The sequence below is a fragment of the Leucopleurus acutus genome, assembly GCF_964270905.1.
Source record: "Leucopleurus acutus genome assembly, chromosome: 16".
In the NCBI taxonomy this organism is placed as follows: domain Eukaryota; kingdom Metazoa; phylum Chordata; class Mammalia; order Artiodactyla; family Delphinidae; genus Leucopleurus; species Leucopleurus acutus.
Genome location: NC_139158.1, coordinates 83,551,116 through 83,622,164, shown reverse-complemented (window position 1 = coordinate 83,622,164; position 71,049 = coordinate 83,551,116). Strand labels below are relative to the sequence as shown.

The following is a 71,049-nucleotide window of genomic DNA, read 5'->3' as shown; positions in this document are numbered from 1 at the left end:
TGAATGCTTTGCTATCATGCTGTCGCTTGAATTTAACCTGGCTTACCTGCTGATTTTTAGATTTTCCAGTTACTAATTAAGGAAAGGCCTCTTCACTTTTGTGAAATGTATTCGTTTCTTCCTTTGATTCTGGTTCCTAGAGACAAATAAGAATTATTCTAGCTGTTTCCGTGACAATAATTCTGTTTTTCTGACAAGGCTAGAAAATTTGAAATTTTTCCTTAAAACCAGTCTGATTTCTCCCTCACCTTTTGACCGTTTTTTCTTTAGGAGCCCCTGTTTTCCTGATCTACAGCTTTTCAGTGGCCATTCTATTTGCGATCTGATACTAAAAGAGGTTTTGGTTTGAAATTAAGAGAAAAAATGTAGCATCAAATCACACGAATGAAACTACATAAAGGGTTCATCAAACCTAAGGAATCTAAGACATTACAGTCTTGAGAGCCATCAGAAAAATGTTGTCATTGTGGACTCTGCCACCAAAGGCTACTTGATAATTGGGAAAGAAAGAAAGAGGGAGAAATATTGAATAAAGATTTACGAAATGCAATGGGATTTAAAATGGGTCTTCAGATGTTTGCTAAACACTAATACATCATAAAACCCCAAGAACATAATTTAGAATGCCCCCGCTGATCAGTTACTACGATATCCCCAGTTTGCCAATCTATAAAATCCTAAAGCAAATGCCAGATGATCAGGGAATAAAGGATGAGCATACACAAAAGCATTCTTAACCTTTGCTTCGGGGGCTGTTCAGTAATCCCAGCCCTCTGTGTGGTTTCCCATTCCTCAAAGACCTTGTTCCCTGAAACCCAACTCAATAGAGACTGTCTTTCCTTCGAGGTACCCCGACCTTGGGGAACAGGGTCACAGTACATTTTTTCGTTAGCTATTTCTCTCCTCTTGGAAAAAGAGCAGAACCAATTCTTGTTACTGGTCCACGGATCCTCATTTCTAGCAGCTGATCTCAATTATTCTCAGACCTGAACTTCATCTCTGAAGCAGCAAAGTGGAGGAACAGTATTGGTAGGTGGGGTCAGGGAGGTCCTACACTCACCTTCCTATTATTGGAGGAGCCATATTGATGAGCTCGTCGATTTCAAGAGAAAATGGACGCAAACGCCCTCCTGTCTCTCCAGGTGTTTCATCCCCAAACTCATGACTTCGTGCCAGGTGCTCTTCTGGGCTCTGTGGTGAGGCCATTGATTGCAGATTCTGATATATGAGTCTTTCCATCTTTCACTCTCTCCCTAACCCCAACCCCAAGTCCGACCTCCTCTCGGCCAGAATCTTAGCTCTTCGTGTGTATTTCTGTAGAACCTCACTTAGGAAAGGAAGGAATCTGGGATGCAAGGCCATAGTAAGTCCCCAAAGACCCTCATTACAAAAGCGCATTTGTGTCTCAAAATGTGTGCTTGAAAGACATGGAAGGCACTCAGTCTTCCTTGGGGCTGTGCCCAGCGGCTCGAGCTCCTGCCTCAGACCCTCATACTCTTCTTACCCTTCAGGTCTCGGTTCCAGTGTCACCTCCTCCAAGAAGCCTTCCCCGACCACATCTTTCTAAGCACCTCCACCACCGCATCACATCATGTCACTTTACATAGACCTTGTGACCCTCTGACTCACCTCTATTATTTATTAGGTTACCATTACTGTCTCAATCTCTAGAATGACAGAGCTTTCCCACTCCTGTCACTCTGGAGCCTAGCACAGCGTTTGGGGGATAGTAAGTGTTCAATAAACATCTGCTGAGTGGATAAAATAGTCTGTGCTGTGACAAAGAGAGAAAATTACTCTCAACAGATTTATGCAGAGAAACTACCAGAACAGCATGGCGATAAAAAACGAACCCAGGAATTTATATGAGCAATCCCCCTGCCCCGGCCCCATTGAGCCCCATGTCAACGAAATCCCCATTTTGGAAATGCACTTTGCCTCTCGGTAGAGAAGTACTCCATGGGAACAGGGGCCAGTCTGCCTGGTCGCCATCAGCAGGTCCAGCACTGGTCTACTGGAGGCATTGGGCGAATCAGTGATGGGGAAAGGGTTTCCTAGATGGCGGATTGTCTATCATTCGGCAACATCACTGAGTTTATTTCCAATACGACAATTTTGGGCGTTTTTTTTGAAGCAAGAGTCTTGGGTCAGAGTTTAAAATCGCAGGCTCTCGAATCCCATTATCTGGATTTGAATCCCAGCTCTGCCACTTACGGCGGTGTGATCGTAGACCAAGGAAGTTGTTCAGCTTTCTACTCCCTGAGTTCCTGTAAAACACAGATAATAGTAGCCCCTCGAGTTATTCCTTGTAAAGCACTAAACCAGGTCAAGCAGGTAGTAGGCACTCAACATTATAGCTCTTCCTTTTGTCATTAATTTACTTCGGCACGTCTCTCGTGGACCACTGATGTGATTACATCTAGTTCTTTTTTTAAAAGGATATTTATTTATTTATATATTTGGCTGTATCGGGTTTTAGTTGTGGCATCCGATCTTTCATTGTGGCGTGGGCTTAGTTGTCCCACGGGCGTGTGGGATCTTAGCTCCCGGACCAGGGATTGAACCTGTATCCCCTGCATTGGAAGGCAGATTCTTAACCACTGGACCACCAGGAAAGTCCCTACGTGTAATTCTTGTTCATCATTCTTTGCAGTGGCCACTCGTGACACTGGAAGTTTTTAAAAATTTAATCTTGAGATTTAGGATTTTTTTTTCCTTGTTCTAAAATTTTTGTTACAAAATTAGCATATTCAAAATTAGATGGGTGTCATGTACAGCATGGTGACTATAGTTAATAAGACAGTATTGTCTATTTGAAAGTTGCTAAGAGAGCAGATCTTAAAAGTTCTCATCGCAAGAAAAAAGAATTTTGTAACTGTGTGGCAATGGATGTTAACTTATTGTGGTAATCGTTTTGTAATATATACATGAATCAAATCATTATGTTGTACACCTAAAGCGAATACAATGTTATATGTCAATTACATCTCAATTAAAAAAATTAGGATAGTATAATGAACCCCCATGGACTCATCCTCCAGGTTCAACCAGTATCAACTCACAGCCAATCTTGTTTCGCCTCTGCCCCCTCTCAATGATGTCCTGGAACTGGCTTGCTCTGCCTGCCAAGACCTGATTTTCTTCCCAATTCCATGTTCAGTGACACACTGCTGGGAGTTTGCAACCAACTGTGATGGGAGTATTTACATCATGGAAATTGGCAAATACTACAAATCAAGCCTTCCTTCTCTCTGCCACCTTCGGGCGGGAGAGCCTGTTGTTAAGGAATTACCAGACTATCCACTGCTCCCACTCCCACCCCACTGGATTCTTTTGGAACCTCATATTACTTTGTTTCAGTGGGTACACCTAAAATACTAGAATTCCTTAAAAATTATCACTATAATTCCCCTGTCACGTACTAAAAAATTAACACCAATTTTTAAAATATTGTCAAATACCCATTGTTCAGATTTTCCTGATAATTTCATTTTTTAATTTTTTTCATAATTTTTAAAAGTAGTTGGTTTGTTCAAATAAGAATTCCAAATAGGTCTATACTATGGGATGCAATCAGCAAAATCTAAACTATGGAAAACTGTAGGGGACAATAACCGTTTTCCTTCAACAGCTAAATTGTAAAATGTAAAAGAAAAAAAGAGAGGGAGAAACCTACAAATTAAACAAGATTTAAGAGTCATATAGGGGCTTCCCTGGTGGTGCAGTGGTTAAGAATCTGCCTGCCAATGCAGGGGACACGGGTTCGAGCCCTGGTCCGGGAAGATCCCGCATGCCACGGAGCAGCTGAGCCTGTGCACCACAACTACTGATCCTGCGCTCTAGAGCCTGAGAGCCACAACTACTGAAGCTTGTGTACCTGGAGCCCGTGCTTCACAACAGGAGAAGCCACCGCAATGAGAAGCTGTGCACCACAACAAAGAGTAGCCCCCGCTCACCGCAATTAAAGAAAGCCCACACGCAGCAATAAAGACCCAACGCAGCCAAAAATAAATAAATAAATATTTTTTTAAAAAAAGAGTCATATAAACCAAATACAAGGGACTTCCCTGGTGGTCCAGTGGCTAGGATTCTGTGCTCCCAATGCAGGGGGCCCAGGTTCGATCCTTGGTCAGGGAACTAGATCCCACATGCTGCAACTAAGACGCAGTGCGGCCAAATTTAATTTTTTAAAAAACAACACGAATACATGTGGTCCATATCCAAGCAGTAGTTTTCTACACTTTCTCCTAAAAACTTTAGTGTTCTACCTTTCACATGCTAACTGATTTCCCCCCATCTTTATTGAGGTATAATTGACAACGGACAATGTATATATTTAAGTAGTACAGCTTGATGTTTTGATATATCACCACATTATGCTCATTAACATATCCATCACTTCACATAGATAGCATTTTCTTTTTCATTTTTTTTCTTTGTAGTGAGAACACTTAAGATCTACTCTCCTAGCAATTTTCAAGCATACAATACAGTATTAACAAAAGTCACATTGTCTACATCAGATCCCCAGAACTTATTCATTTGCGTAACTGAAACTTTACCTCCTGAACAATATCCCCTCCCCCGCCCCCCCCCGCCCCCCCATCACCCCAGCCCCTGGTAACCACCGTCCTAACTCTCTGCTTCTGTGAGTTTGACTCTGTTAGATTCCACATATAAGGGACATCACACAATACTTGTCTTTCTGTGTCTGGCTTATTTCACTTAGCATAATGTCATCCAGGTTCATTCATATTATTGTAAACGACAGGATTTACTTCTTTTTTAAGGCTGAATAATATTCCATTGTATATACAGTATTTTCTTTATGCCTCTGTCCATAGACAGATTTAGGCAGTTTGCATATCTTGGCATTTGTGACTGACGCTGCAATGAACAGGAGAGGAGGGATACTTGAGATACTGATTGCATTTCCTTTGGCAGATACCCAGAAGTAGGATTGCTGGATCATATGGTATCTCTATATTTAATTTTTTGAAGAACCTCCATACGGTTTTCCATAATGGCTGCACTAACTTACATCCCACCAATAATGTACAAGGGTTCCCTATTCTCCATATCCTCACCAACACTTACATTTTGCCTTTTTGATAATAGCCATTATAACAGGTGTGAGGCAATATCTCATTGTAGTTTTGATTTGCATTTCCCTGATGATTAATGGTAGAGTGCCTTTGTATATACCTGTTGGCCATTTGTATGTCTTCTTTTGAGAAATATTTATTCATGTCCTTTGCCTATTTTATAATCAGGTTTTTTACATTTTTTGCTCTTGAGTTGTGTGAGTTCCTTACATATTTTGGATATTAACCCCTTATCAGATACATGGTTTGCACATATATTCTTCTATTCCATACATTGCCTTTTCACTCTGTTGATTGTTTCCATTGCTGTGCTGAAGCTTTTTGGTTTAATGCAATCCTACCTGTCTATTTTTACCTTTGTTGCCTGTGCTTTCAGTGTCATATCCAAAAAATCATCACCCAGACCAATGTCCAAAAGCTTTTTTCCTATGTTTTCTTATTTTAGTTTTATGACTTCAGGTCTTTATTTAATCCTTTTTTTTTTTTTTTTTTTTTGCGGTACGTGGGCCTCTCACTGTTGTGGCCTCTCCCGTTGCGGAGCACAGGCTCCGGATGCGCAGACTCAGCAGCCATGGCTCACGGGCCCAGCCGCTCCGCGGCATGTGGGATCTTCCCGGACTGGGGCACGAACCCGTGTCCCCTGCATCGGCAGGTGGACTCTCAACCACTGTGCCACCAGAGAAGCCCAATTTAATCCATTTTGAGTTTATTTTTTTCTTTTTTTTTAGCCATTCTTTAAAAATTGAAGTATAGGGGGCTTCCCTGGTGACTCAGTGGTTAAGAATCCACCTGCCATAGCAGGGAACACAGGTTCGAGCCCTGGTCTGGGAAGATCCCACATGCTGCGGAGCAGCTAAGCCCGTGCACCACAACTACTGAGCCTGTGCTCTAGAGCCCACGAGCCACAACTACTGGAGCCTGTGTGCATAGAGCCAGTGCTCCGCAGCAAGAGAAGCCACCACATGAGAAGTCCATACACCACAACAAAGAGTAGCCCCTGCTCGCCGCAACTAGAGAAAGCCCACGCACAGCAACGGAGACCCAATGCAGCCAGAAATAAATAAAATAAATTCATTTTTTAAATATTTAAGTGTAGTTAATTTGCAATGTGTTAGTTTCAGGTGTACAGTGAAGTGATTCATTCTTCTGCTTGTGGATATCCAGTTTTCCGTATACCATTTAATCAAGAGACTATCCTTTCCTCATTGGTAATCTTGTCAATAGTCAGTGGACCATAGGTGTATGGATTTATTTCTGGGCTCTCTATTCTGTTCCATTTTTCCTTATGTCCATTTTTATGCCAGTACCATACTGTTTTGATTACTGTAGCTTTGTAACATATTTTTAAATAAGGACGTGTGTTGCCCCCAGCTTTGTTGTTCTTGTTCAAGATTGTTTTGGCTATTTGGTATCTTTCGTTGTTCCATGCTAATTTTAGGATTTTTTTTTCTATTTCTGTAAACAGTGCCTTTGGGATTTTGATAGAGATTGCATGGAATCTATCGATCATTTTGGGTAGAATAGACATTTTAACAATGTTCTTCCAATCCATGAACATAGGATGTCTTTCCATTCTCCTATGTTTTCTTTAATTTCCTTCATCATCATTTTTCGTGTACCAGTCTTTCACCTCTTTGGTTAAGTTTATTTCTAAGTATTTTATTATTTTTCTTGCTTTTGTGATGGAACTGTTTTCTCAACTTCCTTTTAGGATAATTTGTTTTCTGTATAGAATTGTGACTCGTTTTTGTAGATTTTTTTTATCCTGCAACTTTACTGAATTCATTTACTAGTTCTAACAGGTTTTTTGGTTGTTGTTGAGTCTTGAGAGTTTTCTACATATATGATCATGTCATCTGCAAAGAGAACTAATTTTACTACTTCCTTTCCAATTTAGATGCCTTTTATTTCTTTTTCTTGTCTAATTGCTCTAGCTGCAACTTCTAGTACTATGCTGAACAACAGATGAGAGTGGGCATGTTTGCTTTGTACTGAATCTTAGAGGAAAAGCTTTCAGTTTTTCCCCATTGATTATTGTGTTAGAAGTAGGCTTTTCATATGTGGCCTTATTGTGTTAAGTTTCTTCTACACTGATTTTGTTGAGAGTTTTTATCATGAATGGATGTTAAACTTTGTCAAATGTTTTTCTGCATTGATTGAGATGATCATGTGATTTTAACCCTTCATTCTGTTAATATGGTGTATCACATTGATTGATTTGCACATGTAGAACTATCTTTGCATCCCAGGGATAAATCCCACTGGTTCATGGTATATGAACTTTTTAATGTGTTACTAAATTTGGTTTGTTAGTATTTTATTGAGGATTTTTGCATCTGTGTTCATCAGGGATATTGGCCTGTGGCTCTCTTTTCTTATCTTTGTCTGGCTTTGGTATTAGGGTGATGCCTACCTCATAAAATGAGTTTGGAAGCACTCCCTCTTCTATTATTTTGGAAGAGTTTAAGAAGAATTGGTATAAATTCTTCTATGAATGTTTGGTAAAAGTTACCCAAGAAGCCATCTGGTCCTGGGCTCTTCTTTGTTGGGAAGGATTTGCTTACTAATTCAATCTCCTTATTTGTTATTAGTCTGTTCAGGATTTCTGTTTCTTCTTAAGTTTTGGCAGGTTGTATGTTTCTAGGAATTTATCTATTTTATCTAGGTTATCCAGTTTGTTGGCATATAATTGTTCATAATAATCCCTTATGATCCTTTTTATTTATGAGGCATCTGTCATAATGGCTCTTCTTTCATTTCTGATTTGTAAAATTTGAGTCTTCTCTCTTTTTTTCTGCCAGCCTAGCTAAGGGTTTGTTGGTTTTGTTTATATTTTCATAAAACCAACTCCTGGTTTTTTTCCTATTGTTTTTCTGTTCTCTATTTGATTTACTTCTGCTCTAATCTTTATTATCTCCTTCCTTTCACTAGCTTTTGGCTTAGTTTGTTCTTCTTTTTCTAGTTTTTTGAGATGTAAAGTTATATTGTTTATTTGAGGTCTTTCCTCTTTTTTAATGTAGGAGTTTATCACTGTAAACATCCCTCTTAGTGCTGCTTTTGCTGCATCCCATAAGTTTTGGCATGTTATAGTTTCAATTTTGTTTATCTCAAAATACTTTTTTTAAATGAATTTATTTATTTATTTTTGGCTGAGTTTGGGTCTTTGTTGCTGCGTGCGGGCTTTCTCTAGTTGCAGCAAGTGGGGGCTACTCTTCGTTGTGGTGTGCGGGTTTCTCATTGCGGTGGCTTCTCTTGTTGCGGAGCATGGACTCTAAGCGTGTGGGCTTCAGTAGTTGTGGCTCGTGGGCTCTAGAGCGCAGGCTCGGTAGTTGTGGCGCACAGGCTTAGTTGCTCCACAGCATGTGGGATCTTCCCGGACCAGGGCTCGAACCTGTGTCCCCTGCATTGGCAGGCGGATTCTTAACCACTGTGCCACCAGGGAAGCCCTCAAAATACTTTTAAAATTTCCTTCTTTAAAAATTTGCTCTTTGAGCTAATAATCGTTCAAAAATGTGTTATTTACTTTCCACATGTTTGTGAATTTTCTCATTTTCTTAGTGTTTTGATTTCTAGTTTCATTCCATGTTAGATGGGAAAGATACTTGGAATGATTTTGATCTTCTTAAATTTGTTAAGATTTGTTTTGTGACCTAACACATGATTTATCCTAGAGAATATTTCATGTGCATTTGAGGATAAGGTTTATTCAGTAGTATATATCTGTTAGGTCTTTGTGTCTATGTGGTCTATTGTGTTGTTCAAGTCAGCTGTTGGATAGAACATCCAGAAAGAAAATCAGATATTAAAAGGCTATGGATTTTCGTATGTTGATCTTATAAACCTATTCTTTTCTAAATTCTCATTTTTTAGTAATTGTTTTTCTGTGAATTTTTTTGGGGGGGGGACTTATGGTATTTAATTATATCATTTGCAATAAAGAATAGTTTTACTTCTTTCTTTCCGACTCTCAGACCTCTGATTGCTTTCTTTTGTCTAATTGCATTGGCTTATATTTTCGATAAAATGGTAACTATAGTATGGCAATGTGAGGCATCCTTGTCTTTTTTGATTCTTGTTCCTGACATTGGTGGAAAAGCTTTTAGATATTCCTCATTAAGTAAAATGTTGTGTTCTGTAGAAAAATATATTTTATATATGTATCATACATATATAATTTATATATATAACATTTATATAATATATGCTACATAGACTTATATTAAGGGCGCATCCACTAATCACGATTTTATTGGATTTTTAAAAATATAAATGGGTGTTAAATTTGGCAAATCTTACTATGTTGCCAATATTGAACCAGCTTTGAATTCACAGAATAAATCTTACCTAGGCATATGATGTTTCATTTTTTTAAACTAATATTGGATTCTGCTTACTTATGTTTTAAGATTTTATGATTGATATTCATAAATGAGATTGGTCTGTAATTTTATTTTTGGATGCAATGTTTGGCATGTTTCAGAGTCAGTGTTATACTTCATAAAAATACTTTTGAAAGTTTCCTTTCATTATATGCTGGAATAATTTTAAGTAGTATTGGAATTATTTGACCTTTAAAGGTTTAGTAGAATTCTCCTATAGAATTACCTGGGTCTGGTGCCTTTTTCCTTTTCCTCATTATAAAAAAAAAATTTTTCCCTCCTCCCCTCCATCCTAAAATTTTTTTCAGTATATATACTGAAAAAAATAATCAAATCATAGGTGTACAGTTCAGCGGATTTTCTCAAACAGAGTATATTTGTTTAATCAGCATTTAGAGCAAGAAGCAGACCCTGGTGCCCCATAAGCCTCCTTCATGTTTCCTTCCACTCACTAGCTTCCCACAACAAGAGCCGGAAGTCCTTTTGTCATGGTGCTCTCTAGGCTCTGTATTTTTTTCCCCCCTATGTTAAGCGGTCTGCTTAGATTTTTTTGTCTCCAGTCAGTTTTGATAAACAGTATTTTTCTGGACAATTAACTATTTCATCTAGGCTTTCAAACTGATTTATATATAATTATGCAAATGAGTCCTTTATGATTTGAATGTTTTTACCTGTTATATTCCCTAATCCTTAAAAACTACAGGTTCTGGGTGTATCTTTCTAAAGTTCCATCATGGTCCATGGGACAAAAAATTATAAATCTCTGTGTGTGTGTTTGTAATAGTGTTATTGCACGCATACTTTTCTGTCTTATCTAGCTAGCTGGCTATTTATCTTGCCATCTAACTATTTATCTTGCTATCCTGGTATCTATGTATATTTCACATGGTGGAGAGAACAAAGGGCATCTACAAAGCATTTGCATTCCTGATGAGAGAATTGATTGGGCTGTCCTTTTCTTCTCCTTTCTGCCTTAGGCTAAGACATGGTACCATTTTGCAACAACAGGAGAGAAGCCAAGAGAACTGTGGAGGCATAGGCTCTGCCATTGATGAGCTGCTGAGATAACACCAGGAAACACCTACCTCCGGAATTCTTGGTAAGTAAGAGGTATAAGCCTCTGTTTGTGCCACTCCAAGTCAGGGTTCCATTATTTGCAGCTGAATACATTCCTAACTGATAGAGGAAGTAAGATAGGCGAAACCAGACAGTTTTTAGGCGAAACCAGACAGTTTTAGTTGTTCATAGTATGTAAATGTTTATATACAGAAAAATTATTGTAGAGACACCAAATTCGCCAACTCTAAGTTAGGAACCGGAGTAGCAATTTCACAAATTAAGTGCATATCGCATGGCCTTCTTAGTGTAACCATTGTTAAAAGCGTGATTTGCATAAATTATTCACAGTGTTTTAGATGTATTTTACCTTTTTCATTTTTGTACAGTGGGATACAGATTGGTTACATCTTGTACAGATGATAGGGTATATCCTCCTAGGGTTTCAAAATGATTAAATGAGATCATCCATATAAAGGGCCTAGAACAGTGCCTGGCACATGGTAAAGTGCTCCATGAATGTTAATTATAATGTTTTAATAAGTAATATTGATTAAAGAATAGTGATGTTTGCTACTCATACTTAGATGACTAGCTCCTTGTCATCCTTTGCATTCCCATAAGAAAAGTCACCTCCTCCGAGAGGCCCTCCCTGGCTATTCTATCTCAAGTGGAATCCCTCCCCAAATAGCTCCCATTCCCCATCACCACCATCCTGTTTATTAGCCCAGAGACCTTTTCATCATTTGTAATTCTTTTAGTTATTTATTTGGTAAATGCATGTCTCCCCTGATAGAACTTACCCATGAGAGCAGAACTCCCAGTGGCTGGCATAGGTTCTGTACTCTCTATATATTTGTTGAGTAAAAAGATCACCAAAAATGCCCAAGAAACCATTATCATAAGAGAATACCATTTGACATAGAAAGGCTGTTCTGAGGTGGTCATTTCTTTGGGGATAATTTTGCCTACATTTAAATAAAAGTGAAGGTGGGTAAAATTTCTGCCCAATTCTAGACCCTCCTCAAACTAAGTAAGCCCTCAGGGGGCTTAGTGGTTTATTATTATTATTAATCTCAAAAAGATCAGAGAATAGTTATTTTTAATATTTGGCCTCTACAGCTTTATAAAGTGGAGCACAAATTGTTACTTTTAGAAAAATATGTTGTTTTGCATTTGAGTAGGGATTAAGATTAAGTAAGATTCAGCTAACAATTAAAAAACTAATGGTTTATTGTAATCAAATATTTAGATGAAATTCTTCATGATGTTTTGGAATTCTGAAGATCCTAGAATTTAGATTTTAAAATAGCCCTATAAGAGTTACGGTCTGGTACCAAGTCAAAGGGAAAACGAAAATGAAATTGTTTTAGTAGAAGGGATAAATCCCAAGGAGGAGAAGGGACCCTGAAACACATCTGAGTGACTGGAGGTGGCCCCATGGCAAACCTCTGAACTGGGGGTAAGGCAGGAGTGTGTCCAGTGCCATTCTCTGAGGGATGAGGATGTCCCTCTCCCCTCCCCGACCTGCTCACGACCCCCCACCCCACCCCACCATCACCACTGGATATGGAGTCAATGGAGACATGCAGGATTTCCCCTTGGGGTCATGGGTCCTGGGCTCCTGGCAGCTGGCATCCAGGAGAGAAGAGCAGTAGACCTTCTCTTTTTCTATATCTTTTAGAACTACAGGATATTGTAGTAGCCAAGCAGTGGGCTTTGGCTACCTGAGTTTGAAGCCCATTTTCCCTGCTTAACTCTTGGGGCCAGTTACTTTGGCCTCTCTAGGCCTCGTAAAATGGCAGTAATAGCTGAACGGGTCTCATTGGGCAGTGATTTAATTGGCACATAGTAGGTGGTGGATAACCGTGACTTTTATTACCCTCTTTCTGGACGTCATCACAAAGTCTCTGCCAGTTTTGACCAGCAAGGGCCGGGGGTTCTGGGATATCGTTTTCTATGTATAAATGTTCTATAGCCTGAGAATTTGCTTCCTAATTGTGATGGTTATGTGGCTAGCACTATGGCAATCTTACGTGGATTATTCAGAGAAGGCTCTGGAATTTCTGTGTGGGCGGGGCATACAGGCGGCCATATTGGAAGAGGGGCTTTGGGACTTTATTCTCCTCCAGCACTTTACTTGGATGGGTGTTTGTATGGTGGGCTGGTCTTGTACTTGTTGCGTAGGGTTTAGTTAATTGTGTTTATTTGGAGTACCATGGACGATTATGGGAATTTGGGGACTGGTCTTCTGGCTATATTTGCATAGCAAGCACTCGTGTAGATTATATGTTAATTTGGGGGGGGCGGTTTGAGGGTCATTTTGTAACGAAATCTACCTAGTAAGCCAACAGTTTTTACGTGGAATGAATGTTACGTAGGAAGCTTTGGGAAGGTTTATGGACATGGGGTATTCGCTACTTTTTCTGCCCTCCGTGGGGCATGCTTTGCTCACCTCTGGTATACTCTGCTTGAGGATTAATTGGCTGGGATTAATTTGACCTAGAAAATGGAACAGGAAGTAGGGTTTTGGCCTGAATTACAGAATCAACTTGATTAATGTCCCATTCGGCCAGTTTCAGAGGGTGCAATGATTGATGCTGGGGGCAAACTGGTCTCTCCCTCCCACCCCTCCAGGAAGCCACACCATGGGTGACCGTGAACTTAAGGGATGAGCCTGGGGGGGTGAAGGACTAGGGAGCCCAAGTGGACCTCAGGTCCGAGCCATAACCCACCAAGGATTCAGAGTTTGATGTGGGGCCCATGAGTGCTGGCGGCCACCCCCTCCCCCAACAGTGGTGGAAGATTGTTTTATTTGTATTTCACTTCATTATGAGTGAGGTTGCATGGTTTCCCCCATGTTAATTAGTTATTTGTACCTTTTTAAAAAAGTAAAATTGCTTGTTCATGTACCTTGCCCATTTTTGCGAGAGGTGCTTATTAATTCTTCAGAGCTCTTTGCTTATTAGGGAAACTAACCCTTTGTTACAGATTTTTACCCAGTATCCACCCCCCACCCCATTCATATTTGATATTAATTTTTGTATGGTCATCTCCCACCCCTTTATGTTTTTTTATAGCCTCAGGTCATGCTTAGAGATGCTTCTATAAACCAAGATTTTAATTATAAAAATTGCCATTTTTAAAGTAACTTTTTGTACTTAAACATATGTGTTTGACCCACGTTGAGTTCATTCGTGTATGGAACAAGGTAGGGATAATTAGTTATTTGTACCTTTTTAAAGAGTAAAATTGCTTGTTCATGTACCTTGCCTATTTTTGCGAGAGGTGCTTGCTTATTAATTCTTCAGAGCTCTTTGCTTATTAGGGAAATTAACCCTTTGTTACAGGTTTTTACCCAGTCTCCACTCCCACCCCCATTCATATTTGCTTTTAATTTTCATACGGTCCTCCCCCACCCCAGCGCCTTGTTTTTTAAATCTTAGGTCATGCTTAGAGAGGCCTTCTATAAACCAAGATTTTAATTGTAAAAATTGCCTTTTTAAAAAATTAATTATTATTATTATTTTTTTGCGGTACACGGGCCTCTCACTGTTGTGGCCCCTCCCGTTGCGGAGCACAGGCTCCGGATGCGCAGGCTCAGCGGCCATGGCTCACGGGCCCAGCCGCTCCGCGGCACGTGGGATCTTCTCGGACCAGGGCACGAACCCGTGTCCCCTGCATCAGCAGCCGGACTCTCAACCACTGCGCCACCAGGGAAGCCCTAAAAATGACCTTTTTAAAAGTAACTTGTTGTACTTCAACATATGTGTTTGACCCACACTGAGCTCCTTTGTGTATGGAATGAGGTAGAAATCCAGTGTTTTTCCCCAAGTCACTACACCGTTTCTTTCTCAACCCCCACCTCCCGCCTTTACTGAGATACAATTGACAAAATTTTAAGATATTTAAAGTGTAAAACGTGATGATTTAATATACATTGTACACCATTCCTTGAAGAACTCTTTGCCTGATTGTAAACTGCATTCCTAAATTCCTCCCACCCAGCTGAGCCCCTGTCTTAATGCAGGACAGACAGCTGAAATTCAAACACCTCTTTGGGGAGACCAGGTAAGCAGGCACACTGTGAGACAATACATAAGGGTATAAGTCGATAGACTCTTTGGATAGGGCAGCAGTGATCAAAGCACGGAACTTTTTTGATGGGGCTTAGTGGTTTTCTATGGGGCATGGGTTCGAGAGGAGGACAGAGTGGACATCTTGTATCGTCTGCAAATTGTTTTCAGAAACCCAAGGTTCGGTCAACAAAGACATAGAGTGGCGATATTTTATACCCACTTATAACCCTGGGGCCTTGTCACCTCACCACGGGGGCCTCCCAACTTCTGATGCAGTCAAAACCCTGGACAATGGGTGTCTGCTCGAAACCACAAATAATTCACGGGAGTCACATCCTTTGCTCACATTTAATTTTTATTTTGATTTTTTTAATGCTGCACAACACGATATTTATTTCATTTGTTTCATTTATGTCATTTATTCTTTTATTTCTTTATTTCTGTTTGCTGCTGTTATTTTACTTACTTAAAGAGAGAGGGAACGTTTGTGGCCTTTTTTTCTTTTATCTTTTTCTGTAGGCCGCCTTAAGCTTTCTAAATTTGGAATATTTAAGCAAGCTGAAGGGTAAAGGGGGTTTCGCAAAATCACTTGAGGGAAAGGAAAGGTTGCTTTGTTAATCATGCCCTATGGTGGGTGATCAACTGCGTGTACAATTACGTTTCACTTTTAATTAATTGTGCTTAAGGCCTTAATTAAATTTGGAAGTTCCCTTCTTAGAGCAGCTCATACTGACGGAGGTGCATGCGCTGGATGATGTCACGGCAGTCGTTGAACACACGGCGAATGTTCTCTGTGTCCACAGCGCAGGTGAAGTGAGGGTAGCAGTAGTGGCGCCCGTCTCCACTAGCAGTGCTGATTCTCTGTGGGCAAAGAAGGAAACTCGGTCAGTGCCGCCTCTCCAGTAAGTCCCCCTGTCGGCAGTGGGGTCACCTACCAAGGACTGCCCACCAGTCACTGACGTTATGTTAAAACAAACCCAAGTTGAGGGGCACAAAGGCTAAATTCATACTGACTATGGGTGAAATAACACTGAGGAACTGGATGGTTTGATCCCCAAATTTAGAAGTAAGGAAACTTACGCCCCTAAGAAATAAGAGAACAAGCAGAGAGAGGGAACCAAAGACAGTCTCTACTCACCAGAAATTCATCTCGAATGAAGTACTTGGCCCGGGTCACGCGTGGGTCCTCTCCGGGCTCGGGAGTCGCTGCAAAGAATATAAATATTTTGTCACTTAAGTGATTAAAATAAGGTTCTTTGGCTCCCCCCTACAGATCCCTTATAGTGTGGTGGTGGTTGAGGGAGCGGGGGTTTCCATTCTTAGAGGATGTTCATTTTAAAAATCCAGAACAGAAATTTTTAACATATGCAAGACACCGCGTAGGACCAAGGGGGCACTAGTCAACTGCAGAAGGCCACACATACCATCCTCAGGAGTTGTGTAGCGAGCAAATTCTGGAAAGTAGTCCTCAATCTTCGATTTTCCAGCAAGGACTTTCTCAGCGAGCAGATCTTGCTTGTTGAGGAACAGAATCACAGAGATGGTGCGCAGCCATCTAAGAAAGAGAGACACAGGTTTAATGCTCAGGAAAAGAAAGGATTCTTTCTGCAAGGGGTTTGAGACGCTTGCCCAAGAACTCGCACAAGATTCTTTTCTACCAGCCATGCAAATACAGGGCCTTGAGATCAGTGGGGAGGAGACCGGGGGTCACCGCCCAAACCTGTTGTTCCAGATGCTCTTGAAGAGGTTCAGCGCCTCCTGCAGGCGGTTGGTCTGGTTGTCCTCCCGGATGACCATGTTGTAGCTGCTGCTGGCAACCACGAAGATGATGGCAGTCACATCTTCGGCACAAGAAAGCAAAAGCAGTGCACGTTAGAAGAGAAAATGATCCTTGACGATGAAAAAACCAAAACGTCCTTAAAGAGCAGAGAAGCCCATGGCTTCCGTACCATTGAAGCACTGGATCCATTTGCGGCGTTCATCACGCTGGCCGCCCACGTCGAACATGCTGCAGGAGAGAAATGACACCTGGTCACTCCAAGGGCCAACACTGGTCCACCATTCTCCCTGCCAGAGGGAACGTCAAGAAATCTCTCTCTTTCTTTCTTTTTTTTTTTTTTTTTAAAGGGAGCCATTTACTTACTGGAAGTTGACTTTATCCACCTGGAACTTGGTCTCAAAGATTCCAGAGGTCAGGACGCGGCAGCGCAGCAGGTCCTAAAACAAAATCTTAGGTCAAGGGATCTCACCCAAACCAACCTAAACATTATTAATAATTGACAGTCTGGAGCAAAAGTCTTGACTCGTTCGGAAAGAGGGCTCTGCGTCCTCTGCTTGTGAGACCGTGTGCATACCTGGTCGCTGGGCACATAGTCAGCCTGCTTGATGACGTCAATCTTGTCCAGGAAGCTGGGAGGGAAAGAAGAATGCACAGGGGTGAGCACACACTCACGCCACTTCGCCCACTATTCCTGCCTCTCTGCCAAGTCCAGCTAAATGGAAATGATCACCCCCCAGTTACCTGGCATTAAGTCAATGCGGAGTTTGCTTGTGTTCATTATGAGTCCAAGCTTATGCCTCAGAAAAGGTTAGAGCAAACAGAATTTAAGATAAATGTACCTGGCTGACCAGTAGGTCTAGGAACCAGGAACTAGGGGTGGGCTCTCAGGACCCCTGGCCTACAGGTACAGCACAGGCCAGTGCAGAGCTCTGGTCTTGCTTTAATTTTAAAAGGCTGGTTCTGTGCATGTCAATTAGCTGAAGGACCAAAATCAGGTCTGATTTTGTGCCATTTGATAAAGACTGAGTAAAATATTCAGATTTTCAAATTGTTTGCCTTTGACTAAAATGGAGAGTAGTTTGAAAACTGTACCCTTCCACGTCACACAGTTTTTTTTTTTTAAATGAAAAAGATGGCATACTTTAAAGAAACAAGGATTCCCCCTGCCCCCCCCTCCAGCGAGGGACTAATGAAAATAAGATTGAGTTACTCAGAAAGGGTATCCCTTCCTTCTACTTTTAAGAAGGGGCCCTTTTGGCCCTTACCACAGTGAACAGGAAACAGACACAAAGTTCCCTTCCGTTCCACTTGGTCCATGAAATAGAACAGTCCAGATATTAAACTTTGAGTTTTCAAAACACCTCACGGCCATCCAGGTTAGGGGCCCTTATCTGGGCAGGGAACAAGTACAGTGGAGGGGCGGGGGCGGTCTCAGGGGCCATCATTAGTGATGCAACAGCTTTAGGGGGAAAAGCAGTGTTCTCTATCTCCCGCTCCACAGCCATAACTGTTCCCAAAGTAAAAAGTATCTTGCTTGTGTTGCCTGACTAGAAACACTGTTAGGAAAAATGACTTCTAAAAGACTGGACTAATTTAATTACTGTGAAAAGTTAATATTAAAACCAGCTTTTTGCGGGGCAGGGGTCTGGATTGTTGTAAAGTGGGCTAATCAGGAAAAAATCACAAAGAGAGAAAAGTCTATTTAAAGAAATTCTATAAGGTTCCCCCCCACCCCCACCCCCACCCCCCGCCCCTTCCTTTTTACCAGTTTAAAGTTAGTCTGGCTTAGAGGATATACCGACTTGCCCAATCAGTCTTACATTACAGCACCGGGCCAGAAATAGCTCCCCAGCCGCCCTGGCCTGCAGCACGTTGCCATGGCAACAGAACCACAGTTCTATAAATAGATCATCAGCACCAAATCTTGTGAGAGAGACATCTGGAGTAAGGCCAGCCAAACCCCAGCTCAACAAATAAAAATAGGCACCTTAAGGAACGGGCAAGGTACCAGGAGCTCAACTTTAACATAAAGGCCGTTAAACCAGAAACACGTTGGTCACTGCAAAGGCAGGGCTACTTTAATCATCGGGCTGGGGAAGACATTTTCTAAGATTCAAGCTATGTTCCCTTTTTCCCTGGAGTTCCCTTGAAACTTTCCATAAATTGTGCAAATGTTGCCATTTTCAGATAAAGTTGCAGGAGTAACTGAATTTTGCCTTAAAAAAACAACTTTTAAATGGTGTGAGATTCAAAAAAAAAAAAAAACAAAACTGGCTAACTGTTCATCAATGAAGTTGTTACACCCTCCCCACTTCTAGAGCGCTCAAAACTGGGACGGTTAAACCCTCCTAATCTTGTACCTGTACTTCTGACTTGGATCCAAAATACAAAAGGCAAACAATTCCAGGATTTCCATTTGTTTTGCGTTACTATAATTAGCACTTCCAGCTTTAAGCTCAAACTTTTGAGAAAATCAGGGGCTTTGTTGAAGAAGGGGTGGGGGTGGGAGGGTCACAGGGACCGGCCCAGATGGACTGTTTTTCTGCTCCTTGAAAAAATATACAGATTTGCTTGTATATTTAAAAAAAAAAAAAAAAAAAATCACAAAATAGCTACAGGTGTGACAACTGAAAAGAATCAAATGCATTTTCGATGGGAAAGCAGGGCCAGGGAAAGCTAAATTGATAGGTTTCACAGCCCCTAACATCAGCTTGTGTGATGTGTCTCTAACAGGATTCTGGGGAGCTCGCTTTGCGTTTGCTGTTTGAGCGCTGTCACCTCTTCCTCCCTCCCGTTTATTCGAGTGGTTTTCACAATAAGGTCCTCCGGCGTGGGGCTCCTACGTCATGCGATTTTAGCTTGTTCTGAGCCAGCCAGGGTACCTTGGTCCTGGTTACTTAATATTTTCAATAGCAAAATTGTTTGTGAGTTTCAGTTACTTACATGAGAGAGGCTAAAACATCACAAATCTCTCTTGCCCTTCCCCCGGTCATAAAAGACAATCCAACTTGAGAAAATGATAACTGAGCCCACTTAGTACATTTGTGCAACGTCAGCAAACGACACCTTTAAAATATTTTTGATGGCTCTGAACCTCACATATTTGCTATGTTATGTACAGGATAAGGAGGGTCATAAACTATTTAAAAGGCAACTTTCCAGCTGTGTTATCACATCCACTGGAAGGCAGCCCATGAAAGGACAGAGCGAGGACCCCATGGGGGGAGCATCCTTGAATTAAGGCCCAGTGTGAATGAATAAATAAGGATAGGAAATGGAATTCAACACAGTCCCCGACTCTAGATGAACCAGAAACATGGCACTCTGGCAGCTACTGTAGTCACCTACCTGATAGCAGAAATAGCAAAGCAACTTATCAGTCACCCAGGAGGAGGAGGAGGCATATTTTTGTCCTCACTGTTCCTCTTTGTCAGGTTTTTACATTACAGCAATAAAATAGAATATTTCTACCTGATGCAAAGTGTGAGAGCTGCCCTATCTCCCTGAACGCTTGGAGGTCAATTCAATTAATTACCTCAAGCTCATTAATTATGAATGTCACTTTATTGCAGGTAATTATCATTTTGCTCTAACAGGCATTAATTGTTTGTATAAAAATAATGTCACCGCACTAAAAAGTGCAATTAAGGGCTTTATAAAGCAAATGAATCAGACTAGAACTTTCTAACCGCAGGTGGGAATAACTGGCTGGCTTCTATGAAAAGAACTCATTTACAAGTAACTTGAAAAGTGGGAGTCGAGGTTTGTAAGGTTCTCTCCGTGCGCCCGTGTGTGCCTATCTCACATGCGGATGTGGAGACGGGGTTACTCACTACTGGGCGCAGTCGATGAGCTGGTACTCGTTGGAGCGCTCGTAGCAGGCACGCACCCCCTCGTCCTCCCACAGAGCCTTGGCGTGCTCGTAGAATTCCTGAAAGTGAACACGAGAGGGAAGGTTTAGACGCGGGAGCTGCTCCAAGTCAATGAGACCGGAGTTCACTCTGCCACCAACCCTGGGCGTGATTATTCCCAATTTCGGGGCGAACGAAGGAATGGGCGTCCATAAAGACCTTCAGTGCGCTAAACGTATTCAGAAATTGAATCCAGCTGTCCTCTTATTGTGAATTACTGTTCTTGGGTAGTTTTCAGCCTATATTTTTTGGAGTGGGGGGCGGGGCCAGAGTAGACTACTGAATAAGTTTGTTCACCCAACGGCTCATCTAGGAGAACTATAAACTCATTAGGAGGCGCCGCCAATGTATGATTCCATGTCGTGGAAACAAGACGTTTTCATTTGTGAAGATGTGGTGGGATCGAAATTTTCCTTCCAGGAAAATTTGAATTTTAGAAAAAAAAATATTATGGTTGGGAGTTGCTGGCAAATCCGACCTTGTCCATCAATGCCTGTCGATCAAAAGAGCAAGTGACCTCGGCGTGGTTTTAAACTGCAGCAGGTCATGACTCGTATTTCATTTGAAGAGAATAACATTTTTAATTGTATCGGGGCAATTCGTCCCTTACAAGGAAAGAGGAGGTTCTTCTGCAATGTGAGTGCAGCAAGAAAAGGGTCAAAAGTAGGCAGGAACGTGAAGTTCAGCTAACAGAAGACCCTCTTAGGAGGTCACCGTCCTGGTGTATTTTTAACGGGCTGCCTTTTTTCTCCTATTAGAAATACAGAACCACGTCTCATGAAAGAGTCTGTGTTTGGCGTTGTGTGTGCTGTGTTTACTGCTCGACTTCTTTTCCATTTAAAAGAATTTACCTAGCCGTACTTACTAATACTGCTTCCTTGCTAGGAGAAGTTTGCAGCCAAACCCATTTAAAATACACAAACACAAATTCCCACGAAAGCCTGACAAAAGGCAACAATAAGTCATTGTTTTTGCTGTAGACAAGTCTTTTCCTTCTGGGCCTTATAAACTTGCCCATCTTTCCATCTTGTTTCCTGTTCCCCTCTTATAAACTATTCTTCCCCCACAAAGGGGTCAAAACATATATGCTTGGGCCACAGGCAGTGTTGTGTTCCCTAAAAATAGTTCTTTATGGAGCAGACAAATCTTTGTAAGCAGTGTCCACGCCAGCCAGGGTGCATAGAGGACAGTGCCTGGGTTATGATTTATTTAGGTGAAGGTCTTTTCTTTCCTTTTTCTGAATAATGAGAAAAGACTTCATTTGCCCCAAGACAAGGACTGACTTTAGAAGAACCTTAATAAAGGTTAAATGGCAAATTGTTTCAAATGAGAAGATCTTCCGTTTATAAAACTCAGAGCTGGCTCCTCATTTCTGCATTCCTTGTATCTTAGGATATCTTCGATTAGCCAGACAACTAGCATTTGTGTGTCATACTTAACAGGTTGTCACAAGATGTGTATAAGGGAATAATTAAGGCTGCCACAACTCATGACTTTTTCTCATAAAGATTTACAATCTAATACAGCGAGAGCTGTAGTACTGAACTGTGACGTTTACTTGTGGGGACGGGCGAGCCAAGACTCGCGAGGGGCGACAGAAATTCGCTCATCCATCTCGACCAAAGCTCTAACGATGATGTTTCCTATCGATATCACAGAAATGGGTTTTGCTGGCAGCGTGCCTGTGCGGGGGACCTCCCAGGGGGTGTGTGGGGTGGGAAGGGGCACGGGCTTAGCTTACGGGAGGGAAGTCAAAGTCTGGCACGTTCATCACGCTCAGAATGTAGTCCACTCTGAACTGGTTCTCGGGGTTGGCCAGCTCCACAGGGGGCACCAGGTTGCTCATGGCGGCCACGATGGTCTGAAAATGACGGAGCAAAGCGGTCAGGGGAACAGCGCTGTGTGACAGGGAGGCTAAAAGAATGACAAAAAGGACCAGGCACGTACTTCAATGGCCTCTTTCAGGTTGTTTTTGATGTCCTGCACTTTGGTTGCCTTCTCACTACAGTGGGATTGAAAAGGAAAAAAAAAAAAAATCATATTGCATCACGCTGACTCACAGTGTCGCTTCAATCACGATTTTCCAACCAAAATAGTATTCTGTTCTTGAAGGAGTGGTGGTTTAGATCGGTGCAGAGGTTGGAGAATAAAGGTGGTTTCAAATGATAACCTCCCAGACTGTGTCCTGAGGACACGCCCAATTGGGGCAGATTACCAAGTCGGCATCTAGATAAGGATCAAGGCTACTGTACCAGAAGTGGGGGCTGGCTCCTCACTATTCAGGGGTGCTTCCATTTTCTTGAGGCCCACACCGCACACCAGCACTTCCGAAAAGGCTCCTACTGGCCCTTGCTAGCATCCCTGCTTTGGGGGTGGGGTTGGGAGGGGGAAAAGTTCAAGGTGTGCCTTGGGGCTTCCTCAGTCACTGGATTAGCACACGGACAACCAGTGGATGAAATGCAGGTGGTGGTGTTAATTACAGATTTGAGGGCTTTGGGGCCCTATTTATTTTTGTTTATTTCAATAGTCACTGCAGCCAGCAGCAGTGGATGACATTCCTAGTTGATGATGTTAATATAGATCGATCCCTCGATGTGAATAAGGTAAAATAACATTCTGCCCCCCGGAAGGCTTTATGATCTGGGATTTATTGGGGGGAGGGGAGGGAGGCGGTGTGGCTCATGTCCCTCCGTTAAGTAGAGGTTAGCGTTTGTTGCTTATTGATTTTAACTTGGGCACCTGGGACGGCCTGTGTGTAGATGTGGAACCATCTACATTCAGGGTCCCTGGGACCACAGATAAAGGCCACGCCCTTTGGCTCTGTGGTCCCCTGACGTTGTTTGTCCCCCTGTGTCTTTCCGACACTGTCCTTCATCACAGGCACAGCCAGGGAACATTCTCGGATTTGTGTTTTTAGGGGTTAAGGACCTCTTGCTCAGGGTGTAAATCTTGCCACTCCACTGCCCAGGCGTCACCTCTTGGTTTGGGGGGTGGGATGGGGTACTGAACCCACAGCCATGACACACCTACTGCGTATTGGGCCCTGGGATGTGACAGCACCGTCACGAGGACCTAAGGTGCTGTCCTCACAGAGGAGGGAACTGAGGCTGAGGGAGGGGGGGTCTGAGTGACAGAGGCAGGACGACAGAGGGGGAGACAGAGTTTACGTTTTTCTTGCCGGGAGTTTTAAAGAAATGTCTTTAAAGAGAGTCCCCATTTTTGACGTATTCACGGGGTTAATTGCCCAAGAGTCGTGGGATGGAGGTAGAAATTAAACACGTAGCCCCTCAAGGCAGAACACGACAGGACATTAATGCGGAGGACACGCGGGGTGGGGGGGGAGGGGGGCGGGTAACAGCAAAGTGCAGCCCGGGGGGGGAGGTCAGCATGTGACGTGGGGAGGCGGCTCTCGGGTCGGGGGACCACGGCGGTGGGGGATGGGGGATGTCACGTGCTCTCCTGCAAGAGCCCCGCCCCTCGAGAACCTGGCCTTTCCTTGCATATTCGTTTGAGGGGTGGGCCCTCGTTTTCTGAATGATCTCATCGCATTTCATCCCTACCCCAGGGGCAAACTAGCCTTTGAGACCCCGCCCGTCTCCCACCGGAATCAGGAGCTGGTTTAGAGGTGCTGTGCTCATCAGGGGCTGAGGATGTGGGGCGACAGATGGTACCAGGAACCCCCTCATGGTCGGGAGAACTCCAGGCACGGATATGAAAGCTGTGCTGCCAACCAGGAGAGTGGGACCCGTGCCCCAAGCCCCCAGACTCTGAACGCAACGACCCTAGGCTTAAAGGGCGGGTGTCCCGACCCCTCTCTGTGGGGCTATTCTGCTTCGTACGTTTCTGAAAATTACTAATCGTGTCCAGACTTGGTGCTACAGTCTGAATCAGGTATTTAAGACGTTGGAGTTTTAAAAGGACACGTGTTTGAATCCCTAACGTTCACCCAGGAATTCAAAGTCAAAACCCCATAGGACAAATCCATTCCCATTCATTAGATACAAGCTCCACTTTCATGGTACTGAGAGCCTTTAACCTGTTTTTATGGTCCCACCAGAGTTAAAATTAGATATGTCCGGGTATTTAATACCCAAATGAACAAAGAGCAAGAGTTATTTCCAGAAACCTGATTCTTTCATTCAGTTTGATATTTTGGTCTAAGTAGTAGTATGATAATTGGAAAACTTCCAGTCTTAAATACGGATATTCTGAGAACGTGTTCAGTATTCATCTACGTATGTGAATAGGTGTGGGAGTATATCAAGTATAAAACAGCTAAAATAGAAATCTAAAATCTAATTCGGGCGTGTAATACTAAAACATAAAAATTCCTCCATTGAAGCAGTTACTCTGTAGATGGAGCTATGATTCTGGGGGCTGGCAGGTTTATCATAATTTTTACTATCGCTTAATGAACTTAATGTTGATTGTGACATTCGGAGAAAATTCCTCAGATGTCTCTAAGCTACTTAACAAAGCCAAATTGTATATCAATTGCTAGAATTCTGATGGACTGAAAAATGGGGGCTGGAAGTACTTATAGGATATGGTAGCTTCTCCCCCCCCCCCACGTATAAAGCAGATCAGGGCTGCTTTCTATGCTAGGTTTGAATTCTAAGAGCTGCCCACCCCGCTCCCCCCTTCAGCTAAGTATTAGGGGAAGGCTATGTCGTACTAAGTTCTATACCATTTTTATCTTTATGCCTTTCTTTTTTCCCTTTGGTGGGAAAAGACAGAAGACAGACGCAAGATACAGGGATTGCTGAGACATGCAGATAATTTTTATTTATCACATATGTTAATACTCATTTCTACTTGTAGAACAGAGTCACAGATAGACGAGCAGGCTGTTAGTAGGTATTAGAAGGGTTCAGGGGTCTAGCATAGCATCTAGTACACAGTAGGTGGCTCGGTAAAGATGTGTCGTAGCTCTCAAATGCCAACTTTTGGTACAGTAAACTGTCAATCACTTTTTATGTAGATGCCTTGGATAGTTGATACACTACATTTTTGTCAATTAGGGATCTTTTTTTTTTTTTTGGTTTTTTTTTGTTGTTGTTGTTATCTTTAGAGGTTAGGTGGTAGGGCCCCCTCCCCCCTCCCCAACAGAATAGTATTCTTATTAGAAGTTCCTAAGACGGGCAATTCCAGCATGCAAAGTGTGATAGGACATAGCCGGGAAGATGAGACACTGAAGCCATCATCTAGGGGTAATGTTGTCTAAAAAAAACAGATGAACAAACATGTGTCAGTTACTTGGTCCCGACCCTCCCGTGTCCTTTGCCCCTCCCCTCCCAGGCCACAGAAGCTATTTCTTTGAGATGCCCTAGGCTAGGTCAGTCGGCTCTGCATATATTCTCAGGAGAGATAGCTGCTCCCCCACTGCAAGCTGAATAAGCAAAGCAGTGCTCAGAGGGTTACCTGGCATGCGTGTGTGTGCGTGCGCGCGCGCACGGGCGTGATGGGCAGTGCGGATGCAGGAAGTGAAGAAAAAAATAATTTGATAATGAATGGAAAAAGATGGAGGCCATCATTAATTTCCTGTCCACTAGCTAACATAAAGTGCCTTGGGTTAAAATAAAGTTGACAATTTTAAAAAGACCAGAGGCTTTTCGAGATCATTCTCAACAATGACCTCCCCTCCTCCTCGGCATTTTGTTTTCCCAAAATTAAGGACAGTGTGGCACCACGTATTACAATAGAGGTTAAAAAAAAAAAAAAAAAATCCCCCCCCCCCGGAGGTCTGAAATTTTAAAATCAGACCAGCCACTGGGCAGATGGAATTTAGTAGTTTTAAAAACAAGTAGCCAGTTTTAAAAGCAAGTAGCCAATTCAGATGGTGAGCTGGGGGGGTGGGGGGAGGATAGAAACCATATGCAAAAACATCAATTGTAGAGAAACCCTAAACTGATCGTCTAAAGTTGAAATCCATAGCCTCCCCCCAGCTGGATCTAATTATACTTTAAGGTTGGCCAAAAAAAATTGTTTTGCACTTCACTTGCTCTGAAACGTTAAGAAATGATGCTGTTTGCAGACATACACCAAGATGGCTGATGGCCCTTAAAGGATTTTGGTTTTCTTCCCGGGTGTCTGTGTCCGCAGTTTCCCAGTATGGCCCTCGTGTGTCAAATGTGCGTGCGAAGAAGTTTCTCTGGTTTTGAATGTGCCTACCCATCGCTGTTGCTCCTTGCGGCCTGCGGGTCCTCTTCGCCGCCCCTTTTAAAGAGAGATTGAAAGCTCACCTAATCTGCAAGGCACCGCAATTTCACAAAAACCCCACACAGCCTCTCTACATTCCTAAACAAATGGCCACCATCCTCCCGTTAATTCTTAGGTCGCCTTTCTGGCTAAATTGGAATGTCTACCGAGACTGCAGGCCGCAGAGGGAAGAATTCCACACCTTCGCCGCAGTATTAGCAGAGTCCTCTGGGGACTCCCGTCGGGTACAGGAGAGACGGATAATTATTTTCTTGTGCTTTCACTAAACGTACGTGCATCAGGGAGCTAAAGCAGTGATTTAGCTCACAATTCTTTGGAGAATACAGCAGCGCATATGGCCCCTGATTGTCCCAGACCTCAATCTTCACCATGTTGCATCTGAACACAGACATGGGTGCTTCTGGCCCATGATTTCCTGGTGCCAATATTAATTTCCTCCCTTTTTGTAGTCGGGAAACTACCTATGTTATTTCTATATAATTGCTCCCCATAAACTGTCATCAATTAAAAGTGTGCCTGGACCATAAGGCAACGAAAAATAAAAAGAATAAAACCCACCCACTACCACCAACCCTCCCCACCCCCCAAAACCCAATCTTCATGAATGGTAGGAAATCCTCCTCGAAGGTGGGACGGGCAAGATGGCTTAAGCTGTCTACGTGGGTTTGTACTTGATTAGCTTATTAGCTCAACCAGTGTTAACGGCACTTTTTTTTTTTTAATGTAAGATAGAGAGTTAGCGTTGAGTTAGGAAAATCCGCATTTGACCTCTGTATTTCTGAAGGTCAGATTAATGACATGTTACTCTGCAGATGTACTTGGCACAGCAGTCTGCAGACAGTTAAGGCAAATGTAATAGCTCAGCCCAGCCCTGACAAAGCGCACATTTATGGAGGAAGGAGGGAGAGACCCTGCACCACACAAAACACCCTTTCGTGGACGGATGTCCCCACTTCACAGGGAATTCCTAGTGGAGAAGGAAACCGCTTTTGTTGCAATACCACAGCGAGGAAAAAGAAAAAAGGAGGCTCAGTTGGACAAGATAAAAATAAGGTTTCTCAACTCACGTAAAGAACTCCCCTGTATGTCACTTTCACGGGCTAAATTTAACATCCTCGGAGATTACCTATGGCTTCCTCTACAAAGCAGGCAAACTGGGAATGTCCCTTCCTCTTTTGAAAAAATAGAAAAGAGAAGTTCTGGTTTAAAGGCCTCGTCTGCATTACAAACGGGCTCACTTAGGGAGGAGAATCCTTTCCCTAAAAATTAAAAGATTTTAGGGCAATCTGCAGAGTAATAAAACTTTAAGTGAATTATGTCAAGGATGTCCTATCTTCTATTGGACTCGAGCTAAGGTAAACAGTGGCTGCTGCATCCTTTTAAAAAATTCGAGCCATGTCCAGTTTTAATCAAAATATTTATCTAGAGGGTACATTGGTCAAATCATTTTTGCTTAACTAGCCTCATGAAGAAGCTCTCCCCAGCAAGTTGCAGGGGGGAAAATTATGCAAGATTTTTCTTTAGATTACAAAATCATAGCAAGGAGCCTATTTCAGGTTTTTTGTTTTAATTGACGGATGGCAACTCTGGTGGCAAGGCTTTAGAAATTAAGAATTTCAGAACTGGTTTGTGACAAGTGAACTGACTAATTAACAGCATGTATGTGCCTATCGGTAACTCATCAGGAGCCATTCATAAAATTAATAGTCCATCCCTCTGAATTTTAAAGCTTAAAGCATCCTAAACTAAAATGTCCATTTGTATGGGTGATGTCATCCTTTTCTCCACCCCCCCCTTATTTGGTCTAAGAAATTCTAGAATTTTCCATAAAGAGCCTGTTTTCCATAAACTGCCTTCAGCTCAGCTCTTTTACCTCTGAAAGGTGATAAAATTCATCTTTGTCATGTCCCCCCCCCCGCCCCGCCCTTAGTAGGCGACAGTAACTTTTTTTTTTTAACTGGTTTGTTTTGGGTGCACAACTGAATTAAACTATGCCCCTTTGACTCAATCTTCCCTTTTGAAACCAAGGGGGAAGGCAACTTTCAACTGAATCCAGGTTTAAGAAAGGGAATAGGATTGCTAACCAACTACTAACTGCAAACTAGTGGCTTCAGGTGTTTGTAATCTAGTGAGGTTAACTGCTCTCACCCCCGTGAAAACAGAGGCTGGGTCTGGGGAGACTTGTGCCCCTTATTTGCATCCTTCCTGGCAAGTAGAACGCCACGCCCGTCTTTTACAGCCCTGATATAGGCACTCTCTCGTTTCATCTTTATTCTCACTGCGGTATTGTCACATTGTCCTATAGCAAAATGCCCTGAAGGACTTTTCAAAGGCAAAAGTACCTCTTGGTCTGGCCGGAAGTGCCCAACTCCCAGCCTTTCCATCATTTAAACGTCTCCTTTTTCTTTTCTTTAGGCAAGACCATCGATTTTTAAAAAGGGAAACAATGATCTACCCATGATAATTCCAAAGGGGGTGAGGGGTGGGGAATGAGGAATTATGAACAAGGGCTGACTCTTCCAACTTAGTTCTATGTGAGAATATTATTGAAACCATGTTTCCCTAGTAGTTTACAACATCCTGCACTGGTGCATTGCGCTGAAATGTGCCTGGGGGCGGGGGGCGTCTCTGCAGTGGTCAGCGTCACCAGGCAAAAGGGTGGCCACGGCCAGAGTCAGCTATGTCCGAGACCCACTGCACCAAAATCTGCCGCAGACCCGTCACAGGGCCAACACTGGGGCTTTATTATTATTACTGTCTCGTTGCTGCACCAAAGAGTAAAAGGAGGGAGAGGAGAACAACCCCTAAAGAGCTCTTCCCTGGATTTTCTAACATGTAGGCTGAAAAAATTCAAGCGGACGTTGCCCAGCCCCCAAAAGCTACCTGAACTTCCTAAAGGTTAGCATCCAATGTGCTACTCTGCCTGTGCCCTTGCCACAGATTTGACACTTACTCTCCATTAAACCCATTAACATGCAGGATCCTCATTTGCTTCACGATGGTGCTTTTACCAGATTCTCCAGCACCTAGAAAATGAAAGTAAGTCTCAGGTTAAGAGGGAGGCATTTTACACACTTTGGGCAGGGAGGAGAGAGAAAGAGGACTGCCGTTTTCTCCATAGAAGCAACACACAAAAAACAAACAAGAGACTTGCAATTTTCCTTGACATTTCGACGCAGAGAAAATGAAATAAACATCCAACTTTGTGTGTACCTGCAGTATTCCACCGTCAGAACAACAAACAAGAATGAAAGGTTTTGGTTTGTTTAGGTGTTTTGTTTTCTTCTTTTTATTTTTCCTTTTGGTTGCCTTAAAATTTGTGGGGTGGGCAAAGGGGCAAAGAAAGAATGACGCAATTCCGTCATGGGAGGGGGGGGTCAAGAAAATTGCTGTTAAAGCCATGAAACTGGATGTTTGAACTATGAGCGTTCACTGGTAAAAATGTACACATTAATGTATACGGCCACATAGTTCACTGCTCGTCAGATGTTTCATGGTTAAAATACCCCAGTATTCACAAAACAATGCCCCGGCCCTGCAGGCGCCCCCAGATCGCGTACTGACGCAGCGACTGCCTCTTCAACATTTTCTCAAGGCTGCTGCCTTCTCTGCAGGGTTCTCGCCCCCCGGGCTACTTAAAAATCGACCCCTAAGCCCCATACTATTACATTTCATCTACTTCTCCACACCCCTCCCCCTTTTCCTGCTAACTTTGTTTTTCTGAAGATAAACTCTGGATACAACAACCATGGTGGGGGGGACACCATTGATTTGCTGTCACCTTCTCGAAAAACACATTTAAATATTAAATACAGGGCTTGAGAACTACCCTATTAGCATGTTAAAAGGGCAGGACTTTAATCAGAAGGGAAAATATTCCTGGGAACCACTGAATTTTCAAAGATTCCAAGCCCTTCCCAACGAACAGAGCTAGAAGGGGCACATGCCCCCATTTTAAACCACCTTTCATTTGTGAAAACATGTATTTTATGGAAGAAACACAGTTCCACCAAGCTAGGAGGACTGCTAGTTTCTCATTTTCCGTTTTTGCAAATGGATACTCTCTCCAACAACTAACCCTGAGGGCACAATTTCTGTCCTCCTCAAGCACACACCTGTTTGGTTTTTTAGTCCTCTTTTTCACTTTTAATTTTATTAATTGTTTTGTTTTACTGCCCAGAGAGCAAAGCATTCCTCCTTCTCTTGCCTTTTCACAAGGCTGTAATCAATATCTGTAAAAAGTTAAAATCAGTTTCCACAGAAACATTGATTTCAAAGCAAACATTCTATCTTAATGAGCCTAACTCTCATAAATTAAAATATTAAAGGTACGATTGAGAGATTCCATGAAGAGAATACACAGTCTTAATCAGAAATCTCCAACACTCTCGTGTTAAAGCGTGTATCACCTCTCTTTACGGGCACAAACAGGTCCGTGCCTCAGTTTCCACATTTAGGAAATTAGAGAATCGGACTGAAAAATTACTGCAAGATCTTTTGTGATACTGTAATTCACTCAGATTTCATATCATTAAATTAAAAAAGAGGATTCTGGGCATCACTACTTTTCCTCTTTTGCGTGGGGGGGCATCATTTGGTGAGAATCACGATTTAAAGATGCAAAATGTGTGGCACTGCCTTGGGCTGCAGACCCCCATATGCCAGAGCCTTCGATAAATTATGGTAATAGGGCTAAGACACCTGGGAAAGGTTAGCCCAGTGATGCCAGGTGTGTTCAGAGCAACAGTCTCAAGTGAAGACTTTGTGATGTCCGTGCAAGGCTGTTAGAAATTTAAGGTACCATTAACATCACACTTGTTTTAAATTAGTATTCAGCTAGCAGGAGTGTTCCTAGGAAAGATTCTAGACTTTTCTAGGCTTATACTTTGAAATCAAATTACATGGCACATTAATATTCACATAGCATAGTTCCACCTCTGTAAGTTTTTGACGACACCTCAACATACGTACCATTTAATTATTGTAATTGCAAATGCATAAACACACACCAAAGGGACTTATTTTCACTTAATAATTTTCTGCTTTACATAAATCTGGACCCAGGAGAACAAAGACGTGACCCATCCAAAGAAAAAGAAGCAAAGCAGACGCCACCACAAAGAAAAAACAGCCCTTTACATTTTATTCTTCATAATCAAGCTGTTCTGTTGATATGTGACCATGAACTAGGTCTTAACCTAGCAAATTCACAAATTAACTCAGATAGCCAAATTACTAAGGAAGGGGAAAACTTCCATACTAATTAATGCTTGTGTAATTCTTCTGGTTATTTCAACAATTTCTTTCATGCTTTTGTTTGATTTATTTTCCCAAAGCAGCACCTTTAAGACAAAAGGGGAAAAGGCCATCTCCTTAGAGTTCACACACACCCCCACCCGCGTTTTTTTTTTTTTTTTTTGGCCAAAGAGGAAAAACCGCAATCAAAAGAGAAAACCCCAAACCAAACAACCAAATGTCACTTGACAAACAACTAACGTAGTCTCATCTCCTTCCACCTGGAAAAAAAGTCTTTTCCTTAAAGCATTCTCAATCCCCCTCCCACCTTGAAAAGGACAAAAAAAACCACGCCATTTCCAGACCAAGAAGCCATTTACAGACAAATGTCATTTTCCAGTTCTGATCTGTGCATGTCTTTTTTTTTTTTTCTTTCCATTTTTTTCACAAAGCACTCTCAATGTGGCCGACTAACAGGAAAGTGTGTGTGTGTGTTAATGGTTTGGGGGGGCGGCAGCTGCTACAGTTAATTCTCTTCTTTGCTTTTCAAAGAGCCTGCATATCTGGAAGGGGAAAAAAGGTCATACTGTAAAATGACGTGTCATTTGGCTTCACTGGGCACTTAGAGTACTAACTCCATGTTTTTTTTTTTTTCGGCCTTATTTTATTCGATTCTCCTTCTCTTCCTTCCACGGCCCGGCCCGGCCCGGGACACGTCTGCTCCGCGCACACAGTGTGTCCTGCCCGCAACGCACCAAGTCGCGCCCAGCGGCCGCCGCGCTCCCTCCTCCGCCCGCCCCCCACTCCGGCGCCACGACTCGCCCGCGCCCCCTCCCCCTCGCTGCACCACCTTTACCACTCCGAGCCCTTCCGAGGGGCTGATGTCACCCGCCCCCACTCTCCTCAGCCACTTCTCCCGCCGAACCTCTCCCCTCGACGAGGCCCCCTCCGCCACCGCGGCGCCCCCCCCCCGCGTCACCCCCTTCTCCGCCGGCCCCTCTCGCTTTCTCCCCTTCCCTCTCCCAACAAATCACACACCCAACGGAGGCGGGTCCCCCTCCCTCGGCCCGCCACCCCATTTCCTGTCCCCGAAACCCTCTTTTTGTCGCAGTCTCCCGAGCCCTGTGGGACTCCCCCTCCCCCTCCCCAACACGCACCCGAACCCCTGGCGTCGTGTAGGCCTCGCGGAAAAAGAGAGAAAGAAGAGCGAGGGGGAGGGCGAGAGAGAGACAGAGAGCGAGCGGCCAGGGGAGGGGGACCCGCGCCCGCGTCGCCACGGCCCCCGGACCCATTTTGGGCCCCCGCCCGGCCGAATGGCGCCCCGGGGTCCCCCTTCCGGCCTCGCCCCCGAGAGACTGAGCCCGCGGGCGGGCGGCGGGCTCGGGAGCGCGCGCCCGGGGCGGGGGGCGGGCTCGGCGCGCGCGGCCTGCGGGGCGCCCCGAGGGGCCCCCGGGCCGGGCCGGGGCCGGCGCCCCCCGCCCCGCCCTTACCCAGCAGCAGCAGGCGGTGCGTGGCCCGGTAGACCTGCTTGTCCTTCTGCAGCTGCTTCTCGATCTTTTTGTTGGCCTCGCGCTGCGCCTTCTCCTCGTTGCGCTGGTCCTCGGTCTTACTGTTTCCGAGGCAGCCCATGGCGGCGGCGGCGGCGGGGCGCGGGGCGCGGCCGGGCTGCTGCGGCGGCGGCGGCGGCGGCGGCGGCGGGGCCGGGCGCGGGCGGCCTCACGCGGGCGGAGAGGGCCGGGGCAGCCGGGCGGGCGGGCCGGGCGCGGGCTCGGCTCCTCGGGGAGGAGCGCGCGGGGCGGACTGCGGACCGCGCGGGGAGGGTGGTGTCGGTCTGACCGAGCCGAGCGCGCGGCTCCCGGCCCCTCGAGCCGAAGCCGAGGGGTCTGATGGCCGCCGCGGACCGAGGCGGACCAGAGCAGGAGCTGCGGGAGCTGCTGCCGCCGCTGCCGCCGCCGCCGCTCTTATTGCCTCGGCCGGGGCCCCGCCGCCGCCCCGACCCAAAGCTCCGCGGCGGGCGGGGGGAGGCGGGGGGAGGAGGAGGCGGCGGCGGCGAGGGGGGTGGGAGGAGGAGGAGGAGGAGGAGGGATGAGGAGCGGCCGCGGCGGCGGGGAGGGCGGGAGCTGGTGGAGGGAGGCGCCCCCCCCACGGGTACCCGGGGAGGGGGTCCCTCTGCCCGCGCCCGGGACGGGACAGGCCTGGGAGACGCCCCCTCGCCCCCCTGGCTCGGGCCCCAAGCGGGGCCGGCCACGGGGGGAGAGGGGGCGTCTCCGAGCCGGTGACGACCCCTCGCACGACGCCAACGCTCCACCCCCCGGGCCGCGTCGCCCAGCGGCCCCCGAGGCCGAGCCCCCTCCCCCCTCCCGCGGGCGCCGCCGAGGGGCCGGGGTGGGCGGAAGGGGAGGGAGCGCGAGCCAGAGCCCGGACTTAGGAAATTTTTCGAAAAGAAGAGAGAGACAGAGAGAGCTAGAGAGCAGGGAGTGTGGAAGAAGCGAGGCGAGCACGAACCAAAGGACAGAGCAACCGAAAAGGAAAATGTGTCCAAACACACACACACAAATACTCAATAAAACTCCACACTACACAACGATGGTGGTGTCTGGTGGCGGGGAGGGGGCGGGGGTCTGACTAGATGAGCCGCTCCTCGCGCCCCTGGCGCTGGGCGCCATGGCCCGAGCCGAAGGCACCCGAGGTCCCGGGGCGCCCACGGCCTCTGCGCTTGGCCCGGCCGCCCACGAAGGAGAAGAAGGCGCAGCCCAGGAACATTCGGAAGCAGCAGATCGCCCCGAAAAAGAAGCCGCAGCCGCGGCCCTGCTCCGGGCGCTTCTGCAGCAGGAAATCGAGCACCCACGCGGGGCTGCGCACGGAGAGGACCGGGAAGGTCAGGAGCGGCAGGTGGGCGCTCAGCGCGCTGATCTTCAGCAGCCCAGACCCCCACACGGCGCCCCTGAAGCCCCGCAAGGCGTCGAACAGGTCGTCCTCGTCGCTCGAGTCCGTGTCCCACTCGATCCAGATCCTACTCGTGGCCCCGGCGCCGGCGCCCACGCCGCCCCCGTCGGCGCCCTCCGCGGCGCCCTCGTCTGCGCCGCCGGCGGCGGTAGCGGCGGCGACCTCCAGGCCTCGGGCCTCCTCCTGGGCTTCTGGCACCTTCTTCTTCTTCTTCTTCTTCTCCTTCTTCTTCTTCTTCTTCTGCATCTTCTCCAACTTCTTCCTCTCCTTCTCCTTCTTCTTCTCCTCGTTTCTTCTCTGCTCCAGTAGCTTCCTCTCGATCTTCCGCCGCTCCTTTTCGGTCAGCAACTTCTCGGAGGACGCCTCTTGCTCTGGCTTCTTGGGGGGCTTCTCGGTGTCCCCTTTCTTCCGCGGTGCGCGCGGCTCGGCCAGCGCTGCAGCCACCGCCGCAGCTTCGGCAGCCACCTCGGCCGCAGCCAACGCTGTCTTCCTCTCGCTCTCCACCGCCCAAGCTTTGATCTTCATGGCCATCTTCAGCATGGTGGCTCGGCCACCTCGGGGTGCCTGGCTCTCGCCTGGCCCGGGCGCCCTGCTTGCCCCCGGCCTCGGGCTGGCCGGACCCCGTGCGCCCCGTGTCGGGGGAATCGGCTGCGATCCCCGCTGCGCTGCCCCGGGGCCGCGGAGCGCGGCTGCCGGGCTTCGTTCGGGCTGCTGGGCTGGCTGCCTAAGAGTTAGCGCCAAAAAAGGGTGAGCAAACGAAAACGGGGCGAGAACAAACCAAAAAGCACCCAACAACACGAGAAATCAAAAAGCAACAAGAAACGTCAAACAACTCAAAAAAGAAAAGTGCAGAGGCGCGATGGCACGAGGTTGCTGTTACCCTCAGGCGCTCCTTGGTTAGGCTCTTGGGTACGCCAATGGAGAAGAGAAAAGAGAAGAGAGAGAGAATTGGAGGGTGCCCGGGAGGCGCGGGCAGGGCGGCAGTGCTGGGGCGCCCCTGCCCCGTCCCGGCCCCGGTGGCTACTTCCCCGCGCCGGGCGACTCGCACTTCCGCGGGAGGCCACGGTGCCCCCGGACTTACATGTGAGTGAGGTGCACTCACACGCAAGGCAGTGCCTGCCTGCCTGCCTGCCGGCCGCCCGCCGCCGCCCCGCGCTGGGACAGGAGTTCGCTCCAGCCGCGGCGCCGCAGCCCGGAGCCAGAGAGCCTGCGAGCCAGCGAGCGAGCCAGCGAGCGAGCCGCGCCGGGCCGGCCACCTGACGCAGCCCGCTCCGCGGTGCCGACGCGACTGAGTGTCCCCGCCGGAGAGCAGCGCTCCTAAGCAGCCCGATGACGCCCCAGCCTCTTCAGAGGACGGACCCACCGTGGCGGCCCCTATAAACCGAAGGGGAAGCCGAAAAATCGGCCCGCCGGGGACGCGCCCAAACGGGCCGCCGCGCACCCCGGAGGTGCAGGCCGGTGCGGGGGCCACGCGGGAGTGGGCGCGGGGCGCGGGGGACGCGGTGGCGGGGGCCGAGGGGGCGCCCAAGGCGGTGGGCGCCGGACCCCGCCTCCCAGACCTGCCTCCCAATTTTCGGTGAGTGGTGTAGCCCTGGGCGGCGTGCAAAGTGTGCGACGGCGGCGCTTACCCCTGCTGCGCGCCTCCTTACCTCCAGCTTCCCGGTTAGCGCGCGCGGAGACCGCCACCCACCCCTCCCTCCCGGCGGCGCGTGCCCGGCGGCGGGTCGTCCGATGAGAGGTGTTATGTGAGCGCGAAAAACGAGCATCGCAAGAGCAAGCAGGCGCCGGAGACTCGAGAGCCGAGCGGTGGTGGCCGGGGCCGCGAGGTCTGCGCCCCCGGAGTCCTCCTGGGCGGGCCAGGGCGTCCCAGTTATACGAGGCCGGGCCGGGGTGCCGCGGGGGGATGCTCTGGAACAGACGGAAAAGTAGTTTATTGAACACGAATTTGTTTGAGAATTGTTTAAAGACTTTCAAGTGTCCCACCCCAGCCCTGTCCCATATGAGGATGCGGTACAGCGTGGTGGGTGAAGAGCAGTCACACCAAGTTCTCAACGACTCGGCCGCGGCTCACTTTTCCTGGGACCTTGGTTGAGTCTCCTGGTTGAGCCCTGCGCGTGTCTGCTTGGGTACAATTCATTCATTCAGTCAATGAAAGTTTGGTCCGTGCGGCCCACCTTGGGCCCAGGTGAGTCAAGAGTAGCCCAGCCGTCAAGCTAAGACTTGGCAACTGCCTTTGGTGGGTCGCGGCTGCCTGCCGGTCAACCCCAATCCATAAAGTAGTCGTGAACTCTCTCCCGCCTTTAACTTTCTTTCACTTCGAAACAGTAAAACTTTGGATGTTTGGAGGGATAGAAAGAAAGGAAGAGGCAGCCTACTTGTAAATGGAAACACAGCTAACATACCTAGGGGGTGGGGTGATTGTTCGGTTTGGTCAGAGGCCTTGAGTAAACTGTCCAAAGAGTGTTGTTTTCTTTGAAAATAGACACTGTTAACCATTCAACGGGACTGCTGCAATCCCCCGCTTCTCCTCAGTTTGCTCAACTCAAAGTAAGAAAAGTTGTGTCAGATGAAGATGTCCGCTGTTACTGTTCTTGGCCCCATCCAGTACACCTCTACCCCTCTTCTACAAGGCCTCGCTTTATGGACCTGAAAGACAGCGGAGGGCAATTCAAAGCCAGCAGAGAACACTTGGAATTAAGAACAGGAAGCGAAATCTTCACGCCAGACCCTCATGATCTACATCTGCTACCTCGCCTGACTGCGGGTCTCAGACTCTCTCGAACTCTGCAGAAAAGTTGCTGTGCTTGCCCTTTCCTCCTCACATCCAAGCAAGCCAGGTCTTGATCACACTCTGGATATGGTCTCTCCTTCTTACACAAGAATACACCTTCTTTCAACAAAAACTCAAAGGAACTACCGTTCGTCTAAACAAAAGCCGATAAAAATATTTACCCTATAGACGGGAATGTTCTCCTAAGGAAATTCGACAGTAAGGCTGTTTGCAAAGATCATGACACAATCATTCACCAACTAGATTAGAAACGACCTAAAGACGGGGCCCAAGTTTTATACCTTTATATCTTAAATAAAAACCTGTTGGTTGAATTTGATTCATCAACTGATTGTCATTTTTAAAAATTGGTGAAGACTTATAAGGAGGAGGAATAGGCCAGACATTTTCTGCTCCATTTGTTCCAAAGCATCTTTCCTTCCTGCTTCTAATGTGGCAAAGCGCAAATACATCGTATTTAAGAGCAAGAAGGAAAATAGTAACCAATACAAGCTCGATACTTATGCCAGTAGCTACACATTACTACAATGAATATAATGAAGGCTCCTTATTTGGAAATCCCTGAGTTGGGTTACCATCTCCCCCCTTTTAGATAAATATCACACCTGAACTTTGAAAGGAGTGAAGCTGTCCCATGTCATACACTGATATATATTCCAGGCAAGGCACAATCGGGACTACTGTCCTAGAATGAATAAAGCAAGGTCTGGCTTCAGTCATTTCAACTTCTAACCTGGCAGGCCAACCTTGAAAAAAAAAAATTGTGTTAAGTGTAGGTTTCAGCTATATTTTATTATGACCAACCACTGATGGACAAATAAAGCATTTACTTTGTAAATAAATGACAGCAGGTGGAATCAAGGGTTTACAGGTAAGCAAAGGCCACTGAGAGCTCTGAAACACAAGCTCGTTTGTGGTCTGTTCAGCTTTCTGTTTTCACCCGACACAAAGTGAAAGATGAGATTTTTACTTAATTGGCGTGGTGAGCTGATACCGTCTACAGTTTTCAGTCTAGCATTTGACCTACCTGGGCCTTAAACATTTTAATAAAAATTAAAAAAAAAAGGCTTTCAGGCTTGGAGGCCACCATGCGTGACCTTTTCATATGAATTAGTAATTTATTTTAATAGGTTGTTACCATTTTAAGCGCCTGGTTTATGCTTTGCGAGTGAGCAATCCATTAGCATAATGCTTGGAACAGTCCAGACTCTAGAGTTTTCCAGTGGAAGGGGCCTCTTTTTTGGCTCAGGGAGAGATGGAAGTTGTGGAAATTTTAAGCTCCAGAGAGGGGCAAAGGGCCAGAATGTCCTGGGTGCAAAATGCCTGGTTCAGGTGACTTGCTTCATGCCAAAGCCGGCAAGTTGGGATAATAACACAACCGTAACCTAAAGCACTAGGTCACCTCACGATACCACTTGGTGAAAACAGATGGGCGTCCCACCGCTATACACGGGGCCGGCCTAGCAAAAGCTCTTTCCAGCAATGCAGACTTTACAACAATGGATGGATTCGCATGTCATGCCGGGGTTTGAATTTTGTGGTCTTGTAAGCTTCGTATTTATGGGTGGATGTGTTCCCTGGCTCTTCTGCACCTTCCTGTCTGAGAAAGAATGCCTCGTCTGCTCTTAAAAGAAACAGACTCGCTATAGCTTAGTATCTTGAAAACATTTTTACACTTAATGATGTAATGCAGTTTTTGGACAAGGGTGTTCTTTTTGGCCTTTCATTAGATGGGGTCACTGTAAGATCCCAGAGAAAACAGAATTATAGTAGTATTTTAATAGCCTAGGGAACAATAAATAGGTTTCCACTGAAACAGAAACCTTAGCTGTAAGGTTTTAATAATAGCGCTTAGCACTTCAATGGTGCTTTCTGTCTTTAAAGCACATTTCGCACTTTATTTAACCAGAATTACTGAAATTGTTGCAAATGAATGTGACTTGAAGCCTGCTCGATACCGATGAGGAAGCAGGTATTGTAAAAAGCGTTTTCCTAGTTCCAGTTAATCCCCCGTGAGAAGGTTCTATTACTTAGGACCATAAAGTTCTTAAAAATCTAATGTCGTGATTACCTAGGGCATTTTTTTTCCCTTGTCATATTCACTAGTTAATAATGGCAACCACAAAGTAATCCAAAACTGGCATTCAGAACTAAACATGGTGCTCAAGTTAGTAAAACTTCATTTCAAAAGCCCTGACGTTAAGGGACTAACTACAAGGCCATATGAAATCTCCTGATTTAATTTCTATCAACTAATTTTAAAAATAATTTGTTTTTAATTGAGAACATACTCGAATCCAAACAAAATATAGGGGCACATTGGCCAATGTGTTTGGACCCAATGGTTTTGAGATACCAATCAAACGTCTACTTAAAACCACAGTTCACAAAACGAGGGCAGTTGGGACTTCTGTGCCTTTATGGATCTTCCTTGACTTTGATGTGTGGACACCATCGAAGAGAGAAACTTCCTGGTCTCCATGGATGCCCAGTTCCCAGGACGATTAGTGCCCTTCTCACAACATCCCCAGGAGCCCCAGAGTGAGTGGGAGCGGACTTTTACCAAAGCCAGCATCTACTTTAAAAGGGGGAAACAATAAAGTAGAGACTATGTGCATTACAATGTTCCTTTTAAAAACTTAAACCTAAATAATATGATACATATGGTAGCCCTGAAAAGATTCTAGATGGATAACTTGGATTAGGGGCTTACTGACATCAACCACAGACCGATGGACCCGCTTACTGGAGATCTTGGGGCGGGGACAAAAAGATGTAAATTTGTTACCACTCTATAGCAGGAAAGTTAATTTTCCTAAACTAAGATACCTTTAGCCTCCCTTGGGGGCGGGATTTCACGAGGACTAAGGTGATGGGAAAGCCTGTTGCTTAGAACTTTTAATTTGGCCTTGAGGATGGGAACTCATCCAGGACGGGGAATAATGCAGGGAGGACTAGTTAAAAACAGGTGCAGGTCAGCTAACTTTTGTTTTTATTTACGAGATGCCTTATTTAAATGACATTTTATCCAACATCTTACTTAACAAGTACCAACAGGAGAAAACAAAACAAAAAGCAAGTTGGCGCGATCAAGAGAGTCTCAAAGTCCTAACAAGATCTCTGTAGATAAAAGAAGCTCTTTAATTGCTCTGATTTTAAAGATTTTCCTGTTTTTTTTTCTTTTCATTGCATTCAATTCTTCAAACTTAGCCCCATATGATTAAGAGTTCAGAGCGTTAAACACTCTGGATGAATCAGGTAATAAATTTCCTTTCATTAAATGCTGCTTTGTGTATACATATATACGTAGGAAACAACAGCTAAATACAACTTTTACATCTTGGGGTTTTACTTTATTTACCTACCAACCAAGCATGGGTGACCGTTTTCAAACAGGCTTGCACTTAGTTACTAGCCTCAGTTTGGGACAAGTGAGATTCTGACAGGGCTGTAGGTGTCACCTGCCCTCGTAGCTGAACCCTCCTCTCTAAACCCACTTCCGCCTGCTGTTGGTAAACCCGGAATTAAGCAATTAATGGGACATAATTAGTCACACGTTTAATTTATCTAAAAATGTAGGTACCTTTTCATCTGTGTTTACCCACACACGTTGAAATTGAAAAACGTGTAATTATAGTTTAGCTCCACCTCTTTCCCCGGGTCTTTATTTTAAGGGGGCACAAATGCTTGGCTCCCAGAGGATGAAGGGCAGCCTACTCCTTTGCACGTGGCTACACGTAAGTCCCAGCCAGAGGCTGTGCCCGCCACTCCCTCCCTCACTCAGCACTTTATGGAGGGCTTGGCAGCCCGCACGGCCCCCTCCCCGACAAGGCAGGAGCCCACTCGACTCAGCGGAGCCCAGAGGGCACTGTGGCTTCCTAAGGTCTTTGCCGACCTCTGGAAGTTAGGAGGAGGAGAAGACTATCCAGCCAAAGCATCAGGCATTTGCAATCAGTCTGGGGATCAGATGAAAAGGAGATGTTTTTATGAGCTACAGACCTCAGCTTTACCCACACCCACGTCCCGGGGTCTCTGCCCGCCGCCCAGAAAGGGGAAAGAGGCCTCTGCCCGCTTTCTCCAACATTCCTGTCTCTCGGTCGCTTAAGTCTCTACTACCTTCTCAGATTACGGCTCCTTTTGTGCTAATTACACTGAAAAAATTGAAAGAATGTCGCTGACTTTACAAAGAACACAAAGCAAGGCTTGCTTTAAAAACTAAATATAGCCAATTTCTTTCAGAAGGCAGACAACTCAGCTTTCAAACGATTTGCACTATGTGGATGAACTGCAGAGGGACAGCTACAAAGACCCAGGTAACAGAAGGGAGGATACGTCTAACGTGTGTTGCTCGGGGGGGGGGGGGGGGGGGGGGGGGGGGGGGGCATTTACATCAAATCCCAAATCTGGTTAATGATCAACTTCCCCCATCCCACCCACCAGCACTTCATGGTAAATTAAGACTTGCCACAGGGACTCCCCTGGTGGCCCAGTGGTTAGGGCTCCGCGCTTCCACTGCAGGGGGCGAGGGTTCGATCCCTGGTTGGGGAACTAAGATCCCACATGCTGTTCGGTGTGGCCAAAACTTAAAAAAAGAGAAGACAAGATTTGTCAATGATGGCAGACTAATATAAGCTACCATGAAAAAAGGAAAGGGATGGAATGCCAATGTGTAGAAAGCTATGTATTACGCAGGTAAAAATATAAATGAAAGGAAAAGAAAGTCTACCTTCTCACTCTGGGAGGCTGTGGCTGCCAGAGAATGAGAGGATGCTGTTTCTGCAGCTCCTGTTCGCCATCATATAAGAAATGGTCTTTTAAAAGGAGAACTGGGAAGTGTCTGTTACTGGCCAAGAAAACTATGGATGACACCCCCGCCCTCCCTCTATGAAATCCTCTAAGGGTTAATAGGTGAACAGTAGCAGCTTGGAATGATTTATTTTTTCTAAGGAACATTAAATACTGAATTGCTCATGCTGAAATAATGCCACAGCTGTGACCCTTAGGGCTGAATTTTGGACACGGGCACAAGTGACAGGTGTGCTCGATGTATGCCCAGCTTGGCTGAAGTGATGCCTAACTCAAGTCACCCCCCCGCTCACCCCACCCCCCCCGATTAATTGGTGGGGACTCTGGAGCCAGCCAGGAAAGGGCCTTTTGCCACGGAAGACCATGTGTGCTCAGCCGTCAACAAAAATGCCAGCCTTTGAGGGGGATGGAGGCCCTGCTCCCTGAATAGAAAACAAGAAAATCAAGACAGACCTCAGAAGACAGGGGAAAGAGGAAGTGGGAGCCGAGAGGTCTGATCAAGATCAGACCCTTCTAGGTTTTAAAGCAAACAGATCTGTCCTATAATTGGCTCTTGAAGGATTTTAGCAAACGAAGCAAGCCCAGGATTCTAGGAAATGTGTCACCAAAATTGGTATTATTAGAGGAAGTGGCACAAAGCTAGAAATACAGAGTCTAATCTGTAACATACTAATTACACCTATTTTTATCCCAGGGTTGCAGTGACCTAACGCCAAGAAATGAAAACTCTAGAAAACTAGCCCTTCACGTATACAAGACATGAACACCCTGAGGGCAGGGGCCACAGGGCAAAGGTTTCACTGAGTCCTTTAATCTGACCTGAGGTTAGAAATCAGCAGTCACGAAGGTAGCCAACTTTCGAGGGAACTTGGCAACAGTGGAGGAGGGCCCGTGAGGCTCCAGCCCAAACCTTGGGAGCTCCGGTATGAAGTCAGCATGCTGGTAAGAGGACGACTCTGGAATGTCAAAGTCCGGCCTGAGCAAAATGCCTACGGGGTGTCCTGGTCTGCAGAGGGCAGAAAGAAAGCTCTGCTGAGCCGAAAAGGAGCCTAGAGCAAAAAGCTTTCGTTGGTCCATCCCACCAGCCACACAAAGGCCCTGGGTCCCTATCCTCCGGCAAGAGGATGCCAGATGGCTGACGGACAGAGAACCACCTCCAAAAGTTGACAAATCTCCCGCTTTGGGGACTGGTTCCAATAAGGATGCTTCTCACTGTGATGGTTGAAGGCATCAACCAGCTTAAAGCAGCATTAGGTTTTTTGCTTCCTTATCCTGAAAACACAAATCTCTACCTTCTGAGTACCAGGATATTTTCATAATTGTACTCTCCGCTTCAAAAAGCCTAGCTGTGAAAGAATCTTTCAAAGGAAGTTGATATAAAACTTAGTTGGGACCCAAAGACATCTAATCTGCAAGTTAAATGGATATTCCATGCATTCATAACCATTCAAAGCATCCTAATGTCTAGAAAAACCTAACTGGCCCCATCCTATCATGATGTTATTATTAACCCGGGCCTCATGGGGGCGCCCTAGAGCAGGGGAACTTAAAGTCATTCTCAGCCTTAAAAGTGAATTTCTTAAACGGTTTTCTATCAGTTAAATCAGTAATTAGTCTAAATACATCATTTCAGTAATCTGCCATGAGTCAGTTGAATGCAAAATGGGGGGAAAAACTGTGGGCTAACTAGGGTGATCCCCAAGGACACAATGTTTTAATCTTAGATATAACTTTATATTTCATTTGCCTTGCACATTCTTAAATGTGTTAAATAGATGTGTATTCCTCAACCTGGCATAACTACACATCCTCTAGATTTACTGAGCGTACAGAAGGCAGACAGGGCAACTTTGTGAAAAAAAAAAAGAAGAAGAAAACTAAAGAATAGAACTCTACAACAAAAATGTAGTTTCTAAAATGGATGCCAAAGTAGAAAAGATATTGAGAGAAAAATATATGTGTATTTCAGCAAAACTACAAACACACCAAAACAGGTACCAGCAGCATGAAAACCCCAGGGGAACAAACCCAATAATCACTCTAATTTATAGTAACTGAACCCTTGGCTTTGCCTTCCTCCCAACACCTGATAATTCTGTGAAATCACCCAGCTGTCACTCTTTTCCTTTTAGAAACATGACACTGCTTTGTCTTTATTAGAATTCAGAGGTCTGCTTGATGGGGCCCCTAATAAATGTAAGTCATCATCACTTCTTGACCTTTTTTCCCCTGAAATTCTCGGTACGCGGTTAAACTGCTGAAAACATATTTGCAAGGTTCTGTGACTGTAACATAAAAATAAAGGATCAAGGCTGGGTGGCTTTGGAGGTCTGAGCACATCTGGGCTCCGCCCTGCCTGCACCCCAGAGGGAAAATAAGGCAGATCGATTAGAAACAGCATCTGGGGGTAATAGCAACGCTCTGCTTTGGGCTGAGCTGTCTGCAAATAGGAATGCTCTGCACAAGACTGAAGTACAGGAGGGGGTGTGCCAAGGAGCCCTTGCCCCTTCCTCTGCCCCTCCTAGCATCCCCTTCCTCCCCCACCTGCCTGGCTACTGAGTGCCTTGAAAGAGCAGGAAAAAACCCTGTAGCCCAGAGAGCCTCAATTAGCTATCCACATGAGAAAGAAAGAAAAGATTGATGATGGAGTCCTAGTTATGGTGACTTTGAGATAAAAGGATGGGGGGCGGCTTTTTCAAGAAACTGCATCATGACGCTTTTTTTTTTTTCTTTTTCTATAAAAGCAACGCTTGTCGTCCTTATTTGTTCACTGGCTGCACTGGGCTGGTGGTACCCTAAAACAAAATGAGGGCAGGTGGTCTCAGCCTTCACCACATCCTAAGATGGCCTCAGGCACCAGACAGACCTTGACCCTGACCGTGATGTTGCCAAGAGCCTAGTCATAAAGACTCCGCCCCCCTGCACGCCTGTCTGTGAAGACTGGGGTCCCCACCTCCCCTCTACTGCAGACTTCAGATGGCCACTGCAGAGAAAGCGAGAGGGTCTATGACATCTTATTCGTGTCCCCTCTACTTCCTCATTCCTCAGAGAGCAGAGGAACGGCTTCTAAGGTCTGTTCCCTCCAATTCCTAAAAATAAGTTTCCCTACAGCATTGGGTTGGGGGGATGTCAGGGTAGGTGGTCAGATGAGCTGTTTCTCAAATATTTGACAAACCGGCTGTCTGTGGACAAAACAACCAGTTGCTTTTCCATGATTGAACTTTTGACCAAATTGATTGGATGCTTTGGTGTCAAGAAGACAAAAACTCAAGTCAAAAAGATCACTAGAATAGGAAATTGTGGGCGACAAAAAACAAAACAAAACAAAAACCAAACAAACAAAAACCATACTATAGTAGGAAGCATTACTTTTTCTAGCAACAAAAATCTGAGTTTTCAGGTTGTGCTAAATGACTCAAAATTCGCCAGTGAAGAGACGGCAGAGAGAATGGATTTTTAAAAAGGTTATATCGTTCCTATTTATTTGGCTTTGCTGCTGCCAGAAAGTGGCTCGGAGCCCTCTTTTTTAGCACTCTATAAGATGTAAATGGTCTAAATTAAGAAGCCATCTAATCTCCACCAATATTCATTCTGACATGAAAAATGAGACCAATTCTTCAAACAGGATTATGATCCCCACCACCCGACATTAACCGATCACCTCACCCTGTTTCTCAAAGAACGGGATATTTTCCTTTTCCAAAGTGCCTATTTATTTCTAAGAGTGGATCCTCACACACTTCCCTTATTCCGACATTGAAAAGGTACAGCCTCCTAACGTGGGCTGCTTTGACACCCCCCTCACCCCCAACTCAGCAAGCTTTTTTGTCTTATTTGTCTTTTTTTGTTTTTTTTTCCTCCAAACTAAAATCCCTCTAAAATATCTAAACACCCCAACGGTCGTAAGTTGGGATGCTGCCCCTTCCTCCTTGCAGACTGCACTGCCGGATCCTAAAACTGTTTTCCAAGCAGAAAAGGGAAAACTGAGAAAAATAAAGATTTTTTTTTTCCTCATGTTTTCTCCTCAACCGGTCCATTGAAATCAGCAGGATCACGGTTCCTCCGTCTATGCAGCAGGCAGAATCACCGTGCGTCCAGATAAAGAATTTGCCTTTTGGCTGGGCTCAGATGGGGACACTGCAGTTGTTCTAGAAAAAGGAGGCATCTCTGTATCCCTGCAGTACCGCCTCAGCATCCCAAGACCCCTACCCCCTCCCATAAGATCTCGCAGATGTTGCATTTGGCTTGTGAATCCTCAAGAAATAAAGTGGCTTTACTCGGAAATGTCCATCATTCACCTACCACACAAAGCCCTAAGTCCCTGCTGTTTCATTATCCTCTGCCCGGTAATAATCATCAAAATCAGAAGGGTCTCCAGCAGCACGATGATTCAGTCAGGGGCATAAGGGATCCCGGGAAAATCACGGATTGTTTGGGAGAACTTGCCACATACAGAGCCTCCCTGGGGAGAGGGGAATAAGGCCCCTCGGTGTTTATCGCAAGGCTGCGGGGTGCTCTCTCTGGGCGACATCACTTTTAACAGAGACATCGGGTAATTTAGTTACACAAAAGCAGCGGAGGTGAGCAGGGTCAGATCATCTCTCCTGTTCTGTGTAGTTCTGTCCTAGAGGCTCTCCAGCAGCCTGCACTTGGTGTTTGCAAGGCATGAAAGGGTCCTAAAACGGAGGAGGGGGCTGAAATAATGCACCTTCTATGCCTTTTTGTCCCCCCCCCCCCCCCCGCTCCCTCCATCCCCGGGGACCCGCGGGCAATGTGGATGCATGTGGGTGCTTTCTTCCTCACATTCCCAAGCCCAGGAGCTAAGGCTCTTTTCAGCTGAGAGACACTGCTAGCACGAATCCCAGGGCCACCTTCAGGGGCTGTTAGCAACCCAGTTGGGGGCGGGGGTGGGTGGGGGTTCCTGAGGGCTCAATGTCTAAGGTCAACGCAGGGTGGGTGGAAGGGGAAATGGGCCCTTTCCCTGATTCTCGCTTGAGCTGAAAGAAACTGATTAACATCTGCTTTCCACCTCTTTTCCCATCGCTAAAACGCCGCGGCTGCCCTCAGAACAGCAGCCCCAGGCCTGCAGGGCTCTCTCTGGCCTCCTCTGCAGCTCCAAGGCCCTGGAATGGCCATTTGAACCAAGCACCTGACTTAACAACAACAAAAAAAAAAACAATAAAAAAACAACCCACCATTTTCAAGAATGAGACGTACGGCCACTGAAAACCCCTCGGCTGCTTTCAAAGCCGATAGAGCAGAACACAAGCTAGACCCCCCCCCACCCCGCCCTCCAAGGCTCGGGGTTAAAGTCACAGCTCACCCCACAGAGGGGAAGGGGGAAGCCGGCACCCAGCAGCTGGCTAAGTTCTGCCCTACCGGCCCTTCCTATGCCCGGCTCACCCCTGCCTGCAAACAGCGGGCCTGACCGGCGCCACGGGGGCCGGGACCCAGGACCGTGCGGGGGACGCTTCCCTCCCTCCTTCAGTGTATACATCAGCCCGCGGTGACAGCCCGCTTTGCACTCCACTCGCATCTCTTTCAGAGCCCCCTCCCCTTCCCCCCACCACAAGCCTCCTCGGTAAAAAACCAAAAACCATCTTGTTCTTTCATCATAATTAAAGTGCTGTCAGGGAAAATGGCATGGCTGATTTTTGCCGCAGCTGAAATGACCCTCTGCTTTCCTCTCCTCTCATTTGCTAAAGTGGTCCTTTCTCTGCCTGAAATCAGGCCCTTTGGTGATGGAAATTTTAGCAGGAAGCAGACAGTTCTAAGCAGAATCCTAACCTTGGGAGGGTGGGGAGAGAAATCGATGTTTTTGGAGCTGGCCCCTCTGCGGCAGCAGCCTAGGTGCTGCAGGGCTATCCTCCCGGCTGCCGCAGCCCTCAGCTCCATCCACGCCCGGCTCCCTAATTACCAGACATTGTCAGGGGTCGCAATTTAGCCACATTTGGAGGTCGATTCTCCCCGTTGACTTATCTAAAGGGCAGGAGGAAGCTGCTTGGAAGGAAGTAAACAGGTTCTGGATCTGGGAAGATAAAATCCAAGCGCCTTCCTCGCTCGGAGGGAAAGCGTGACTGCATATTTAATATCCTCGCCAGCCTGCGTGTTTGTGTTTGAAATAAAGCTATAACTTAGACGCATAATGAAATGCCCTCCTCCTCCCCGCCGAGTGCTACCGAGCCCCTGGGTGACGCTCCTGTCACGGCCACTGCAGTGCCCAGGGCTCTCTCTGGCAATGGCATCTCATCTCATTTTGTGAAAACGTCACTCTGTCCTGTTAGCTATCAGAGAACTTTCTAAAAAGGACATATCAGGTGAGCAATGCAGTAATGTTTAAGGGTGAAAAAAAAAGAAAAAAAAAAATTAAAAAGAACGAAAAGGAACCCAGGGCCCTGAGTACTTTTCAGCTGTGCCTTTGGAATCCATGACATATTATTCAAACTCGTATCATGTGAGGAATTCATAATATTCATCCCAGCCTTCAACTACTTCGATTTTAAGGAAACATTTCAAAATTAGCTTAATTTCCTTTTCCTAAATATCGTGCATCTTGGAAAGGCCCCTTCTCAGTTTCACTGGGGAGCTCAATTGGCACGCTTCCGGGTTTCTAGAAGGGTATGCTAATATCTGGCAAGTCAAAATGGCAATCCAGGCCTCCCTCAATTGAATCATTAGCTGTTAATGCACCTCTGAGTAACTCCAAGCTCAGGTGTGAAACCAACCCAAGTGTCACTAAAGCACCGCTTTTTCCTCGGGCTGCAGCGCGGGGTGGTGGGGCTGTTCATGTAACACGCCAGCAGCAACCTTGTTTGTGCCGCTTCGTTATTTGCTGGCCTGGACTCCTGCCTCCCTGCTCCTTTCTGCCCCAAACCCCCGACTTGCCCCCCACCCTTTCTAGAGAAAGCAAAGCAGCTGTAGAGTACTCAAATCTTTTATTTCCTGACTATTCTGTGTGTCAGAGCAGTGGACGCTGGAGAAAAACATGGGGCTTGTTATTACCGGCCTGAGCCGGCATGAGTCAGGCACCCGAAGCTTCCATCTGGACCTGACTCTGCCATTCGGATGGGGGCCCCCTCCTACCACCCACTAAGCTGTACCTGGAGAGCTGGGGTGGGGGAGAAAGTCCTGGGGTCACGGGGGCAGGGGAGAGGGAGCCAATTCACTGCACTGGGGGTGCACAGAGCTGGGCTGGGGAGAATGGGGCTCAGGTGTCAACTGCCCTAACGCCCCCTCCCCTGTCTTCCTCCACCGCCTCCTGTTAGAATTCTATTCCACTATTAAAAATGTGACTCTCTCAGCTTCCTGGCCTCGGAGAGCTCTTTATTAAAATGCAAACGTCCCTTAAGGGTAGCTCCGTAAGCCTCTGCCGGCTAATGGGATTAAGTGAACAGAACACAGCCACCTGCAGGGAGGTAAGGAGGCCTGGGGGCCAACCCCACCTTCTCAAATTTGCCAAAAGCTCATCCCTGAACAGGCAGAAAGCAAAATTCAGCCTTCCCCGTCTCAGATGTCTTTGAAAGGGGACTCTGTAGCCAGAGCCTGAGTCCCAGCAGTGGGATCGTTTGCTCACTGTAATTCTTGGCGCCCTGGTGGCCCCATCTCTTTCCAATCATTTCTCTTAGGATGGACATCGTTTTCAAGGTATCCTAGCAGAGTGGTCCGGATTCAAGAGAGGAGCATCAGGCCAGCGGTGGGGAAGTAATTGCACATAACTAATTCATTTACAGAGGCAGCCACTTGTAATAAAGGACGTTTTCAAAGTGACTTGGCAAACTGATTTTTTTTCCTGAGCTGGTAAACAAGCTTCGCTTTATGCCCTGAAAATGGGTTTTCACTCACATTGATTTCTTAGTGTGCCTCTCAGGTGAAGGGCATGGAAATGTCACAAACAAGGAGAAGCCCAAACTTAATAATTCTGTAAACCTGAATTTTACTCATGGAATCAAACCAGTCCCTGTCGTCTGGGAGTTCCTTCAGTTCAGTAGCCCTCACAAAAGCACTTCCCTCATCGTATAGCTAAAATAAAAATTCTCCATCTACCTATCTGTACACACACACATATTTTATAAAAATCACATACCATGTGCTAAGCATTACAGGAGACCTTTAGATAAAACGACTCTTCCAAGGCTACTGAAGAGATGACTGAAAAGTTTGTGAAAGAAAAACTGGAAATTAAATTCTGGAATTAAGAGTGCATTTTTTTCCCACAATGACCGGGAATTAATTATACTACTGAATATCGCGGATCTCTATTTGCATTAGGAAACAGGAAAAAGAGGCCCAGAGCTCAGGATCTAAGATGGAGGACGGAAGCTAAGATGGAGGACAGGCCAGGACCTAAGATGGAGGACGGAAGCTAAGATGGAGGACAGGCCAGGACCTAAGATGGAGGACTGGAGCCAAAATGGAGGGCAGCCCAGAAGCCAAGATGGAGGGCCCAAGCTAAGGTGAAAACACTCCACGGCACCTCAGGACTTCTGGCTGCAAACTACAAACACTCCCTCACCCCACCCCTCAGAATACAAACCCTAGACACAGAAGATTCTAAGGTTCGGTGGAAGAATTTGGGGCTACCCCAAAGAGAATTCTCAGTCCTTGAAGATCCTGGAAGGCATAGTTAGGCTCCAGACAGATCAGAAAATGAAGAGAGATGGAGCTAAAGGCAGTTCTCTCACCAGCCCAGGGCCAGGCCTCAGGATTCCCTTCTGAAAGCAAGCCCACGCCTCAGCTCTCCCAGGGAGCCCCAGGGCAACACCTCCCGGAGAAAGGCATCGTTCCGTAGCATCTCTGAGGCCCCCCCACCGCACCTGCAGAAGGCCCGTCCCCGCTGTTGGCATATAACTGTTCAGCCCCAGACTGGCATGGAAATCTGAACTGTATGCCCGTCCAATATCTACACACAGGTGTTAGTTTTGAGCCAAGCAGATCCTTCGGGGTTTTCTGCAATCTCATTATCAGGACTCAACAATAATTTCATGTAACCACTGATCTGCTTTGCTTAACTAGGTTGGAGTCGTGTCAGAAGGCCGCTAAAGTCTGTTTTTTGACAACCTTTCCATCTTTTCTTAGCTGCCATGTCTATTCCCTATTTAATCACCGGGTAGCGACGGTCCACGCTTAACTTCCTGGGGCTGTTTTGCTCAAAGGGAGCAGCAATGTCTTATATCTTTATCTTCCCCACGCGGAAGGGCACATATCAGGTGTATATTGAGTGAATGAATGAATAAATGAAAATGCCTCAGCGAAGGCCAACTCACCGACCCGGCAAGGATTTCATCCTTCTGGGAGGCTTGGCAGACACGTGAGCAGCTACTGCAAGTTAAGAGATGCTACTACAAAGGCAAAAAGGAAACAGCCATTTCGACATCCCACTTAACCCCCAAATTAGGAAAGAACTTATCGGTGAGGGAAAATGGGAGCATTTGCACCGAGAACTGGGCAGTATTCCATGCTCTTTGCCAAGCTGGACACAGCCTACTTATGAGGTAAACCTCAGATCTGCCAATAGTCAGAAACTTGAAAAATTAATTCGTGACAACTGTTTTCATTTGGAACCATGATTTCCCTCAATTAGGCGTGTCACTTGATGCTAAATTCCCATTAAACACTTCCCAACAACTTTTTCTTTATTTTTTCTGAAGAACAGCCATGACCCCCTTTCCCCAACGATTCTTAAAGGTCACAGAAGGTTCATTTGATAAGCATATTGGTGGCAAATCCCCTTTCCTGACTCTTAGGACAGTAATTGTTTTTCCCCCTACTGGCCCCTAATGGGCAATTTTGCTGGGTTTCAAAGCAATGCAAATTTAGCTCCAATCAATTAGTAACACATTTCTAACTTCTGGGGGCTTGGGAAAAGTGTGAACTTTTCCTGGTGGAGGGAAGTTAAACCTTGAGAACAAGCCAAATTCTGGTCAACCTAGCAAACCTCTTCTGCCCCAGTGGGCTGTGTTTTTGTTTTGTTTTTTTTAAGTCCCAAACTTGGGAGAATGGAGCCCTACTTAGGACAAGACTTTGTTGGGTTTTTTTTTTTTTTCACTTGAGCTAATGAATAAGGCACAGGACACAGAGGCAGCTGACGGAATATTTTCCCCACTAATGCCAGGAAGCTGAAATCTGCTCTCGTGTTGTGCTTTTTTTTTTTTTATAGCCTGAGAGATTTGCATCTGGGTGTGATGTGCACTTGGGGGCCCCCCAGCACAAAGCAATCAATCTTGTCTCCTGCTGCAGAATCCCCCTCCCCCTTCCTCACTGAATAGAGCTGTCTCCCCTCTCTAATGAACATACCCAGGAGAATAAAACTTGTTTTTCAAAAGTGTGGGGAAGGAAGAAAGGAAGGAAGGGAGGAAGGAAGGAAAAAAAAAGCACACAATGCCTATACTGGGTCTGGCCGGAGCCAAGTTCTCGAGGACGGTAACCTATAAACTTCTAAGGATTTCCTCAACGTCTGAGATGTATACGTAATATACAGGGTGTTTGCTTTCAGCCTTCAGATTTGCTTTGCTTTGTTTTGAGTAATTATCAAAGAACTCATAAAGATTGACCTTTTTTTTTTTTTTTTAGGTCAAAAAGGTCCAAGGGTGCCAGATTTCTTAAAATCAAACCACTCAGTGGGGTAAGGCTGGTGAAAACACTCGGAAAGTTAGGTCATGCTAAAAGGGGGCTTATTACTAATTAAAAAAAAAAATTGAGCTATCATTTTAGGGTCAGGAGAGGAACATTCGGGAAACTGAAAAAGGGCCGACTGTGGGAGAGAGGGCAGTGGTCAGAGCTCAGGGGACAGTGGGGAAGGGAGGTGGGGGCCTTGGTCCTGGCACTCTCCACCAGCCCTCCAGTCCCTGTACTACTCGGTGCGCTCCTGGGACCCACATGGGCCCATGGGGCAGAGGGACGGGGAGGGGGCGATTCCCCCCCCGCCCCCGCCCGACTCCTGGGCCTGCCTCCCCAGTCCTCCGGTTGAGGGCAGCCTGGCTCCTCAGCTGTGCGGGCACTGGCAGCTCTCCATCCTCTGCCTGGGGCAACTTGCATTCCTTGCACCCCACACCTCTGCCTCGTCCCTTCCAGACTCTAAGTTCCTAGAGGGCAGGGACCACGTCTAGTGTCTAGAGCTAAGTGTAGCAAAGGCACTTTTCCTTCCTTCTCTTTCTCTCTCTCCCCCTTCTTCTCTCCTCCTTCGCTCCCTTTCAAACTCTTCATTTCATCTCTGTGTTTCTGTAGCTCTTTCCTTCCTTTTGTACCTTCTTCGTCTGTCTTTCAACAATAAAGAACTGGCTTGGGGGGAGCTGGTTTTTAACTTTGGAGTAGTTCACGAAAGTTCGGGGGAGGAAACACAAAAAAAGGAATTCAGATTCCTTCCCCCCTCCCCCCATCCCACCCCAGGGAAAGCGCTGAGCAAGTTAAAGAACCCTGAAAAGACCCAATGGAGAATGTGGGGAAGGCGCCCAGGAAGCCAGTGTGTGCTGGCTGGGGGGTGAGCTGAAGGTGAAGTTGTTTGCACACCGCGATTAGCACCCGCTTTAGAAACATCCATACGTCTGGGTAAAGAACAGGAGGAGATAAGGAGATATAAAATCCTGACAGGATAAGGGCGGGACGGGGGGGATTTCCTGTAATATTATAATGTCATTTTAACAATAAGTACGACTTCTGGAAGAAAAAGGGAAAGGGGTCAGGGAAAGTATGGGGTGTGGATTCCCAGTCCTGTGGGCAGCGAAAGTGGGCGGTTTGGCCCTGTGTGGGAGACCCTGAGTTCTAAGAGGGCATGGCCCCCTAGAAGGTAAAGATGTGCGTGCTGTCCGAGGAGGGGGTGGGGGGGCGGGGAGAAACTGGCAAAGAAACCCATCAAATGAACAGACCAAAGCCCCCTGTTCCCCCAAAGCACAGAATGGCAGGATTGGTGTTAAAACTAAACTCCCAGGGACCCAGCACAGGATGAGACCGCAACCTGAGATATCCCCTGAAACCTGGGGCTTTTTTCCATAGGGCTTTCCTACATTTCATCTAGAAAATTCTAAGTGATCCCACTTCCTGCAAGCATCCCAGCCATTCTGAGCTCTCTGCTGACCTCTGGTGGGGGAGGAGCTCTACTGGCCCAGAAAAGGTGTTAGAAACTGGGCAGCGCACCTGCCCTGCTTTCCCAGGGACCCCAGCATCCAGAGGAACCCCCTTCCCCGAGGAAAAAGGTCAGAAAGCTTTAAAGGAGCCCCAGGTGATTAGGAGCTTAAGAGAAGCATGTTGGAATAAAGTTTGTTGACTTAAAGAAGAGGATTTTTTACTAGCAGGGCGGGGGAAGCTTTTGCCCGAAGTTAATATATTTTATTCAGTCCCTTTGATTTTGTTCAACTATAAAAGAGGGAGGGAAGAGAACGTATCTAAGAACAGTATATGGAGGGTAAGTTTCGTTGGAAAGGAATAAACTCCCATGACGGGACTTGGTAGGTCCTGGCATGGTAAGTTCACGTGGCCCTTCTCAAATAGATGACCTCATGATTTTACAGCTGCTGCAGGGAGGGGAGGGGAGGTGGGGGGAAGAAATGGCAAGGATGCCTGTTCTCTTCGGAACCAAGGAACTTGGCCCCAGACACCATCAGATCTCACCTCCCCTCCACTGGAACTTGGCCTAAACAAGACAGAAGTGACCTTCCCCCAAGTCCAGGGTTGGGCCTGAGATGGAGGGTGCGGGTCCCAGCCTTAGATGGAGAAGACTCTTCTTAGTAAGAATGCCCCTGAGTGCTCAGCGAGTTTGCAGCCCTGAGAGGTAGAGAAGGGTTGTAAAGGGGAGAAAATTAAAACTAGCTCTGAAATCTGAGACCCTCAAAAACCCAATGATGCTCCCATGAATGAAAAAACCATAAGGATTTACTCTTAGCCAGTATCTTCTCTATAAGACAGCACCGAGCATTCACCCCAAAGTCTACTCTCTCGTTTCCCTGCATCTTCCCATACTGTCTCAAATGCTAACTCCCCCAGGAAGGCTCCCTGGGTTTCCCTGATGGAAAAAAGGACCTCAATCCACCTCTGAATTTCTTTTCTAGCCCTTGATTGGGGTGAGAAAGAATGTCCCACTCTCCTCTGCATCCTGCAGAGATTCTCCCAGGGACGGGTTCTCAGAAATTATTAATTATGTGCCAAAGGGCAAAAGATAGGCCTAAAATTGCCTGTACAAGCTGCCATTTTGAAAAGGATACTTTTAAGAAAGAGAGAGAGTGTGTGTGGCGGGGCAGGGGGGTGGTTTGGCATACCAGTTCCACTACAACTTTTAATAAGAGAATTAAAGAACTTCTAAAGTGAGAAGGACCTCTCATTTTTCAGATGAGAAAAACTGGGACCCAGAAGATAAAGCAATTTGCCCAAAGGTCTCAGAAACTGGTTCCCAGAAGACCTAGGGCACACACACGGCCTAGGAATTTAGAGGTCATTGTGATAGTGTGTGTTCCTGCACTGGCTAGGGTCTAATAGAGCCACTAGTTAAAAGGGACAGGATTGGGACTTCCCTGGTGGCGCAGTGGATAAGACTGCGCTTCCAATGCCGGGAGCCTGGGTTGGATCCTTGGTCAGGGAACTAGATCCCACATGCATGCTACAACTAAGAGTTCTTGTGCCACAACTAAGGAGCTGGCGAGCCGCAACTAAGGAGCCTATCTGCTGCAACTAAGACCTGGTGCAACCAAATAAATAAATAAATATTTAAAAGATAAATAAAAGGGACAGGGTTTGACCTCAGATATCAATTGTTCAACTGGAACACCTTTAAAACTATCCCTGGGCCTTGGGGGCGGGAGCTGTGTCCCTGGGAAAGAGGATTAGGGGAGGGGCCGTGGAATTCTGCCTTAGGCACCAGCACATGGTGAATTTTGAAAAGCCAGGCTCTCAATAGTAAAAGCCGAGCGCCATCTGCCAGCCAGTTCTGAGCAGCCTTGCTTTATTTTACTGTCTCTACTTCTCAGCCCTAAGTCGTTGGTGTTCTCGTCTCTTTCCCTTTAAAAAAAAAAAAAAAAAAAAAAAAAAAGTATTTCTTGCTCAGAAACCCCCTTAAAATAAGAATCTTATTTTTTAAAAAAAATCGCAAGAGAGAGAGAGAGAAAAAAAGGGAAAGCAAGGAAAAAATGAGGGAATCTCTTAAGAGGCTGATTTCTGCTCCCCCATTTCTGAGCTGTGCGGACCTCTGGGGAGAATGGGACAGAGCACCCCGCTTTCTCCATCAAAGGCAGCCTTGGTGGTCTGTCTCCTGACCCTTTCTTCCTGGCAGGATGAAAGATCAGTGCCCAGCTTGGAGCCTGCCTTAATATCAGAAGTCAGACCCTACCTCTGGGGAGTCAAGGTTCTAGGGCCAGAAGGAAAGAGAGAAGTGAGGCCTCTGCCGTCTGGCAACTGAAGTCTCAGGATAAGATGTCTGCAAGGGTTTTGGATTTGTCCCTTGGGTCATTACCTCTTTCTACATAAAGGTGAACACAGAGAGATGCCCCCGGCTTTCTGTTGGATGGCCCACCAAACTTAAGCCTCTATCTTGACCATGGCAGAATCATCATAACATGGAGTCTTGTCGGTACTTGTAAGAGTCAAATTTTGGGGCTTCCCCGGTGGCGCAGTGGTTGAGAGTCCGCCTGCCGATGCAGGGGACACGGGTTTGTGCCCTGGTCCGGGAAGATCCCACATGCCGCGGAGCGGCTGGGCCCATGAGCCATGGCCACTGAGCCTGAGCGTCCGGAGCCTGTGCTCCGCAGCGGGAGAGGCCCCATCAGTGAGAGGCCCGCGTACCGCAAAAAAAAAAAAAAAAAAAAAAAAGAGTCAAACTTTGGCCTTTTCTGGATGTCACCTGGCAAATTCATGGAATCCCTGAATAGAGCAGTGCAATCAACCAAGGTTCTGGAAATGAGAGCCGGCTAACATTTACCCAGTGTGCGCTTTCCGCCATCCTGGGCCCCTCTGCCCGCCCCCTCTACAATCAAGGCAACGTGGAGAGACAGCTAAGGATGATAACAAGCTCACCCCATCCCAACCGCCCAAGGATAAAGATTCCTGATAGCGCTCCAGAGTGACCGGATCCCATCGGGAAAAGGCCCAAAGACTTGCATTTGGAAAGGGCAACCCTCCCTCAAGTGTCCATCTTAAAATCAGCCCTGGCCGTTTGTTTGCAAAACAAAATGATCTAATACGCTTCCCTTTTAGCAGCTAAAAAGGAAGAAATGAAATCACCTAAGTGTTGAATTATAAATAGCTATTATTTTCTGGCAATCCAACTTTTAAAAATTTTCCCCTAACGTCTGGCATTTGTTTTTGGGTTCTGCCTGGAGCCTTCTAAGCATTTCCTTGGAAAGATGCTGCACTTGGTCCCAGGCAAAAAGTCAAAATCAACATTCAAAAAACATGCCTTGGGTTAGTTCTGAGGATTCTGCAATAAGAAGATCTTAGTTAGGGGCGCTTCACTTAACTAAACTTGAAACCTATAAAAAAAAATGATATTTTAAATTTAACATGTCCAATATATCATTGATCAAACTACCAATCAGTTTCCACCCTTTACCCTAAAGTAATCTTAACAGTAAAAGCAAAAGTCCAAGTTCACATAGGTGTCTGGAGTGGAGAGTGGGCTTTTTGTTTTCTGTCTTTCCTTCTAGACTTTGCAATTAACTTAAAGGCCACAAATTCCAAATTCTCTAAGGAAAAAGAAAAAAAACCTTTTTTTTAAAAAAGTTAAATCTCTGATGAATCTGTAATAACCGTATTGGAAGATCAGAAGGGGGCAAAAATATAAGTGTTTTAGGCTCAAAATATAATAAAGAAGCGATAAAGTCTCCTTCCATAAGGGATACTTGGGGGAGAGACTCATTAGGTGCAAGCTGGGGGCCTAGACCACTATTTAAAAGCAAAATGATTTATTCAACTATACTTCCGTAAAAAATTTTTGTAAAAAATAAAATTAAAAAATGATGTATTCCTGTTGTGATTATTCCAAGATATTGGTTATAGAATCTGCCCTAGGATGAGGGGGCGGGCAGGGTGCATCGACCATCTTACCAAAAACCAAGTGCAACTCTCTTGATCAGGAAATGTCCCTGGGTTCTTATTCCTGTTGGCACAGGTATGTTTTATTCCTAAAAGATCTCATTTGACCTTCCTCAGTACAGTCATTCAGAGGCATTCCTTCCACTGCCCCCTAGCCCACCCCTACAGCTTCCTGCCTTGAAATATCAGCTGCTATAGATTAGGGGGCACCTCCGTTCAGTGGGCTGGTTCCCTGTGGTCGTGGGGCTCAGGTGACCCAGTTAACAGGGCCCACGCCCATGGCAGGCGTGTATGCACTGCCAATCCCAGGCTCCATTTGCGTTTTGTGGGACACACGCAAGGTGGGTCCCCAGCCATCCCAGAGCTGATATATGACCCGCAGCCATCGGAGTATCAGTGCTGATTATCTTGGCCACCCTCCTCCACAGCGCACAGTGAATTAACGTACGCACAGCAGACGGGGAGAATTCCCTGCCTGCTGCAGACAAAGGCCCCTAAAGAACCCCTAAGTGGTAGATGTAATCATTTAAGGGTTAAAGTCTATGTAAGCCCCGATGTATCCTGGCCCATCGATTAGCCATGGGACTGACTTGGTTAATCAGAGTCTTAGACTGATTTATTATTTCCACCCTTTTCTATTCTATTTAGGGTCAGCTGGTGACTTTTTAGGTCACCTTCTTTTCAGAGATGTTTGGAAATTAGTTCTACCCTGGAATGTAGGCTCACCAACACTGGCATAAACCTTTCTGACTGGTTATTGGTAACTGAAGTCAACAGCCTTTTCTCTGAAGATACTTTTTTATTTTAAGGTGTTCAAGTTCTGACCTGTAGGATCTCTACCTTCCCCAGGATTTGATGTTGATAATGTTAGGGCAGTGGTTCTCAACTGGGGATGGTTTCTGCCCCCGCCACCCTCCACCCCAGGGGATACTTGGCAATGACTACAGGAAGTTTTGGTTGTCACACTGCGTATGTGGTGGTGCTTGGTGGGGTAGGCTGTGTGTGTGTGTTACTGGCGTCAAGTGGGTAGAGGTCAGAGAGGCTGCTAACACCCTACATTGCACAGGACGGTCCCCATGGCAACAGAACGCCTATGGAAGACCCCTTTGTTAGACAGAGCACCCCGAAAATGCTAATATCCCAGCACAGAGCCAGCAGGGAGAAGTCAGAGCTTAAACATAAATGGCTAGGTCTGAGTAAAGCTGTGGGGCCTGTTAAATCCAGGCTTTGTCCTGGGGTGGGGTGGGAGGATGCAGTTGGAGTGGGACCCTCCTCTGTCTCTGCTGGCTCTTCCCTTCCCCTCTCATTTTCACTACAGATGTGACACCTTTCTTCTGCCTGTGCCGTCTCACCATCTAGTGGCCACCTGAAATATCAACTCACCTTCACCATCTCTGCGCCATTCTAGATTCAGTCATTAAAAAATTCACGTTGGGGGGAGGCAGTGGGCGGAAGGACCCCGAACGACGTATATGATTTTGTTAATAAGTTAATTAAGCATCTTGTAGGCCTAACAGACCTCTATAGAGAACAGCTATAAGGAATTAAGATGAACACTTTCTATGATTTCAGCAGCCCACAAAGGCCAAAAACCTTAGGAGTTACCTTATATAACCACAGAGAAGCAAGCGGCATCTACTTAAAAGGGGGTGTCCAAGTGGCCTCAGCAATTTAAGTAGCTATATGCTTCCTAAGTAACACTGCCTATTCTCCACAGATTGTTTTTTCTTTGTCAAAGGTAACCATTAGCTACTTCTACAGCTAAAGAAACAGGCCTAGGCACGTGGTCCCCAAGATCAGCAGGGTGCTGGGATGGACACTAGCTGAGACGTAGGACCTTGTTCCTATTTCCCTGGGTTGGGCCCTGGCAAGCAGCCCTTCTTGGCCCTGGACTCTATCACAACGCCTGATTTTAGTCTGTGTGCCTCATCTTACGAATCATTCTTTCTTTGCAAAAATCCCACAGCTGCAGACTTACCTGAATGGAGGTTCCCTATAAAAAAAGTCTCCAAGGTCACTTGCAAATTAGCAGTCAGTTTGAGGCAAGGCAAAACTGTTCAAATAGGAAAGAGGAGAGAGGTACTCTGGTCTTTGGATGGAGGGGGAGAGTCAAGAGCTGGACAAATCGAGTTCTTTTTCCCTTAGAAGAATCGACGCTCCGTGTTGACACGGAGCTCGTGAAAGCTTGACTGTGCCACTCCTTCAGAAGTGGGTACGAGAGATTTTCCTTCCCATTATCGACTCATTAAAGGAAGTTTAAGGTACGTACTCTGTCCCACACACCAAGTATGTGTGACAACTTCAGAAACATTGACTGACTCATAATAAATTCGGGATCCGGTAACAATTTCTACCTTTATACCTCTCTCCTCACCCCAAATTGAATCATTAAGAAACACTTAGTAAGATCTAATGTTCAAGTTCTGTGGGCAGAACTCCAGGAGTCGAAATGCTCGGGAATTCTCCTGAGGTTTAACAAATTACTCTGCAGTGCAACGTGGGATTTTCCTTCTAAGTAAGGACGGCAGAGGCGCACGCCCTTGATTTTCGTTGCTCTGTCACAGATCAGTTACCTAACATCCTTCTCTATTACAGCCCCCAGTTGCTGTCTGGGTAAAACTACTCCAGTAATTCTGATTGGAGGGGGCTACACCTCTCAAGTGTTTGCTGTCTGAGAACAGAGCATCCCATATCTCAACTGAGCGTGTGATGAGCAACAGAAACATTCAAACATGGGTTTCTTTTGTGTGTATGTTGTTCCCTACCTCGTTCTTGGAGGTCTCCTCATCTTCCATTCCCAGTGGCTGGCCTTCGTCACCATCTGGCTGTCGGGAAGGAAAACTAGAGACAATCTTTTTTTTTTTTTTGCATGTGTAATAAGTACAGAGCAATCCGTGCTCAGGACCCCGGGCTCAACCATAGTATCCGATTGGTTTATAGATAGGAGCTAATAAAAAGAGGGGGAGTGGCAGAGGGGGCTGTGGGCTCCGAGAGCGGGGTAGGCGGCACTTTCTCAGGACAGGTAAAAAGTAAGTTCCTGCCTCATCCTGTTGCACACCTAACAGTGACTCCACACGATCATAAATTTGGCCAAGAGTCGTCAGTCTACGGCTTGGGTTGACCCTTATTTATAAAACGTGTACAAAGAGTGTACTCTGAAACGTCGAGACAGAAAGACAGACAGGATGGGTGCCTGGGACTTTTAGAACTTTAGGTCTCATGGGGAATACAGAAAACAAAAAAAAACAACCAGGGACTTCCGTGGCGGTCCAGTGGTTAAGACGCCACGCTTCCAATGCAAGGGGCATGGGTTCGATCCCTGGTCGGGGAACTAAGATCCCATATACCACATGGTATGGCCAAGAAAATATTAAACAGACAAACAGAAAACATCAAAAACAAAAAAACCCTCACTTGGACCAGGGAGACAGAAGTCCAGGAAGAAAAGTAAATTTCTGAACATAATGGCTACCATTTATCAGACACTTACATATGCCAGGCCCTGGGTTCAAGGCTTCTGTCAATTTCTAGTATCTGGCCCTCATTTTAGAGGAATTAAGGAAAAGGACACATCTTCCTCTGATTCTTCTGCAAACACCCCTCCCCTCCCTTGGCCTACTCCAATGGCCAGTTTGTATCTGGGGCTTCCCACTAGCCTTCCTCAGTTTTATAAAGGCCACTTTGACTTGCTGACTCTTTAGCAGAATCCCAAAGAGAGAGACTCAGGCCCATCTTTCTCTCACTCCCTGAAGAGATGAGGATCTTATGCCCAGGGTGACCACAGGCCACAACAGGAATCTGATGGGACAAAGACCCTCTCAGTCTAATTCAATGAAATCTGTTGAGGTTGGTGTTAACAGGGCCGGAGTCTGAGTTCCTCTTACTGGGGGGGCCACCAGAGCTGGAGACGGTTAATTAGAATGACCTGACTAACTGTTTTAATTGCTGGTGGGAACCCTGTCACAGCAACTGGCCCTGCCCTTTCTGTTTTGAAAATTGCTACACTTGCAGAGGAATCCGATTTTGAAATGGACAACTGGCATGTTAATTTCACATTCCATTAGAAACCCTAGGAGGCACAAGGTGGGTTGGGAAGAACCCTGCCTTTGCCACAGGTTAAAGAAACAAGAAGTATAGAGAGGAGTTTTCATTTGCTATTTACATGCCTCCTAAAAGTCACTTAATGGAGAGGGATTTGGAGGGCCACGGTTTTGCTGGGGTGAGGGGTATGTTTTATTTGGTGGGAAAATTAACTCTATAAAGACACACGGTTGGGATGGAGAATTTCAAATCTAGTCAATTAGGTTACCGTCTCTAAAAAAGTTTTTTTTTGCTTAATACCAACCTTCCCCCATAAAAGTCAAAGGTGATTTCCAAGATTATGTCCTGACACTCACTAAGGAGGAATTAGCCCCGACTGAAAGGAAGGAATACTTTTAAGAAATAATCACTATGAAGAATATTGAGTAAGAGTTATTTTAATAGGGTCATTAGATCCAGGCCAGGAGATTCTAAACTGTCTATTACACTCTAACACTAATAATGGAGGGGCTGTGCATAAAAGCAACTGTATTTTTAAATGATGATGATAATGATGTTTTAGTGGAAACCTGAGTAAAGAAAAAAGCTTTAGACCTTGCTCAAGAACACTTCTGGGGGATTTTTTAAAGACTTTAAAGAAAACCTGCATTTAAAAAAAGAAGTCCAACAAACAAACAAAGACTGCAGTGTTGGCAGATGAATGACAGCAAATGTGGAAACAAAATATCACCACAGCAGTGACAGGTATCCCAGCAATGAGGAGGCTCACGTTTCACGTACACTCAATGGACATTTATAACCAAGGATCTGTCTGGTTCTGGTTATTATTCAGGAGGCAGAAGACTGCGGGACACCTGTCATCTGACAAGGGATTTTAAGAGCACATAGCGCACTTAACAGTAATCATGCCTCGCACTGAAATGACGCTTTATAACTTATTACCACATGTTAGGGGTAAGCACTGAATTAGAAACTTCTGATTCCTTCACTTACCTTGCAGTCTTTGAGCAAAAGTCCCTGACATTTAATCTCTGAGCTTTTGGTTTACTTGCCTATGAAATGGGGTCCCATCACATTTTTACTGCCCAAGGCTGTTGCAAAGGACAAATGTGGCTGGATGAAAGGCTTTTAAAAATACGGTTAAAAAGTGCTATCATTATGTGTAATCATTACTCTTACAGGTTACTAACAATTCTGAAGGCAGTGAGGCTATCCCTCGCAAGCTGGGGGTGGGGAGAGTAAGGGGGTGGGAGGAATGTACAAAAAGGTGACAAACCCCACTTTTTGTTTGCTTAATACCAGTTTTCCATGGTATATGTAACGTAGGCAAATGATAAAAATTAACATAGCTGTATAGAAAGGCATTTTTTTTTTTTGAGAAAAATCTATGGAAATTGGATTTTAAAAGGCAAGGAAGAGATTTTTGGCCTGGTAAGCCATGCCCTTCCCACTGCACCAAACAGCTCAGTGGAGGCATTTTGAATACGGAAAAATGGCTGAATTAAAAGTAAATAAAAAAGCAAAGCAAAGGGCACTCCAGCAGGATGAGATGGATGCCTCACTGTTGTACCTGGTGGCATAAATAAATTATCATACAATTAATTGAGATTCACTGTATGAACAAAGTTTCATGGCAGAATAGCCATTATTATATATAGCATTTGCCTGCACAATTTTAATACAGTCAGCAGCTACTAAGAAATTCTAGCCTAGCAGTCCCTTCAATTCTCAACAAAAATGAGGGAATCACCCAAATTAGGTTTCCAAAACATGTTTAAGCCACCAAAATTATTCAGAAAGGCAACAGAAACATGGAAATAAGTCTATTATTGGCTAGTGTTGAGTAAGAAAAAGGCTTCAACTTTTTAGCTATTCTAGAATTTCAGTCATGTTACTGATTGTCTATCTATTTCTAACTATTTATCTACCATTTTCCTTTTTAAGAGTCCCTGTAATGTGGTTTGGGCAATAAAAATGGAGAGGGTATATACACAGAAACACATACAGTTTTAAAGCAACAGATGAATCTGTATGTCACCAATTATCAAAGGATGGTCATTTGATCTTCCCTTTTCAGTGCTCAGTGTATACGGATGTCTTGTTTTATATGTTAGGATTTAAATGTTAGTGAAAAGGCTTGTCCTAAATGGAAGTGGGTCTTCATCCTGCCTCCTCTCCCCCTCTGCAAACATGGAAATAATTCAGACCCAGCGGGGTGCCTCTCTTGTCACTTTGGCAAAATGAAACCTTGTCAGATTGCAGCCTGGCTCCACAAGCCACACTGCCACAGCAGGCAATCTGGCTTTCTGAATTCAGGTTCGTGCTAAACAGGGCCCACGTTTCACTGGACTACACTGTATGCAAACGGGCTTGACCTGGGTGCAGGGCCAGGATGATGGCAGGGTGACCCCAGCTAATTTCCTTTACTTAAGGTGAATTTTTCCCCCTGCATATAAAACATGGGTAAGCAAGGGAAACTTCTAACATTCTTAAGGCTCAGCCCCAGACACGGGCTGTTTGCTACAGAGTTGATGCGTGCATAACCTATGGTTTAACGCTCCAGTCCTGATTTAAGTGGATGGTGCTCCCCAACCCCCAGAATAGGGGATTCAGGCCATGGAGCAAAGGAGAATTTAGTGAAGATCTGTTTGAAACTTTCATTTCACAAATGAGGCAACTGAGGCCCCAGCATATGAGGGGCACTGGCCAATTAGGGCTCAAGTGCACGCCGTCACTTGGCTCTCCTGTCTGCCCCCAATTATGGCCGCCTCCCCCATCACAGGTTTGCTATCCAGAGCTATGCTTGGGATATTGAAATGGGGCTCTTGTGGCAAAATCAGTTGTCTGCAGGAAAACAGCACGCTGTCATTTGAGGCGCTGTGCCTTCCACGCAGTTGAGGCATCTGAAATGCAAAACTGTCTCCCTCCTGTATGTTTTTGGGGAAATGATGTTGTCTGTGTTTCCCTGGGTGGGCATAAACAGAATGACCATCACATGTAAAACTGTGATGCGTGAGAGGCACATATCACAACAGCAAACAGTGATGCCCATAGGTCATTAATAGACACCATCACACATTATAAAATATTTAGCAAACAAACATAGCACTGCCTGAAAAGTTGTGATCTTGAAATCCCTTGAGAGGTCTTAGAGAATAAATAAAGAAATTAAGATTGTGGAGTTTCACATCTGAAATTTTCACTTAAGCCCTACATTCAGACCTTTGCTAATTGCTGCTTTGATTAGCTGTGGCAGGAGAGTCAAGCTGTGGGGGGGAGGAGGGAGGTCCTGGAGAGGGGAGAGGACCCTGAAAGCTGGCATAGGTGAAGGGAGGAGGAGGGGGAAGGCCAGGGCCACCAAAGGTACCCTTCCAATGGGATTATTAACATCTTTTTAATGTTTCTGTATCCCAAGCCCATATGCAGAGGATCTTACCTTTGAGCCTCTTTGCCCCCAGCTAAAGCTGCTTGAAAGAATTCACATGCAAACATTTACATGTCTCACAGTTTTATCACATTTTGTCCACACACTTAAAATACACTGGAAGCATTTTTTAAAAAGTTTTATTTTAATTGCATTTCAAACACAAGATGGGCATTCCACTCCCAACGCATAAACCCTCTCTCTTTACACCAAGCCCCTCCTACTGTATTCTGTAAAAGGGTAAATGATTGGCTTACCTCAGGCTCTTCCCTAGGAAGAAAAATGATTTCATATTTTTAAAACATGGCCACGCCCCCTCCCACCTCCCCAGCCCCTCCCCCCCGGAACCAGCCCCGTGTGGTTTGGGATACGGGACTCGCCTACAGCGGGTTAAGTGTGTGTGGGGTTTTCTCCCCCTCCTCCCTCCGTCCCCCGCCAGGTGAGCAGAGTGTGTGCAGAATACCGAATTTCTGCGCGCAGCCCCGGACGCCCCAGATACCTGAGTGTCTGGTTTTTCAACCGTAAAGGCGGGAGGGTTGGGCGAACGAATGAGAAGTGAGGAAACGCTTAGCGCAAAGGGAGAAAAGAGAGAAAGACAGACAGAAAACAGGTTACGGAGGCCGGCCGGAGGCGGCCCCCTCCCCCCGCCCCGCCAGCGGCCCGACATCCTGCCCAGCGTCTCCCGCTACCTTCTCGGGCGTTTTCGCGCCGCTCACTGCACAGCGCCAGCGCACAGGTACCACCCGAGTGTGCGAACACGGAAAGTTTTTGCCCGCGCAATGGCGCAAAACACAAGACAGCCCGTTCCCCGGTACAAGTACACAGTCGGCGGGTAATTTGGGGGTGCCAGGGGCGGGAATGGAAGAACGCTTGAGCATATCATGCACAGGCGGACACAATATGGACACCAACACACACCAACAACAAGCCGTCTTACTCCAAGCAGCCGTGCCAGGCGAGGCGGGGACGCACCTTCTCCAATGACCCCAACCCACCAACGGCCCCAGCCAGCCCAGCCTGAGCGACCCCGGAGCCCTCCCCTGCAGTTCCTGGCTCACCTGAAGCCCCCGCCTTTCTTGCCGTCCCCCACCCCACGACTCGGCGACGTCTTACGGTCGCTGGCGCTGGTTTGTCCAGCTGGAAACGACCCTCAGTGTTGCACGGCACCACTTTTCTCCCTAAAGGGCACACACTTCGCCACCCAAGCCCACCCGAGGCCCCCCCCGCTCCCGGGGCAAAGTTAGGGCCCCCAGCTGGAACTTTCTGGCAGGTTCTTCCCGCCTTTGCCCAGACCCCGTCCTCCCGCCGCCGGGCCCCAAGCCCCACCGGGCAGCCCTGCCACCCACTCCCGGGGCCCCCGGGCGGCCCTGCTCCCCACGGGCAGAGTCCGCCGCATTACCTAGAAGCAGCAGGCGGTGCGTACACATGTAGCCCATCTTCTCGTTCTGGAGCTGCTTGTCGATGAGTTTGCTGCGTTTCTTCTCTGTGCGCTTCTGGGCGTGCATCTCCACGCTTTCCTTGCGGGTCTGTCTGCGCTTCTCCTCCAGGGCAACCTTCTTGACCTTGGGGCTGAGGGAGCCTCTGGACTGGGGGCTCTCGGATCTGCAGAAGCAGCCTCCGAAGGCCTGAACGAGGAAGTTGCGGAGCAAGTTGCGCCGGGTCTTTCGGCGGCGGCGGTTTCGCCTGGACTGAAACCAGCGGTGGCATCCGAAGGTCCCATCGTCGGATTCGTCTCCGCTGTCGCTGCTGACCGATATGTCGTCGTTGTCGCCGCCGCGGTAGCAGCTGCGCTCAGACCTGCCCCGCCAGGCATATGCGCGAGGAGGCTGCGGAGTAGGCGGATCGGCAGCCTGGATCTCGGGGCTGGGGGGTCTAAGGAAACTGATCTTGGGTCGGGCTCCAGAGGCTGGGGTTGCCCAGGCGGTGGGAGCGGCCCGGGGGACAGGGGTGGCCCGGGCGACAGGGGCGGCCCGGGCGACAGGAGCTGCCCGGGCGGCAGGGGCTGCCCGGGCGGCAGGGGCTGCCCCGGCGGCTGGGGCTGCCCCGGCGGCTGGCGTGTCAGGGCCGGCAGGGGCTGCCCCGGCGGCAGGAGCATCGGGGGCTGCCCCGGCGGCTGGCGCGTCAGGGGCTGCTCCGGCGGCAGGGGCTCCGTCTCCGGGATCAGGGACTTTGCCTCTCTCCGCGGCAGCGTCGGCTGAGCCTCCTTCCATCTCGGCTGCTTCTCCCTCAACTGGGGGTCTCTCTCCCTCTGCTTGCTCTCTCTTAACTGGGGCTCGGGAGACCTCGATGGGCGGGCCGTCAGGCGCGACTCGGGGGCTGTCCACGTTGACGGGAGCGTCGTCGACCCCAACGGGGGCGCTGCCAATCTCGCGCGGGGGTCCGGAGATCTCCATCGGGGGGCTGTTGCCCGCGAAGTGTGGAGGAGGTCTGACAGCCTCTCGAGATGGGCTGCCGATGATGCCTGGGACCCAGAGGGGGGGCTCGTTCGCGGCGGGAGCGAGGAGGACCGCACTCGGGGCCGCGACTGCCGCGATCTCGTTGCCGCCAAGGCCGTCGATTTGTGGGATAGCTCGGGGGAGCCCAGGGGGTGGGCTGTCGTCCCCAAAACCTGCTCCATCAAACTCAAATGGCACATCCTCCTCACGGGGAGGGCTGCATCCTCCTCTGAAGCGTGCGCTTGCAGGTCTGAGATCTTGGGGCTCCTCGGGAGGAGCCCTAAAGACCCCCGCACCTGGGCCTCCTGGAGCGAGGTCTGAGACCTGCAAGAGAGGTTGGTTGCAGCTTCCCTGCGCAGGCTGCTCAAACTCAAAGGGCATAGCTTCTTCGGGGGGAGGGCTGTAGCTTCCCAGGCTTGGCCTGGCCTCATCGAGGGCTCTGGGCTCCACGATCGGTGGGCTGAAGGCTTCAAGGCCTGCATGGGCCCCACTGGTGTCTCCAGGGTGCTCCAGGGTAGGCCAGAAGCGTCCCAAGCTGGACTGCTCGACCTCGAAGGGCATGGCTTCTTCAGGAGGTGGGCTGTAGCCTCCATGGGCTCCGGCTTCCTTGATGGCCTGGCTGAGGTCCTGGAACTTGGGCCTGGAGACTTCTGGGGGTCCACAGGCCTCGCCTTCAATCTCGACGGGGACGGGCTCGCTGTGAGGCGGTGGGGTCTCCATCTCTTCGGCTGCGCCAGGCCCAGCACCGGGGGCAGCTGCCCCTGGGGCCTCCAAAGGTGGTTGCTCGGGCTGTTCGCCGAGTTCAAGGGGGATATTGCGTTGTCCTGACATATTATTGCCGTCGAGGCAGTTGCGCACGCCCATAACACGGTGGCGGTTTCTTAAAATAAACTTGGGGCCCCGTAAGACGGAGCACCCGACTGAACTAGGGTGAAAAAAATATTTTCAAAAAAAAAAAAAATTGAAGTACCAGCTGGAAAGTTCTCCAACCACACTTTCTAACCCCAGTGAGGTCTAGGGGTTCAGGACCTCAAACCCCAGACCATGGCAGAAGCAAGTCTATTGTTGCTGGTTGAGTCTTGGCTCCTTTCTGGCCACTTTTTATCCCCTCAGGCGGCCCCTGGCCCCCCCTTAGGCCTGCTTCGTCCCCTCCTCTCTCTTTCTCTCAGCTCCAGGCCAGCCCCGCCTGCTTGGATCAGAGGAGCGTGCCGATTCGGTCCGAAAATCGCTCGTAGTGCTCTTTCTCTGCCACCAGGGGACACCAGCCCCGGCCGAGGTGGCTCCGGGAGCCGGCTCCGGGAGCCGGGAGCCCCGGACTTTGGGTAAGGGGGCTGATGAGCGCAGGCCTCGCAGGGACGTTTTGGTTCCTTCCAGTCCTCTCCCTGACTGATTTGGAGTCTTTCTCCTCTCTTCTCCCCTGGCCAGAGAGAGAGCTCTCCTGCGTTGCGGGACACGTGATGCAAGACGTGGGCCCCGGGCTGCTTGAGCGCAGGAGCTGAAACCCTCCCTCCCAGACCCAACAGACTCTCCTCGAGGGGAGGGGGGGACTGCAGGAGTGTTTCATAACCCCAAATTACCCCTGAACCCCTGAGCCCCAGCCCCCAGCCCTGGGCAGCCTCGGATCCTGCCCAGGTCTGGAGCGCAAGGCTTTGGGCGGGTGGGAAGGGGGTGCAGGCGCGCGCGGGGATGCGACAGGTGGTCGTGAGCCCACCGGCGGAGCAGGCAGGAGGCGAGGGGCAAGGGGTGCCGAGTGTGAGCACGCAATTTGTTTTTAAAATGTGTTGGGGTACTTTCCATCGCTTCTGCGTTTTTGTTTGCCGGTTGCCGAGGCTGGCTCCTGTAAAGCACCTCTATGTCCCCCATCCCCACCACACTCTGGGGTCTCAGCAGTGGCCTGCGGTGGCGCAGGCAGGGTTCCTCCCTGTTTATGGGGACTATGATAAATACAGGGGAATAAGAGGGTCTCGGGCATCTACCACCGAGACTCTCTAAGCGGTAGCTGCCGCGGCACGGAACGCGGGGGCGTGGGACGCACACAGGGACCCCACAGACTGTAGGCCCCGGAGTTCCGGGGGTCCTACTGTGCGGGGGGAAGGGCTAAATGGAATTTCAGTTGAAATTTACGGCCGGTTTAGGGTGGTCTCAGAGACTGAGAAACCCCATGCGCACCAAATCCAAAAATACACACCGTGCCGCGCGGGCAGCTGCGGCCGCTGTGCGCTGCTCCCCGCCTCGGGCACCGGCTGCGGGGGTGGTCAGTCTGCTCCTCTAGCCCCGCTCCAGCCCTCCTCCAGCCCCCTTCCAGTCCTTCTGCTCTCGCTGTGGGTCTCCCAGAGCAGCAGCTTTACTTTTCCAGCGCTTGAGCCCGCTGAGGAGGCACACAAGTCTTGCCACAAACCCGGCAGTCGCCCGGCTGCATTCCCGTCGCCGTAGCGCGCGGTGGGCTCCGAGCCGGCGGGGATCAATGCCTACACCACTTGGGTGGGCTCGTGCGTGCATGCACACTGATCTGGGTTTGGGGTCGGCGAAATCTGGCTTTGAGCCCCAGGAAAGATTTGCTGTTTGCGGTTCGCGTAAGACCCGGGACTCGGGCATGGCATCGTATCTGACTCGCCAGTGGGTGACAGGGACCTGTGAGCCACTTTTAGGTGGAAGGCAGCTGGGCAAGAGTCAGGTGGTCGCCTGGCCTTAGGGCGGGGGGAGGGGCGGCGGGATGCGGCAAGCGGGGCGCATCGCCGGGATCGCACTGCCTGGATCGCTGTATCTGCCAGCCGCAGTCGAGCGAACCACGTACGCACGTATGCTCCAACCTCGTGAAACCTAACGCAACC

The 71,049-nt window shown here is 47.1% G+C and overlaps 1 protein-coding gene across 5 annotated transcripts; it reads right to left on the bottom strand.

The window, feature by feature from the left end:
- Positions 1-14,938: 14,938 nt before the first annotated feature.
- Positions 14,939-69,375, bottom strand: GNAS (GNAS complex locus). Of its 5 annotated transcripts, none has more exons than XM_082857269.1 (13): positions 67,183-69,375; positions 29,483-29,555; positions 26,482-26,526; positions 22,258-22,312; positions 22,052-22,171; positions 20,233-20,330; positions 16,974-17,028; positions 16,763-16,836; positions 16,569-16,627; positions 16,340-16,460; positions 16,044-16,174; positions 15,758-15,825; positions 14,939-15,480 (listed from the first exon to the last, which is right to left on the bottom strand). In XM_082857269.1, exons 1-13 carry the CDS (start codon positions 69,080-69,082, stop codon positions 15,334-15,336), a joined length of 2,946 nt encoding a protein of 981 aa, XP_082713395.1. In that variant the 5' UTR covers positions 69,083-69,375; the 3' UTR covers positions 14,939-15,333. The 5 variants fall into 5 exon arrangements, with proteins under 5 accessions (XP_082713395.1, XP_082713397.1, XP_082713396.1 ...); XM_082857271.1 differs by lacking the exon at positions 67,183-69,375 and adding an exon at positions 33,255-33,745; XM_082857270.1 differs by lacking the exon at positions 67,183-69,375 and adding an exon at positions 33,255-33,745 and having other exon boundaries at positions 22,258-22,316; positions 26,483-26,526.
- Between the last annotated feature and the right edge of the window lie 1,674 nt (positions 69,376-71,049).

What these genes read in the sequence shown, in the direction of transcription:
- GNAS (XM_082857269.1), bottom strand. Translation starts at nt 69,082, where the DNA reads ATGGGCGTGCGCAACTGCCTCGACGGCAATAATATGTCAGGACAACGC. An exon ending in CTCATCGACTGCGCCCAGTA is followed by an intron (nt 17,029 to 20,232) that starts GTGAGTAACCCC and finishes TTTCCCTCCCAG; the next exon opens with CTTCCTGGACAAGATTGACG. An exon ending in CTACACAACTCCTGAGGATG is followed by an intron (nt 15,826 to 16,043) that starts GTATGTGTGGCC and finishes TATTCTTTGCAG; the next exon opens with CGACTCCCGAGCCCGGAGAG.